Source organism: Diorhabda carinulata, chromosome 9 (assembly GCF_026250575.1).
Source record: "Diorhabda carinulata isolate Delta chromosome 9, icDioCari1.1, whole genome shotgun sequence".
Taxonomy (NCBI): Eukaryota; Metazoa; Arthropoda; class Insecta; order Coleoptera; family Chrysomelidae; genus Diorhabda; species Diorhabda carinulata.
The window spans coordinates 13,534,703-13,606,791 of NC_079468.1; positions in this window are offsets into that span (position 1 = coordinate 13,534,703).

Here is a 72,089-nt window from a genome sequence, read left to right on the forward strand (position 1 = left end):
GCAAATTATCGATATTTTGCACTAGTGCCAAATTTTCGTCTAGGATTAATAAACATCATTTGGTTTTAATTTTATATTTTAAGAAAAGGAACAATTATTGAAAATGCAATTAGAATATACAACTTTACTGGAGGCCGACGATGGTGTTTCTATGCTGCTTCCACCACTTCTTATTGTTATTTCGCTACTGTCATTTCGCATTTTTTGTACAATTTCCTCGTGGTGTTCACTATTTACTTGGAGGTAACTCTTTATCGAGGCCTGATTTGAGTGTCCGGTAACCTTCATAATTTGATTTTCTGAAACCCCAACCTTGGCAAGCTGAGTAACTGCCGCAGCACGGTTCGAGTGATTTGTCACTTTTATTCTTTTCGTGTCAATTCCTATAGCTTCCGCTGCATCTCTTGTCCACTTTGAAATTTCATTTCGTCCTACTGGACAATTTTTAAAAAAACCTTTTGATGTTTCTTTCATCCATGATGGGTTTACAGTTAAGAAAAGACGATCGACCGTAATATGTTTTCCTCTTTTTTCTTTCAACATTTTAAAAAGCCTGCAAAATTATAATGATAGATTGTTTGATATCATGCTTTACATTAAATACCTTATTGGGCATTTATCAGGCTCGGTGGTGTTTTGGACTAACCATCTTTTTTCTGTTAACCTATGACTCCCTCCTTGCGCTGTCTTAGAAAAAATAGGATTATAAGCTATGCGTCCTGTAGGGTTGCCGAAGTTGTCAAATTCTTCTTCAAAGTAACTCAAAATTACATGCTTCTCCTCCTCTCCACGCCAGTTCATATGAAGCAATATGAAAGAACTTGCGTTGAAGTTCGTCCGGAGTCGACTCGTCCCAAATGGCACAAATTTTATCAATATCTTGTCTTGATAAGCTAGATGCACTTGTTTTTCTTTTTTCAGGACACTTTTGCAACTGCTTCCTTTTTGCGTCTCTCGCAGTTCTGGCGCATTCAAACGTTACATCTTTAAAAGGATCGAAAATAATGTTAAACTCTTCATAACATTTTTGTTGCAAAATTTTCGCTACTGTATTCCAAAGTGTTTTGACAACACCTTCTTTATATTCTTCCCCATCACTACGTCTCATGTTGAAAGCGAAATCTCTTAGAATTACGGCCAGCTGTGCGACAGAAGTTTCCTTGTTCAAAGTGTATTTTCGTTCATCACAAAATTGTTGAAACTGTCGCCACGCAGAATCTCTCGACTTTTTCGTATTCAGTGGAGTTAGTTTATCCACTGCGGCGTCTATTACTTGCGTGGAATTCTGCCCAAAACGTAAACTCATTTTGAAATATTTTTTCACGAACAAAACTGTTGTCAATAAGTTACCGTAGATACCAATTCAATGCCAATATGATGATCGTCAACTACGGTATAATTTAAAGAATAACAAATTTTAAACACAGAATTAAGTTTATTTTAAATTAAATTTTTCTCAGGAAATAGTCTGCCAAAATGCCCTCTCGTGCATGTCAAATTGTCTCATAATTTCCTCGAGTGCGCGAATGCGCACTCGAGAAAATTAAATTATCGACAATTTGACATGCACTCGGGACATTAATATTGATTATTTCACAATTCTCCACAAATATTGTCTCTCATAAATCCAGAATATTTTCTTTTACAGAAGCTCCGCCAAAGTAATATTTGTCTACATCTATCGGTTGAAGATACATCCCTTCAACTTTTAAAATTAGATCTTATACTATTAATTAATACGAGGATGTATTGATATCTAGACCAGTTTCATGCATAAACAAAATATTGCGTTACCATGGCAACGAACAATAACTTATTAGAAGTGTCAGTGTAAAGTTTGATGTCAAAAAAGTAAACCAGAGTTACGCAATAAATTAAAAGAAAAAAGATGTTCACAGAAATTGTGAAAATCGAAAAATTGGAGTATCGAGCCATCATCAGGTACCTGTATTTAAAAATGTTAAGAGGTAAGCAGATTTACGAAGATATGCTTAATAACCTTGGTGATCAATGTCCTTCGTATGCGACTTGTTAACCCGAATTGTTACTATGGATGAGACTTGGGTACAATTCTACGCTCTAGAAACAAAGCAATAATCGATGGAATGACGACACTCTGGTTCTCCAAGACCTAAGAAGTTTAGTGACCAAAAATCTGCTGTAAAAGTTCTTGCTTCAGTTTTTTGGGATTGCATCGGAGTAATCATGATTGATTTCTTGCAGGTATTTTCTTTCTGCAGGACAACGCCCCTGCACAAAAATCTTATGTTGCCATGCAAATAATTCGTAATTTAGGGTTTGAATGACTAGAACACCCCCCTTCTTCACCAGATTTGGCTCCGTCCGACTATCATCGCTTTCCTCAACTGAAAAAACGTTTAAAAGGTCGTGAATTTTCTTGCAGCGGGGAGGTAATAGAAGCTGTAGAGGTCTAGTTTGCACAGCAGGAAAAATTTTTTTTTTTAAATTAAGAGGAGAATATGTTGAGTTAAAAATATTTTGACATTGAAATTTTGTTTGGTTCTATAGTAGACTAAGAATTTTTCAATTCAAATTTTCATTGTATATTGGTAAAAATTTCTTTAATTCCTTATTTCTTAGACTTTTTGATATATTCATGTTTATAAATCTTCTTGATTTTATGTCTCTTCTGTTCCAAAATTGGTTTTTTTTCAAATAATTTTGAAAGATAGATAAAACTGACGTTTGGACTTTTCTTTATCAAAATATGATAAATAACACTGACAATTTGCTTATTGATATTGATCAATATTAGTATATATAATATCAATTATTGAAGGGAAATATCAGAAGAAACTGGAGAAAAGTTTTTATTTTTCTGGCATCCATAATTGGCTGTGTAATTTTCAAAACCAAGTGAGGAGCTTCGGGTCTTGACCGTGGAGGTGGAATTTTATTTCACTTTGTGTCCTTGTTTTTACCCATCAAATATATATATGCAGTTGGTTGTTCGATAAAACATTCTCGATTCACGCACAACCTCGGCTTTTTTGTTCTGTGTTAGTATTACCTTCACTTCCTCCTTCATCTTTCTTACTATATTCATAAGACTTCGCATAGATCTTTTTCTTCACTCTAATTTCCTCCAATCATTTTTGCCACTGGTCTGGATCCCTACTTACTATTCTATAACAAAAGTTAATATCAGAATTGATATCATTTTTTCGAGAAATTAATAATTTTATACCTGTATATTCTCTACAGAGTGTTTCTAGAGTTGATGCAAAAATTAGAGAGTGAGTAGATGACGTAGAAGCTATGCTGTTACATAATAAAAATTATCTCATAGCAGAAGAGTTACGAAATCAGAACTTATATTTAAGTATATTTTCTAAATAGTACATCAAACCATTATGAATTTTTGATGGATGATTACATATGTCCATGTTGGGTGTTTGACAGAATAAATAGGTACTTCTACACTACTATCTGAAGATCAGGGGTAGCTCATGCCCAATAGTTAAGAAGCCGTTACTTCTACAAGGACAACCTGTACAATCTCAAGATATCAAATATAAATTTTTCAACTACTTACAGAAAGTATTGATACACAATCAAACTAATGAATGAATATAATAATCATTCTTATACATACTATCAAAGACCATATTACTAAAACGAGAAAAAACTAATTTGATAAGTATTAATTAATTTATCAAATTCAGTGGTGATTATGTATTATCACCGGTAATTTTATATACTCATCGAATTCATTACTTTTACTGTAATATATATAATTCACTGGTGATTGTATTAATGTGCATTGAAGAAGTCTTTCAAAGGACTATGATTAGTGTACGGTTGATACTAATCATTTGACATCAATAGATAAAGAATTTAATGGAATACTTGCTTCATTACACCAAAATTAGGTTTTTTGCTCTTGTTTCATAAGAAACACTCTTACAAGTTTATTATTATACTAAATATGAAACTTTACCGTGAAGGTAAAAGATATATCCTATGCCAATTTTTTTTTAATAGAATTTCAAGTATTTCATAATACAATTCGACCTAAGTTCCATCAAGCCCCTTTTTCGACAATTCATCTCAGGAATAGCATTAGAAGTATATTTAAATACATAAAGTTTAAGGTTCCAGAAAGAATTTACCCATAGAGTTACCGTATGACGTACCCTCGTATATATAGGACGCTTGCGCAATAGTTCCAGAAGTGAACATTTCTGTGAACTAAAAAATTTGTTCCCCCTTTCTTTGTGTCCAAATACGTTTATATCTTCTTAGCTTACTAGGAGTGTTATTTCTATAGCTTAAAGTGAGGGTATCTGAGGATACAGACTAATATATGTCTTTACTATAAGCAACCCCATAAAGAAATGTTTGTCTAAAAATTAATTTGAATCAGTCGACACAAAAGTTTAAGTATTATCTCTAATAATTTAGCCACAACCTTCATATTAAATCATACGATATCAAACTGCGTGGAATTTATGTTATGAAAAGTAAGAATGAGCCGCAGAGATTATTTTTTAGACTGTTAATATTTCTATGCACAGATTAAACTCTGAATGAAGTTTTCAATCTTCAATTATCAGTTTTCATTTAGACTAAATTATCGTAATAGAAATTTATTCATTGGTATATTTGCCCTTCAAACTTTCACACGAAAATAACAAAAGCAAAAAATAATAAGCACAATTCGCTGCACCAATCTGACTATGGCTTCGCGTGATCCCCGCAATGACAAAAAGCTTTCGAATTCTTGAAATTAAATTACTGAAATTGACGATTCGTTTTGGTATAAGCTAGACCAAGGGAATCCATTTTGCAAATTATTCACGAAAAATTTTATTTCCATCAAGCTGATTGAGAAATTTAAAAAGTTTTCAGTCGGTGTGATTCAGAAGTTTGGATTGTATCTCATTTTGTGGTAATAAATTATAAAAACTAGTGTGCTTATTGATTTTTAAGGAGTGCTATATATGAAATGGACTCCAAACTCTTTTAATAGAAAATTTAGATGAGATACTGCCATTTTTAACGACTTTCTACATATTGTGTTCAAAAAGACTCAATTTAAAATTTGATTTAATTTTATTCCATTTTACCTATTTAATAAGTTAATTAATAGAAATGTACTGGAATAGATGTAGTTATACAAATAACATAATCAATAATATGAATTAGGTTAGGTTAGGTTTATTGAATTATTTATTGAGTGGATTATCATTACGCCGAATGTGAAAATTTTAGTGGTTATTGATCTGCGGTCAAGCACTATATCTAATTTGTATTGAATTATTCAATGGTTAAGTTATTAATAGGGTTGCTATTTATGTTTTGAGAAAGAGAAATAACATTTGGAATTCTGGAATATATTGAGATTCTTTTCCTCTGTTTACTTGACTTCATTTGTCTTGATCTGTACCATAATTGGTACTTAAGGTTTGAGATATGACAACACTGATCAATATGTGAAACATGACACAGCCATCACAAACTTTGACATTTTTAATGGTGGACGAATTCACAACGTGTTGTCATACGTGTACTATTTGAGTGCGATTATTTTCTATGACTATCAACGTTGATTAAACCAACAGCAGTCTGCCAATAAACTCGCTTCGACTTTTGGTTATGAAGCATCAACTCGAGCCATAGTGTTTCTCGAGTTTTACAAATTTAATCGTGGTCGCACTCTACTACAAGATGAATTTCGTGAATGGTGGCTGTTGCACCAGAAAACTTCGATGTTGTGAGTAAACTGATATTGCAAGATGTATCATACCGTGAGATTGAAGCATGCTTCTAAATCAGTTCCGCTCACATACATTCCATATTGCATAAACATTTGGCTGTCAAGAAGATGTGTATGCATTGGTTCCCACAAAATTTCACAATTGTTGAAAGAGGCTTGTGTCCATTGGTGCAGAGAAATGCCAAAGAAATTAAATCGCGGTTCTTCAAAAAACATCGTAATAGGCAACAAATCATGTATCTATGCATATGCATCGAAATAATTGGTAATCCATCGTACAGTCCTTGGTTGGAACCCAATAATTCTCTCTTTTACACTCAGATCAAAGCATCAAAAATGTTTAGACAATTGGTTAAAACGTATACAATATTCTTAAAAACAATAGCCTCATCCATAATGAATATTTGTTTTTATTTGTCTATCTCAAAATAAGAAAGAAAATTTGGACAACATTATTTCACAAGATTTCCACAGACAGTTTCTCGAAGATGCTGAGCAATTTTAACAATAATTGTTAAACAGATGCCTGGTAGTGAAAACTAATAAATCATAACGAGTTGCTCAATTCGTTAATCTGCTCCGAAGCACCTACATTCTGGGCCAAAAGTGGTTGAGATCACCACGTTTCTCGCTGTCATAATTTTCAACGGAGGATTTAAACGTATCTTGAAGACTTCGGAAACATTGGAAGTGAAGATCGACCCACAACAGCGTGATTGCTCTTGAATCGACCGTTTAGAAAGACGCACGAGTGATGTTGTAAAACAGGCCCGAATGGCGGAAAAGTGACTTCTAAGAAGAAGAGGAAGCCTATTGTATAACAGGTATAGCAGATTGGCGGTAAGAGTTTTTAATATAAATCACATCCGCGAACTTTTAAACCCGTTTCTCTTGAAGCACGATTTTTTGAAGCGCCGAACACGATATTGCAGAGACTACTGGACGGATCTTGTTCAAATTTAGACAGAATCTTTAATATGTTATAAACTAGAGACTGAACTAAGATTGTCATCATTGCTTCTATAGTTTTTCTCTATGGGCGAAAAAAATATAATTTAGTTTTCAAAACAGTATAGAAAAGTCAATTTTGTAATTTAGAATTCACTCTAGCTCGATCACTTGTTTCAAATATGAGAATTCAAATGCCGTTTTTGATTTCAGATGAACAGAACAGCCGCAATCTTGGTCACCGTCAACGTCTTTTACTTGATGTCTTATATTTTGACTTTGTAAATTTGTATAGCTTATTTAAATGTTAATTAATACTGTGCAAAAACAATGAGATTCATTATTTCAATGGTTTGTCCATGAAAAAAAATATAAAAAAAGCCTTAACAATCAGCCGAGAAACTAGAGGACCCCTTAAGTAGCAATCCTTGTATTATATCCTAGTATATTTGTTGTTGGGTATCTCTATTTTGAATTGAATTCAATTTCTATTAATTTATCTACGTTATGTGTCTAGACTCAAATCAAATTAATTCATCAACATAAGAAAAGAATTTTTCTTACTTCAAATATATATTCAACCTCTCAAAAATATATCGTATTCACAGGAAAAGGGACTATAGACATGATCAGATTTTTTCTGGTCGATATATGTTTGATGATATTTATTCCCAATTTTATAATAAAGGTGGTTGACAAAAAAAATTTATACGACACCTGGGTATAAAATAATCCTATAACTCCTCATTAACCTCAAAAGCTCACCTAATTCCCTCACACATATAATACCAACGAGGCAAATCTCCTGGGATATCATTTTGAACAAATTTTATCCTAGAATTCCTGAGACAAATTTATATGAATTATACACCAAGGAAAAAGTCTGTTTTTGAAGTCGCGTTGCCACTGATTTAACTATTATTCTGTATATTTTGAAATAAGAAATTTTGAAAATTATATCAACTCATTAATTTATCATTTCAACAAAAATCTCAGGATTATATTGGAAAATGTCTAAACTAGGTTCGGCTAATGATCAACAAGTGGAAAGTTAATCATCAGAATGATGAGAAGTTATATTTAGTTGCACTAGAGATTAGTATTCATGATCGATGAGGTTTCGTTAATAAATATTGTTGTAGACTTTTTCATTGAATAACACCATAATTGACATCGTTCAATCTGCAAAATTCTTAGTGCTTATTGTGGACAATTCCTTGAAATGTGAGTTACATATTACCGCCTTATCTAAGAAATTAAGTTCCCTCTTTTTTTGGGCTGAGATTAGTTTCCAAAGAACTGAACTTATCCACCTCCTTAACAATTTATAATGCCCTCATTAAGTCTGATATATATGCCTATATGCCCTTCACTTCTGGGGTACGTGTGGTGCGATTCAAGAAGAGAGCTGTTAAATATTTATTTGGACTAAACAGCAGGGCTCACTGCAGGGACTTTCTTGGAAGATTAAAAACTCAGACTCTTCATTCCTTATTAATATTTGAATCCGCTTGCCTAATTCGTAAGCACGCTTCTCCAATTTCAGAAATGTCGTTGTACGGCTATTCAATCAGGAATGCGGATCATGACCTTTACCCACCTTATTCACGTTCAGAATTAGTAGAGGGCTCAATATTTTACCATGCAAAAAAATGCACAATCACTTACCAATCGATATTATCTTTTCCCGCACTTCGTAATAATTTGAAGGCGTATTTACTGGAAAGTGCCTTCTATTCTAATAATAATATTTGATTCCGAGGATCTACATACTGGTTCCATTTTGCTATGGACTTATATACTAATTTTTACCTTTTACTATAATTTTGTTACTTATTACGGTGTTGTTCTGTATATTGAAATTTTATTGTATTTGTATCTTTATTTAGTTATTTTTGTTTTTTTTTTTATTTTTAAAAGCTTTTGTCTACGAATTGTAACAATTTTGTGACAATAAAGCATTTCTCTCTCCCTCTTTCTCTAGTATTCATACTCGATGAGGTCTTATTAATAGATATTGTTCGTGTATGAGAGAAACATCGTTTTATAATACAACAGAAATTTCATTATTCAACATACTCTTTCAATATATTTAGTCTAGTTATGAGTTAATGTTGATAGAAACCTGTATTTAAAAGGGTTAAGAGGTAAGCAGATTTACAAATATATGCTCAATACCCCTGGTGATCAATGTCCTTCGTATGCGACCGTAAAAAATTCGACTGCAAGCTTCAAAAGAGGTAAATTTTCCATTGAATATGATGACCGATCGGGAAGGACAGTCCCCGAAAATATCGATAAGGTTCATGACATGATTTTATCAGACTGTCGAATTGGGCTAAAACGGATATCTGAAGCACTGAATATTTCATACGAACGCGTTCATCATATAGTTCATGTCAATTTGGACATAAGAAAGATTGCTGCAAAATGGATCCCCAAATGTTTGAATATTGACCGAAAGCGTGCAAGGGTAAAAACATCGTGTTCGATCTGTGCTCGATTTGAAAACGATATAGACTTCTTAAACCGAATTATTACAATTGATGAGACTTAGGTAAATTTCTATGATCCAAAAACAAAGCTACAATCGATGGAATAGCGACACTCTCGTTCTCCAAGACCTAAGAAGTTTTGTGTACAAAATCTGCTGGAAAAGTTCTTGCTTCAGTTTTTTTGGGATTGCCATGGAGTAATCATGATTGATTGTTTGGATAAGGGTAAAACAATAACTGGAGATTACTATTCGATATTACTGATCACTCTACGGGAAAAAATTGAAGAGAAAAGACGCTGAAAGCAAGCCAAAGGTGTTTTGTTTCTAGTTTAAAGGGTCGTAGATTTTCTTCCAACGAGGAGGTGATAAAAGCTGTGGAGGTCTGGTTTGCAGAGCAAGAAGAAACATTATTTTGAAAGGTCTAGTGACGTTGCACTTTCGCTGTAATAGATGTATCCAATTAAGGGAAGAATAGAGAAGAAGCAATGATTACAGTATAAGAGCAAGGAGAAGCAGTTAACATACAGCATACAGTTCATTTATACATCATAGCGATAGTAGAGAAATCAAAATTCATGTTGATCATCTGGAAAACACACGGGAGATAGCTCAACATTGATCCTCAATGAATAATAAGAACCCTAAGAGTTTAACAATTGTATGTTGTATGGGTGATCCAATTTTACGGATAATTTTTTTTTTCTGGAATGTGCCTAATTATCAACAACAGTTGTGTAGAGACGAACATGTGGTAGGAACGCGCACAGTTGCTACCACTTACTATAATTATTGAAAAAGTCTATTTGTGACTATTAGATAAATAATACAAACACAGTGGACTCTCACATCATGTTATAAATAGTTTACCAACTGGCAAACTGAATATTGTCTGCACTATATATATTGGGGGATTTAACAGGCTTTTTTCAAAGTGGGACTGGGGCAGAGCAAAGGGATCAGTCCTAGAATGGTGATAACAACGATTTCAATTAATTTCTCTCACGCAATGAATTTTTTAAGAAGGCTCTTGGGAAAACATATAAAGATTATAACCATGATAAAGAAAATTATTTATAGACTGACGTAGGTTTTTTGCCTAAGCCTCAACCTGAAGATGTCAGAAAATAAGAATATACGTTGGGAAATAAATGTGCAAAAGCGTTTGGAGACTGTCATTGAAGTTTCAGGCATTTTGCACGCTTAGATTTTGTGTGTGAATAGTTGTTGAGATTTCTCTAAAAATATGAAAAATCTGGTTGTTATTAAATATTTATTTTTGAAACACCTCTAGGCGAAGAAAGCGGAGCTAGACACTGTGGTGTTACTGGCTGACCGTCCGATTAAGGCTAACCTTGTAAAAGAGGCTATTGCCATGTCAAAGAAACCTATTTGCTTTAAACTGACTGAACAATTATGCAAGTGTGCATATTATAAATTTTCCAGGCCTTCTTGACGCGATTTGCAAAATTATTCAGTTTTTGTATGGATTCATAGCTGTAGAAGAATTGAATTCGCAACTAAACCACTGAAAAGACAAAACTGTCAAAACAGGGGATTGTAAAGAAGCGAGCCTCCTCCAAAATAGGTTGCATAGGCCGAAAAATTAATGGCTACCATTTTTGTGATAGCAATGGGATTGTGCTCATTCACTATCTCAACATTAATAAGAGGGTTCTATGTTTGATGAGGTGAAGTGTGAAATTGAGAAATATTTCCACATTTAAAAAAAAAAGTATTTTTGCGTAACGACAATGCACCTTCTCACAATTGGATGATCGTCATGGTTGGAATTCAAGAATTTCCCTTCGATTTTATTGACCAACCATAGTATTCACCAGATATAACCCTTGAGATTTTTTTTGTTTTTCAATCCTCAAAGATTTCTCCAAGAGAGATATTAACAGAAGAGAACGCTATTGCATACTTAAACTCCTGTTTTGAGGATGAAGTTGGCAACTATTATTTGCATTGGGAAAATAGTGTTAACAAATAAAAATGATTGCGAAAAAGAATAAATTATTTCTTCTCATGATCAGAAACCTTCCTATGTATAAATAGTGTTATGAAGATTATTCTATTTTCTATTTATTCATTTATCAGTGAGTGCCTAGAGATACTGACTACTATTGTCAATTTTGTTGGAAGGTCTCAGTTTTTTTGAAAGATACTCAATATTCCATTTTGTTTCTTCATAAGATTAGCTTCAGTTTGTATAGAATCAAATGAAAGCTGGATTTATTACGATCAAAACTATTATTTGATTTCACAAGTGATAGAAAAAGTTTGTTGATTTGTCCTAATTGTGAATTAAACCCGTGGTTCTCACGCTTCTTGTAATAGGTGTCCAATCAATATCACAGAAATATCTCAAGTTCTAAATTGGTAAATTAGTTCTCTAATCTGTATGTACATTTTATTGTACTATTCAGTTATCGTTATTCTAAAATTTTTGGAACATTCTCAATCTGGGCCATGTCAGGAGCCTCATTACAAGAGAAAATGCTATCATTGAGATAATAGAGAGACCTAGGAATGGCATAAAATGAGATAACCCTATTCTTCTTCTGGTTGAATTGGGGGAGCTCTATCAAAACAATAAGGACTTGATGATCCATGCAACCGAAATATAGAAATCACAATAATTTATATAGGAGAACAGGTTTTAATCAACATAATGATTTTATGAGAAAAAATTATAAAATAAACTCTAACAATAATCAAGCCAGATCAAGTAGATACTTTAAATAGTAGCATGTATATTAGCGAGGATTGAGGTATAGTCATAATAATAACTAGAGCGTGAAAATGTGTGAGGAAACGAATGAGCAGACGTGCGAAAAACAACAATTGCAGTTTTGAACCTTCCTAACGGAACAAATATGCAATCTACAATAATCGACATCTGTTCAATTTTAAACAAAGATTGGTCCCTTCCAAATTTCGTGAAAATTCACCCAACTGTCTCGAATGCCCTTAACAATTTGATATTATCTAGATACAGAAGTAGATATATGTCATTAATAAAATTCTCAAGACAAAATACTGAATATAAGAGGCAAGGATTAGCCGAAATGAGAATCTAGGAGACTGTCGAAATACGCTTTCTAAGATCAGTTTGATGAAAATCATTTGTTCCGCATGAATTTTCTAAAATGTAAGAACAACAAGAAGTTGAAGAGAGCTGAGTCATACCAATAGGATGGATGTTGTAACAGTTCGTCTGTAATTTAAAGCTTTTCAAGTCGGTTTTTAGAACTGTGTGAAATATTATTTATATATATTTCTATTGTGAATCAATCTGTTTTCACGAAATTTCACATTAAAAACCATACAATAATAATCTGCACTTTTGTTTCACCACTGTGATGACATTTCATAAACAAAACTCATTTTTCATCCCAAAAATAGATGTTCACCTCTATTGGCCGATTTCCTGTCCAGATCAGCTGGAGGGATGAATAGAGGAGGTTCCTCTTCAGCTTTGAGCTGAGGGGCCGTATATTGTTTGGTCATGAGGTAATAGGGTTTCTTTGGCAGCGAAGTTGTTTGATTCTATTGTACTAATCACATACAATATAATTTCAAGACCATCTTAAGCCGTCATTTAGACGGCTTGGGATGATGTGCCAATGGTGTCCACCCACAGAGGGTGTCCAAAAATCCTAAAAAACTGAAGTGAAAAAACCAGTAAATAAAACAGCACAACCAGGAAGGAGCTGCTAAATTAACGGACAACCTTTCCAGCATTTCACAAACATATGTCGAGTTAAACATCGGAGACAGCTATAAAGAAGGCGAAGGATCACTCGGATTAGATCTTTTCTTGCCGAAAAAAGGTTGGAGAGGGTTAATTCTAGGCTGTGAAAACACACACACACATATTTAGGCGTCTAGCCCATGAAAACATGAGTGTATAGCCAATAGGCTAACTCTTTACCAAAAGATAAGACAAAATCCCCCCTAGAACTCAGAGGAGAGGAAGGAGACTACGCGCGAAACTGTGACGCGAAAGAGTATGAGGACCTGTCAAAATGAAAGGGATGATGAAAATTTATTGCCAATTATTTTAAGTTACTTATTTCTATCAAGACAAAAATATGAGTGAAGCATGACAAAGTTCAAATTATATTCTACTGTGTACTTTGTTGCCATTAAAAATACAAACTCTCCACTATTCTTTCAATAATTCATTCCGAAGCTGACTGATTCTCAAATTGATATAAATAACCTCACCTGCTTTACTTCAATGGAAAGCTATAATTGATTTATTTCTCATTTGTGTTAGTATCAATAGGAACTGAATAATTCATTTCAGCTCGTTATTTCTTGTAACCCATGGTAGTTAAACAAAACACTTAAAGAGACAATGCCGCATTGAAGCAAGCCTTAATGTTTTATTTCATCGTTTTCTTTGAAACTTTCCTGGAATTTTGTTGAGAATAAAAACTCTATTTTAATGACATAAAAGAATCTCTACTTTCCAATTTATTAACGATAAAATAAAATGTAAATCTATAGACAAATAGCTGCCTGCTTCTGAATACACTGAATATTGTTCTTGACATAAAAAAATCGTTAAAATCTTTATCGCTTCCATTCATTTAACTTAATGGAATTCGAATCGTTCAATTCATATTGAATTGAAATTCTTTTTCTTAAGCAATGTCCTCATAACTCTACCTAATTCACTCTAATGAGAAACGGATTACACTCGGCGAGTTATCGCTTTTGTTTTTTATTGATAGTCTTCACGCAAGTAATTTCTGAGGTTGAATCACTATTATATGACAACAAGTTACCGGAAGTAGCTGAAATGCAATACATATACTATATATATTTATTACTTTTTTCCCTCTCTCTAATTTCTTGGGTTCAAAGGTTGTTTGGATAAAATAATGAAACTTCGATGAAATATCACATTTACATGTATAACTTAACGTTTCGCTCCTTCCTTCGGAGCATTTTCAAAAGAATAATTAATATATGATGATTAAAATATTTGTATAATAGATAAAAACATATTAGTATAAACATAAACATAAATAGTATATATCTTAAAAACATTATCAAAAACATAGAATTAAAATCTGTGTATTCACCTCGAAATTTCAATAAAACTATATTATACCAGATAGATTGAAATAAACCAATTGATCAAATTATGTTAAATTTGGCTGAGGTGTTTTATATCTTGTGTATAATTCACAGAAGATTTATCTGGTTTTATCATTTCTTTGATTAATAATTTTTGGTAATTAGTGTCTTGAGTTTTTTTAAAATCAAATCCATGATGTCCATTGTTTTCATGTTTATGTAGAGCAGTCGATGCATTTTTGGTGTATTTATTTTGTTCTCTAAATATTGTGTAGTCATTCATATATAATTTTTATGATAATCCAAACATAGTGGGGGATATATAATATTTGATTTCTTAGTGTCTTTAATTTTGTTTTTTAGTGTAGTGAATAGTGGTGATAATATGTTGTGTGATCTATGATTTATATTGATGTTATGTTTCGATAAAACGTTTCGATCTATAGATCACCTTCATCAGGAATCAAAATAAGGATAAAATCAACTTTGTTCCAATAAAAAAAATTAATTTGTCCTTGGTTTCCACATCTTGAATATATTGAATTTATTAGATTTTACAATAAAGAGCTATAAATTTTACTTAAATTATTTAGATCTCTTTTATCATTTATAGCTTTTTCGTTCTTATGAATGCGAACCATTTCTAAAAATTCTATTTTTCCTGTATTAGATTCCGTCTCAAGAACTTTTGAATCTTTATAATTGAATTTATGTTTTTGTGATATCTCATGGTTCATTAATGCAGTTCTATTTTTTTTATCGTATTGATGACCTCTTAGTCTATTTTCTAAATACTGAGATGTTTGCCCTCTGTAGACAGCGTCACAATTAGTACAAGGCACTTGATATATCATATTACTTCTTTCGTTTTTTTTTTTTGGTGTTTTAGATTTTAATTTAGTAATTTATTTGGATAATGTATCATGTCCTCTACGACTTATACTAATATCATATTTATTGAAATAATTCGATAATTGTTGGGAAAGTCCTTGTTTGTATATTTCATTTTCATATTTGAAATATGTTGTTGTAAGTGTGAGTTCTATATCTTTTATAAATTCATTTTGAGGTATTTCTGTATATTCTTTAATTTTGTCCAATTTTTACTAGCAGGCAATTGTATAATAATATTATATATTCAACTGTATTTTTGTTGTAATAATGCTGTTACCCTGTGTTATATACAAAATAATTCGATTTTACCATTTCATGACATCTTTGGGTCAGAGTTGGGGTAACTTTGGCCCAGTAGTTGACTCATATTTTCGATAGGTATAATACTTGAGTAGTATTTTATGAGCAGTTTCTTACACAAAACCACTTAAAATATTTTTATTACAATTGTAAGCACTGAGAAGTCGAATAAAACCTCTTGGAACAAAAAATTACGTTAATTACAAAACAGAAGTGTTAGAGGAGTGCTTAGAGGCTATTAGGTCAGGTGAAATACCCCGAAGAGCTGCAGAAAAAAGGTATAATATACCTAGATCTACGATGATGAACAAACTTAAAGGGACTTATACAAAAAATGTAGAACGTACAGGAAGCTTTAGTGATGAAAAGGAGCCTGTTTTCGAACAACATTAATTAAAATTAAATAGAATTAAAATGTCAGACTATGGGTTCCCTGTAGTTAAAATGGATTTTCGTTATGCAGTCAAAAGCTATTTGGACAAAAAAGGTGGCCACATTTGTCAGGTCAATAACAATCTCCCTGGCTATGAATGGACAAAAGCCTTCTTAAAAAGACATGAAAATCTGACTCGTAGGATAAGTTCCAATATCAAAAAGGTCAGAGCCGAAGTAGATGCTGCTCTCATCGAAAATTATATTGATAACCTCAATGAAGAGGGTAAAGATGTTCACCCAAATGATATATTCAAATACGATGAGACGGACCTTACTGACGACCCCGGGAACAATAAGGTTATCTGGAAGAGGGAGCAAAATACGTGGCGAACATTTGCAATTTCAGTAAAAGTGCAACATCAATAATGATGCTTGGGAGTGCTGCAGGTGACCTCTTGTCCCCATATTTTATCTATAGAGCTAAGCAATTGTGGTCCACATGGACTGAGAATGGTCCTGAAGGAACTCGATATAACCGCTCTAAAAGTGGGTGGTTTGATGCATTATGCTTCGAAGATTGGTTCCAATCAACATTGTTACTAGGTGTTAAAAATCTAGATGGTCCTAAAGTTATCATTGGAGATAACTTATCTTCTCACATCAGTTTGCATGTACTTAAGCCCTGTGAAGATAATAATATAAGGTTCGTTTGCCTTCCTCCGAATTCAACACATTTAACGCAACCATTAGACGTTGCCTTCTTTGGACCAATGAAAATATCGTAGCGTGTTATCCTCCGCAAGTGGAAACAGGATCCAAACAGTGGCGCTGGCATTAGTTGAGCAGTCCAGAGAATCAACTTCAGCTTGATACTATTATAAAAATTATTCCAGCATTTACAAAGTCTGTATGCTAATTTATGTATGAAATATAAATCATGGTTAGTATTACAGGCTTATTTTATCAAACGTGGGTAATGAGGGTTATATTGCGAGTAATAAACATTCTCCTGCCTCATTAATTCAGAGGTTATCCTAGTAATTTCTTGGAAACTCATGAAAAATACAAGATACGGCTACCAGAAGCTATATTTTCTATTTCTCATATTTCTGATATTCTGAATATATGATGCAGGGTTTCTTAGCATTTCTAGCTGGCAGATCTCTCTGTCAGTCAACGCCAAGTTACAAATAAGACTCAACTCGAAGCCCATTGGAATTGAAAACTCATTGATAACATTTTTTTGAAACACAAATTACTGCCACGCTGCAATGACTTGTACTACACTAAGGTATTCATTTCATTAAATGCGGCAGAAATATCTGCCAAATAAGTGACTATGAAGTGCAAGTATTTATAATAAATGATTTCTAATAATTTGGTATTATCGTCCAAACCTAGATCATATAATCGAGTGAGTGCATTCGTACATGCGAGCCACTTTACTTATGTAAGAATAAGCAGAAAAAGCTGAAGGTTTTCCACATCTTCACACAGTATTTATCTAAAACTTTCTTGAGGATGGAAAACATTTTTTTGTAGGTGAAGCATGTCTGTGGGGAACACAATGACTGCAATCATTCGAGTTCCATTTTATTTTTGTTAACAGTCCCAACATTAGACCTGTCGTAGCTTTGGAACAATCTCTGTACATAGAAATCGTCCAACAAACAAATTATTTCAACACTTGGTGTATGGACAACTAATGAATTGAGCAATAATAGGTCCTCTTTGAAAGATGAGAAATGAATTTTGTTGACAGTATTGTTTGATAGTGATACTGAAGATATAAGTTTCATTACCTTTTCGTTTAAAATACAAGAAACAATATGGCTAGTACATGATTTCATACAGGTTTCCAGTATGGTCTTTGACTGTGTTTGCCACCCTATAACTGAAATTTCTTCAATTTATTTGCATGAGTTTGGTGCTCTTTCTCTTGAAAAAATCAATCTCTTTAGTATGGAGATTCGAGTGAATACTGTCAGAATGACGAAGCAATTTGATTGGAACCATTGAACGGTTCACCCGCAAATCACACACTAACCTCTGTCTCGATGAAGCTCATGTTTGAATAACTTTCGGTGTACATGCTGGAAGTAATAAACTTGGCAAAAATCAAATGATACACTCATGAAGAAAGTAAGTAAAACAGTAAGCACTATGATTGCTAAGCTAATCTCGCAGCATTTTCGCGTAAAAAGTTACTACGCATCGAGTGCCGTAAGCTGTTTCACACCAGTTTTACAAAAAGTCGAGAAGGGAGTCTACATCTACGGACACTAAAATAACTGCGGCTCAACACTTGGGAACCGCAACTGCTGAAGAAAGGTGGTCACGGATAGAGCCGTAGGATCGATAAGGGGTGCTGTGCAGAAGACACAATTGAAAAAAAAAATATTGAGTTGTTGAAAATAAATAATCGGAATAAACTAACTTTTCGAACAATCTCTAATATAAGTAAAATGTTGTGATCCAAATAAATTGATATCAATTGGTTATGAATCTTGTTGAATCATATATAACAAACCACACAAAAACTGTACTTCTTCTCAGTGTGTGCGAATGTATTTAGTTGTCCTTTAAATAGGAAAACACCTACTTTCCTGGCTAATGCCTCGACGAATATTGAATTACAATCCCTCTGAAGAGCGTGATGTAAATCGACATTTTTGCCGATATTAACATCGCCAATTTCTCGCAATTGCGAGATAGTGTCTCACCAAAAAAAGGTGGCGAAGGTCAACAACGAACTATACGAACACCAGCTTTAGAGCAAAATGCAATAGATACAATTGATGATGATGCAAAATGTCACTACAATATATTGTATGTGAACCATTTCTAAAAATTCTCTTTTTCGTGTATTAGATTCCGTTTCAATTATTGTGCATACATAATACATTATCCAATTATTTCACTGAATTGAAATCTAAAACACCAAAAAACAAAAGAAGTAATATTATATATCAAGTGCCTTGTACTAATGGTTACGCTGTCTATATGGGACAAACATCTCAGTATTTAGAAATTAGACTAAGAGGTCATAAATACGATAAAAAAAAGAGAACTGCATTAACGAACCATGAAATATCAGAAAAACATAAATTCAATTATAAAGTTCCAAAAATTCTTGAAACAGAATCTAAAACACGAAAAAGAGAATTTTTAGAAATGGTTCACATTCATAAGAACGAAAAAGCTATAAATGATAAAAACGATCTAGATAATTGAAGTAAAATTTATTGCCCTATTTTGTGAATTCTAATAAATTTAATATATCTGAGATGTGGAAACCAATAAAAAATTAATCTTTCTTATTGGCACAAAGTTCTAAGTTGATTTTATCCTTATTTTGATGTGTCAATATCATATTTTGATGAAGACTTAAAGAAAAATCGAAACGTCAAAATTCTTCATCTTTCCTTTAAAATCTTTCAAAAAAAAAACTAATTTTGAAACCTAAAATCAATAACATTTAGATCCATTAATATATCAAAAGGTCTAAGAAATAAGAAAATGGTAAATGGTAAATAAGTCTTTGCCAGTTATATTATGAGTAGTTCTTTATTGGGAACGTGGCAAGGAAACACCAAATTGGACTAACTTTAATAATATATTCTACGAGCTTTCGAATACTTATGTATTCATCGCCTGGGAAATAAATAATTAAGATTTACGGTGATTTTGATTGAGTTTTTACGGCTAATGATAATTGTGTGTGACTCATTCGAAACCTTATTTCATATCTACTCACAAATACTTTAAATACTTTATCTGCAAATAAACGATCATAGTACAGAGCAAAAAATATGAAGAAATAATAATGGTTAGGTTTTTTCATATCTCAACTGAATACGATAACTGTGACCTATTGTTAGAAATTTCATCTACAGAGAGTTATAAAGGAGAATTAAAACAAATGAATTCCGTTTTTGTTTCCTTTGGTCGCTAAATATTCATTGCATAAAACATTTATCATAAAACACCCTCGAGAATTTTCTATTTGTATTTTATTCACCATTTTGTAACTTCACTTGTTTTGTTCTCAGTTGGTATGAAACTTTCGTAAAGTCCTCTAACTAATGTTTATTTGTCATAATAGTAGTCGCAGAACTTGTAGAAATGCTGTAAGAATTAAGTTTGGAATTAATAACCAACACGAGGATTATGTAAGTGCTTAGAACTCAGATTTCTTTGTCGTAGTTTTGATTATCATACAATAAATTATTATCAGAGTGCATCACAAACTTTTGTTGAATCTGGTGAATATTGGGCATACATTTTTTAAGACGCTTATATTAGCTTCACCTGTATGCGGGTTTGTTTGTAACTCTCCTTTGTAGTATATTCTCATTTAATAAAAATTCTTCTTGTTGTAAATTGAACCTTTCGACAACTTCACGTTTCAGTTCGATACAAGTTTCGACGAGATGTAGGTATATAAGCAGCGAAGTCATTATACGTGAGTGGTATCAATTAAATTAATATAGTTATAGTAAAAAATGCAAAAAATACGCTCTTGTAGCATATCAAACTAAAAAGTGGAAAATAAATAGTTTAGAAAAACCGGAAAACACGCATCTGAGGCACATTAAACTAAAAGGTTCGAAATATTTTTTTGAATAAGATAGAAACAATAATGGATGAAAAATACTAGTTTTATTGTGAGAAAAGTGTGGGGCTTAGTTCCATATTTTCCGTACGACACTTTTTTCACAATAATACTCGTATTTTCCATTCATTATTGTTTCTATCTTATTTTTGAAAAGACGTTTTGACTTTTTAGTTTGATGTGATTTATAACCGTGTTTTTTTAGTTTTTTAAACTAAATTTTCATGAATTACTTCCATCTTATATCTTATTTTCAATTAAGGAAATGAAGAAATGATTGATTCTGGGGATATTCCTACTAAACACTATTTACTACGTCTACAATAACACTTAACGTTAAACTATATGTCGCGCATTTTGAACTACAATCTTCCGAGACTACATGAACTGTATCTAACATGGTATTGCCTGCCATCTCACTGTAATACAGTTTTTTTCGTTTCAGACATTTCAGTTTCATGCTCTTCCATTTTACTATTGATAATATTTGTAAAATAAGCACTAAATATTAATACATTTTATTTGCACGTTAGCAAGCTACTGAAATTTTAATGAAGAATTTCATATTATAATAATCATGGAATCCAATTTTGTTTGAAATCGGTAATTACAACGGTTGAAAAAGTGAAACAAAGATATTTTTTTGTGGAGCCACAGCATCGAATTCCCGACTATTTAGGTGAATTCTAGCATTTTGCTTTTATTTAGGACTTACGTACTACACATGAATTGACTGTAATGTACCACGATCCTGTATCCAATAATTGCTGCTGGAATATCAGAATTCACACAGGTAGAAAAAAAAGAAAATGATCTTTTAAGTTTGAAAAATCTTTTACCTCCATCACTCAATACTCAATACACCACTGAATACTCAATCTCCATCTTAAAAATATATTACAACCTGATAAAAAAGATACAAGATCGGAAGTAAGTTCCAAATTTAATTCGAAGAATTCTGCTCGACTTTCTGTTCATTACTTGAACATGATACTGTCATATCGCGTATGATCAAATAGTTAGAGACAATCTGCCGGAACAAACAATTGTAAGACGACTATTTAGCAACTCGGCCGTAAACACATTTTTGTTATGAACCATTAAGCAACAAAATTCATGTATAAAATCATTTAAAATGTAATTAATTATATACGATGATTACTACTTAAGTTCTGATATATGGCAACACTGATGCGAATATGTCAAATCAGACATTTCCATCATAGAGTTTGACATTCTTAGTGGTGAACGTATTCGCTATTTGACATGTTTACAAATACTAGGGACATTCATATTTGTTAAAAAACGGAATTAGATCGTGTAAATTCTCGTGCGATGATTTTCTATGGATATCGAAGTATATTAAACCAACAGCATTGTACCGATAAACTTGCATCGCCTTTAGGTTATTGAGCACCATCTCGAGCCTCCATGTCCAAATAGATGGTTGTCTATTTTTTCAGAATAACTGGACATTGTCCATTTCACCAATTTTTCTTGTGTATCCGTAGCAGTTTTGCCACTTTGCTGTTGAGATATCGGACCATTCGCCGAACTTCTCAGACACACCTCATATATCAATTTAGATATTGAAAATTATTTCAATATCACTCTCATGCAACATTTGAAAGCTTACTATGTGTTGTTACGCTATTAAAAGAGAAAAAATCTGCAATATGATCAAGAGCCACGTTTATTTCTACTTCTTGAACTTGTGGTATTCACATCATACGTTACCTCACATTATCTCATGGAAACAGAAAAAATCAACAAACATACATGAGAAGATAAATTGAAATTAGCAAAACATGAGTTTTATTTTCCAGACTATCATTGATTTGACTGCGCAACTTAAAATTTCATAAGTGAAGAACGTATGCTTTAACTTTGTATTACTTCACTTCATTCGATTTTGAAATCAAAATCTAGATTTATTGTATTATGAATTAGTATTGTAGTTTGTAGTTTGTAGGCCCTATCCTTATGAAAGGATAGGGTCTACCACATAACTTCAAATCAACACCCATAAGCGACCAGTGTGAGATAAAGGTATCACCAGTGACTATTAACGAATTGTTTAGTGTGCATAGTTACAAAAGTGAAATTGGAAACGACGTACACCTTTTCAAAAATAATTTTTTTGTTCATTACATTTCAATGTTGTAAGAGAAGAAGGAAGAGATCAATAAGTATGCATCAAGTTCTGTTTTCATTCTGAAATTCTGAATTTAAAGAAAAAATATGTCTAAGCTTAAGCAAAGTAAGGACAATACCAACTGCTTCATTCAATTATTCGGATGTTGATCTTAATGAATATTTCTCAAAATATCACTTAAGATCACGAAATAATAAAATATTGAATATATTGCGTGTCGCAGCCAGAAGGAAATGCTGCACTATAACAATATCTAACAAATCGCCAAATCATACATCACCAAGCTGTTTCATTCTTAGGACTTTTAACTCTTTCCAAAGCTAGGAATGTCTCACAGAGGATACTTGCTTAATGACAAAAATATGGTAGAAAAAAATACACTGAAGAAATGGAATCCTAACTGGATCGGAAAATGGAAATAGTTTGATCAATAATACAAACTGGAACCAATTTCTAAATATAGATGCAGGCTGTATAATTTCAGGATAAATCAAGATAAACTTATTCTTTTTAGCAATGCCATCTGTGCTTCATTGTCAGAAAATTGTTACCAAATAATAACTGAATTAAGATAAAACAAATAAAATAAAATTTCAATATATAGAAGAAAACCACAGTCAGTAACACAATTAAAGGTAATAGTATTAGGTAATAATTAGTATATAAATCCAAATATTATTATTAGATTAGAAGTTGTTTAAGAGTAGAAGGCACTTTCCAGTAAATATGCCCTCAAATTATTGCGAAATGCGGGAAAACCTGATATCGGTTTGATTTCAATTGGCAAGTGATTGTGCATTTTTTTACATTGTTATCAACTGATTCTGAACATGGCGTAGGTAGGTAAAGGTCGTGCTCCGCGTTCCTAAGCGGATAGCTGTGCAACGACTTTTCTGAAATTGGAGAAGCGTGCTTACGAATTAGGCAAACCGATTCAAAGATGAATAAGGAAAGAGTCAGATTTTTGATCTTTTAAAGAAGTCCCTGCAGTGAACCCTGTTGTTTAGTTCTAGTAGATATCTAACAGCTCTCCTTTCTAGTTTGAAGATTTGCTCAAATTGAGTGGCACCACACGTACCCCAGAAAGAAAGGGCATACAGGAAATGCGACTAAATAAAGGCAAATAGACTGTTAAGGAGGTGGATGAGTTCAGTTCTTTTGGAAACTGATCTCAGCGCAAAACAGGAGGAACTTAATTTTTCAGATAAGACTGTAAGTGCCATTTCAAGGAATTGTCCACAACAAGCACTAAGAATTTCATAGATTCAACGACGTCGATGATGATGAATATCTTTATATAGATGAAACTTTAGTTTTAGAGATGTTGAGACAAGGAAGATTAGAATCGCACATGATTTAAGAGTAAGAAAGTGCCGTGATATCAGGTTTGCTCCAAAAGAAATTAGTGTCGTCTGCAAATAGACATGTTTTACCACTGATGTCTAGATATAAGATGTCGTTTATAAATAGAAGAAACAAAATAGGGCCTAGTACTGAGCATTAGAACACTATAACACTCCACATTTTATTGGCTTGCAAGAAGACGTCGTTGTATCAACCCTTACAAGCTGACTTCTGCTTGTAAGATATGTTATGAACCATGCGAGAGGTGTTCCCCTGAAACCGTAGTAGTGCAATTTGTTGATTGGAATATTATGATTAACACCATCGAAAGCCTAAGAAAAATCACAATAAGTTGTTGCAGTGTAGTGATGGCTGTTTAGGCTAGAGTAGACATTATTTTGGAGGGAGAATATAGTATCACTTGTGCATTTGTTACTTAAAAACCCAAATTGATAGGTTGTAAGTATTTTTTATTTAAACAGAAATGATGAAAGCCTCTTTTTGACCAATCTTTCTATGATCTTAGATAACGTGGGAAGGAGTGAAATTGAGCAATAATTCGATGCTTGATTTTTATCTCTCCATTTATGCAGAAGTATAATTATAGCCGTCTTAAAGCATTGGGTAAAAGTGCCATTTTTAAATGAAACTCAAAAACATTCTCAAACTTACTTACATTTGAGAATTTATTTTTGATGTCCTCAATTGTACTGCGAAGCACTGCTAAACTACGGGCATAAAGACTGAGTAAGTTAGCATTAGCATCAGGGAGATTTGGAAGCGGATCATGAGAAGGACTTATAGAATTTGATTTAGTCAAGTGATTATTGAGGTTATCAAATGACGAAGAGATTATGCTTGAAGAAGAAGAAGTCTCATTTCTTAGATCATTCACAATGGACCATGTTTCTTTAGAAATATTTTGAAAATTGGCGAGTTTCCTATTATAATTAATATCTTTGGGAGCTTTTATTGTCTTATGATAAATTTTTCTGTACAGTTTCACGTAAATTTCGGAGAAGACACTATCTGAGAATTCCCTTAGGTGAGATGAATATCGCATGTTCTTTGAAGATATTCGTAAACGTTTAGTGAGCCAGGGTTTTAAAATGCCTGAGGGGATAAGAATTGGATTCTAGACTAGTTAGTGTTCTTATGAATCTTGAAAATTTTTTACCGAAAAGATACGGCATAATTTTCCAGAAGCATTTTAAGTAATGGATTTAACCGAAAATTTTGTTAACACTGCTTGCATGATCGAAGAGATTTAAATTAAAGTGAGTACAGTTGGTGGATCATACTATGATAGCTGACTTAGTCCATAGTACTAGAATTGGTCTCAGTTATTCTGGTTGGTGCCGTTATATGCTTGACCATACCAAAAGAATAAAAAATTGGCTGAAGACATTCTTGACCAGCACACACAGTGGAATAATCAATATTGAGATCACCACAAAGAATTAGTTTGCTTTTTAGAGGTGAGGACTCCAGTCAGATCAGTAGCTTGTACTTCAGTAAAGGTAGAAAACTGTAACTACGTTTGCAGATGAGAACTTCAATTTTGACTGTAGAAAATAATGACAAAAAAAAAGTTACAATTTTGTAAGTATACATTAACAATAGTATTAAACATACGAAACGATGGAAAAAAACATTGACATTTCTATTATCCAAAATAATTCTCAAATACCATTCAAAGACACCGTAAAATACCAGGTGTGTTACTTCAGTAACAAAATAAATTAAAATAATAAATAAATAAAAAGAATATCTAGACATGATTTAATATAAAAATATTTTGGTTACTTCAGTATAATTCAGCTATGGTCATATGAAGTGAAGTGCTTTGATAGATGTACATATTCGAGCCAAATCGGATAGATGACGTGCAACTTTTAGATTCAGTCGGAAATAATAATTTAATTTTTATACATAAATTCAACTGTGATAAGAATTTTATAGGTAACCACCTGACGTCGGCGGTCCCATTATTGAACAGTGAGGGTTTGAATGAGGAACTCAAGAGACCAAGCCTCTTATATTAGTTCAATGCAGACAGTGTACTCGAGGAACTAGATCAATTGAACCATAAAAATAAAATAAAAAAGTTTTATGTAAGTTATGAGTAGTATATCACCTTAGAGTTAAAGAATTGAATGTTCTTCTGATCAGATTCAGTCTGGAACAAAATAAAATATCTAGTAAATTTTTTTAAATATCATACGACTAAGTTGTTCCTAATTGTTCAAACGTTTAAGACATTTAAAGCTGATTCTTCATGCCTGTAACTATATAATTTACAATGGATTCATGAATTTCCCTATTCTCTTGAAACCTTAATATATATACTTCCGTTGTATATGCAAAATTTCAGTCTGTTCCCTTTTAATTGAATTACTCGCAGTAATTTCATTCATCTGCATTGGCTACAACTGCAGAGCCTCAGAGAAAGCGTGTCTTCATGTTTTTTCCCTTTAATAGGACATGTGAAATTTCCAATTACAGGTGGAACATTCCGGTTAATTGAAAATTACGTCAGGATTAATTTGGACGTGGATAATTTGAAATGAAGTCAGTATGTATTGAATTACAGGTAAGTCGGAATAGTAGTCAGACAATACCAAACTACATACCGTTCACGATTACATTGGAAACTTGTGATGAGTTTGTGTGGTCATGTTAGCCGCAAATGAGGTTGAATAGTGTGGTCTTTTCAAATAAGTATGCACTTTGGTTATGTTTATGTGAGTGTGAGTACATTCTGGTGTTGTTTTACATTTAGAAACGACAATTGATTGTTATTCGATATCATAATCACCTTTTCTTCCTTCAGAATTTTTGAATATATCATGAAATATTCCATTGTAAATATATTCGAGATAAAATTGGCAATATTTAGATACATCCCAGTTCGGTAGCGATACATAATATTTACTCTAGTTATGAACATCCATATATTGTAATGTTTTTCTTATTTTCTATTTTATTTTTCCAAGGGTGAGGTCAATTTATACTTAATCATTTTTTTAAACACTATCAATAGCCTTATATAAAAATCATTATCCACTACCTATATAATTAACTATTCACTAGTTTTCTACTAGTTGCTAAACAAACCTCGTATATACCAGAAACGAAATATCTCAAAAATTCTAGGAAAAAACAAACAAATATATAAAAAGAGCGTCCCTGGAATTAGTTCTAAAAAAATAGTATAAACAATCTCCACAGTGATAAAAACATGTAATGAAGGCAATATCAGAGACGCTGCCGCGTTTTCACCAAATTTGAGACTAATAACCGAACAGGACCGACTTCACGAACCATGTCGTGGAAGAGTTCGTAACAATATGTTCCTATGGTTCTGATTAATCTCAGTAGTACTCTAATTAGATCTTTTCCTAGTTGCTCGCAATAGATGAGTAGTAGAAAAATTTGGACCTCTTTCATCATACGAGGCTTTTGAGTATTCATGGCACAAGTTCTCAAACGAACCATATTTATAAAGCATTTTGCAAAGAAAATATATTATATTACTTTGAAAAATGTGTGTACTCTAATATAGAAATGTGTACCAATTTTATATGAATTCAAGTTCCAAATTTCCACTTGGAGATTTGTGAGATGAAGTGCCATCTGGTTCTGGTGTTAAAGCTAGTTCCATTTTTCCAGTCACACCACCATCTTTCAACTAAGTGAAGATAATATAATACAAACTGTAACATTTCTGGGTTAAAGTTTTGTCAATGGAATTGTGAAAAATAACTCAAAACTTGAAATTTCTCGCTCATCAATTTTTAGGGTTCCATCATATTATGTTATGATTGACGCCGTCAGATAACATGTGTTCCTATTACAATGTACGTATATAATGCTCTGTTGAAGCTGTTAATCCTAAGTTTCATATTTGATACGTATTTATGAATCTCCATTTTTCACTCGACTTTCAACATCCTAATTGAAATATTCCAATGAACTTGTAGTTAACTTTTCATATTTACAGTGTTTCATCGTAAGAGTGTGGGAAAAAAACACCTCTTAACTAAAAATTTTATCCTCTGCAACCTCGCATGAATCTCTAATTTTTCCACTGTTTTTTCTTAGAAGGTAATTTATTTTTTCTTAAAAGATCGGATGAAATAACTTTGTTGAGATCCTATTCCATCAGAATAATAAATTAAATAATCACTTACATAGAACGATACAATATTGTTTTATATTCAAATTGAATCGTGGTTATTTGTCTCAATCTGGAAGATATGCAGACGAAGTGGCGTGGATTTTCAATTCCATATTTTCCCACAAAAAAATGCGAAAACGAGAAGTCCAGTGATGTCATTCTCTAAAATATTATCATTTCAATTTTATTTCACAAGATGTTTTTGTCTATGAATAAATGACTCTCTCTATCATTCCAATCACAACATTCTGTCCATTATCTTCAAAATTTGAGGGAATGCTTCATGTTTCCAATGATATGAGTGAATATCCAATGTCTAGTTGTTCATTTGTAAATGACCCAATAGCTCTACATGAACAGCTCAATTTTAGAGGAGTGCATTCCTTATTCTAATATATGAATCTTTTCACTTATTGTAAAGCCATTATCATCTTTGTTTTGAAACAGGGTGCATACTCAACGAAAATTTTTAAGCATCTGGTACACTAAATTCCTGATAAAATCATTCTATTGTTGTTACATAACCTGATACCCATTTTATATTTGATATAAGTTTAACTAAAGCTAATTTAAAGATTCAAGTGAAAATTTATCACGTGTTTTCTGCCATAGAAAGATTGTCACCGTTTTTCCACATGTCATCAACATCCCAGTTTCACGGCTGATATGGGTTAAGAATAATAATAAATAACAATTATTACATGTCACTTTTACTTCAGTACATCTAATCGAATCATTTGCAAGCAAATATATAATTATTCTACCTTTCAAAGGTGAGTTTCTATTAACAATGCTGCTCCAAGTCTTGCAATACTGAATTATACTTTATTACAAATGGAACATGTATAATTGGATTGAGTTATCAAATTTATCTCTCTAAACGCTAATTAGATGTAATTATTCGTAATAATACACAAACTTTCGATATAATACAAATACTCAAATAGATATAATAATTAGTCTTATTCTGATAAACATATAATTCTATTCCGTTTTCATCAATGTTCTACAAATAATCTGGTAATATTAATCGTTTGTCAGAAATGCAATAAGAAATATAACAAATAGTTACCAAAATGATCGAAAAAAAACTGCAACAATATACTGAGAATGATATATTCCACACCCATCCAGAACTCAAATGATTTTTGGAAGAGACAATTGGTAAATATAAAATATTAGTCTTGAAAATTAAGTGTGTTGCGTCAGATATTACATCTATCGAGGTCTGGCATTCCAGTGATGAAACAGTAGAAACTATTTATTATAAAATTATTCGATGACAACATGATGCTCTTCCGCTTTTAAGAGGGCATTATGGTGAAGCGGCAACTTAGTTTTTGCAATGTCTAGCCGCAATCAGTTGAGATTTTTTGCAGTCTATTGAGTATTTCTGAACATAATGCTGGATTTTGCATATTTTTTACTTTCTACTCCATTATGCGAGCTTTTATTAGACTAATAGATTATTTGTGATAGCTACTATTGACTCTAGTGCTTAGTTTTGGGCTTTAAAGTCGCATCCAAAAGTAAACTGTAATAAACATATATTTATTACTGACCAAATCATATCACACCTCTGTAACTATGAAATTTGATAGAACCTGAACAAAGAACTGAAAATTACCTTGTTAATTCATCAAATAATAACAGTGAATAAAAGAAAACAAGACGCAAATAGTAGAAAAAGTGAATATACAAATAGAATATTTGCGAATGCCAAGTCGCAAAAAAATAGACACAACAGAAATTTTGATTATCAAGTCGCGTGTTTTATCACATGAGTGAATTCGCAAAGGTAATTCCAAGAGACAAGAGATTAAGACTGATATAACACGTTATTCGTATAGTTTGAATAAATCAGTTGGTTTCTGTGATTTTTCAATTTTGATTGTAATCGTACCTCAACTACTATATTTAGAGGTTGTTGTTGTGAAAGGTAAGCATTTGTCGATTTCTTCAAATGTACATATATACAAAGGTATTTTTATAATACAAGAATATTACAAGAACCCGTTTTTGTTATTGAAAAGCCGCGGGCCCTTGATCAGGATTAGAATATGCACAAACTCCAGAAATTTCTCGAATGAACCACAACATTTTCGACTTTAATAACCCCTTAATGATCCCTTGACGCCTGCGCCGACCCTTACTATTAGTTACTATTGCCAACAGTTACCTTTCAAATTTGAAAGTAGCGGTATCAGATTGTCACCGTTTTCTCCCAGATATCACACGGGATTTCTATAATGTATTAAGAGATATCACAACGAATCTCCAAGCTCCATTGCATCTGCCATCAATTGCATCTGGTAATAGCGATAAGCATAATTAGCTTGGTATTATAGTGGTGACGACCGACAATTATAAATTTTCCACTTGTACCAAAGAATCTTCGGTGATAGACATTCAATATGTTGCTTTCTATAGCGATTTCATATAGCCAAATCTTGCTTGCGATTGATATTTAGTTCATGTGCCATTATTCCAAGGGCGAATAACGATTTTAGTGGATTGGGGAGCGTACACGCTGCGCATTTGAGTCAGTGGGCAGTTTGAACAGTCTCCATTCTCGCCTACGTCTTTCACACTTTCCCTGCCCTCTTGAATTTTTTATAACAACGAAATACGTGGCACATAAAATTATGACCAAACACTTTCAATACTTCACTGTAAGTTTCACCCGAATCGCTTAATTTCAAGCACCCTTAACACAAATGTAAAAGTTTTGTTGTTATCACAGGCACAGCATGAAATCAGTTTCATCACTTAATTGCCAAAAATCGTATAATATTTTCTCCTTCCATAATTTTTATTTTCAATAAAGAGCAAGTGCAAATAAATTCCCATATACTCTTGGAATTATTTTCTAACTTTCTGCGGTTCTTGTAATCATTCAGTATATCTGGTATTTTGATTAATTGAATAGAATCTATTTTAAGATTCCATGGAATACTGCAGCAATCAGTTTTGTCAACATAAAGAAAAATGGAATGGGCTCTGGCAGTCAATGGCTCCGGAATAAAATATTAATAACACAATTTCATGTTATGAGCAGATAATCTTATTTGATAATCTTGTTACCTCTCGACCGATCCTATTCTCTGTTTTTTCTATTTCCATTTTCGTAACTCATTCCCACATTTTTGCAATAGGATAGTTGAAATTGGAACATCAGCGTCAGTTACAGGATATTCCTATTAATAAGATAAGATAGATTTTTTCGGAAAACAGTTATTATACTTAAAATTTTCTTGAAACTAATTCAATTTTTTGTTTATCCTGTGTAACATGAAAAACTGACGAAACTGGAATTCAAATTACATCTATCATTGTTAATTGGAATATAACATGGCAATAAATTATAACTGATTCACTGGATCTTCGTTTCACTTCATAGAAACAAAATTTATCACTTGTGTGTGTATGTCGAGTTCTCAAAATGAGAATTCTTAAGCAATAATTCATCAAATTCGAAAGATTATCTTTGATAGAATATTCAAACAAGACTGAAATTTCACAATAAAACTGCTACCAGATATTAACTTAGAACACATTAACCAACCTACTTAATTATACAAAACATCAATATTCTTGATGTTGTGTTTGTCGATGTTTTTAGAGGTTGAGTGAAAAAATATCGAAAAGAACTTGGTCTGCTGCTTCGTATATCAACCTCGAAAACATTCGCAATACTATTGAATAACCTTCCTTTTTTGGCTTCTTCCTATACGAGCCCTTCTCCAATTTCTCTTTCTCTTTTTCATATTTCCCCTTTTTGTCCAATGATCTCAGTCGAGAATTTAACTCACATTATATTCTTGGCCCTCTTCTAAATTCACAGTTTTCCTGATACGATGAAGCAGGTCCGAGTGCGAGCATATGAAAAATATTTTTGTTCACTCCGCACAGTTTAGAGAAATCTTCCAATTTGGATCTTTAAAGATATGTCCTGCATCATTTAAATCAAGGAGTAGCCCACATCCTCCGTGGGGACAACTGATTCATATACTCGAAAGCAATCTTTTCTGTCGGTACGAGTATTTTTTTTTTCTGTTAGCACTCGAATATCAGGCAACGTCATATACTTCTTCGGACACTGAGAGTACTCGCTGGTCGCTCTTAGAACACCTAACCACGCCAATGGCTTAGACCCAGGGTGCTGAAACGGTCGATCGCGATCGACCAGTCGATCGCGAGTGCTTTTTGAGTAGATCTCGAGAAGAAAAAAATTTTTAATAAGTAGGTAGGTAACTAAATTACAAAAATGTATTACGTAATAAAATAACACTGCTTGCGGCAAAAGGCGGCTTTTTCAAAGGAACGCGCGGCACTTGTCAAAGAAAAGCCGCGTTGTTTCTAGACTATACTGTACTGTCTAGTTTCGGGCGGCGCGTTTGACGGGAACATTCGAGACTTTCTTTCACGCCGATATAAATGTTGCGCCTGCATGAATTGGAGTCATTCTGAATTGTAACTTGATAGCGATACTACGTCGATACTAAGTTTATTATTAAATAGTGGAAAATGAGTGCAGTGAAGAAATCTAAAACGTATCATTTTAATAAGGATTGGGAGGAAGAATTTTTCATTTGTATGGTGAAGGATAAGTGCATTTGTGTTATTTGTCGTGTGTCAGTTGCAATACCTAAGCGTGGTAACTTAGAGAGGCATCATAAAACGGTTCATAAAAACTATCAAAAGGATTTTCCGTCACAGAGTGAATTAAGAAAACGAAAAGTGAGTGATTTTATATCTTGTTTGAAAAAAGAACAAACCATGTTCACAAGACCAGCCAAACAATCAAAAGCTGCTACGATCGCGCCATTTAAAATATCTCATATATTGGCGAAACACAAGAAACCATTCGAAGATGGATCGGTGGTGAAGGAAGCATTTATTGAAGCGGGTGAGACTTTATTTGGAGATTTTAAAAATAAAACAGAAATCATGTCTGCTATTAGAGAACTTCAGTTATCTCGTCCGACTGTCACAAGGCGTATTGAAGTCATGAGTCAGGACATCGCAGATAAACTAAAACTAAACGGCATTGTTTGGGTCAACTTACTTGTGCGAGTCTGCATTTTCTGAAATGAAGATAATTGAGTCAAAATATCGCAATCGACTAACTGACGATCATATGTCATCATGCTTGCGATTAGCACTCAGTGGTTACGTACCATCTTATGAAAAGTATTCTGAGGACATGCAGTGCCACGCTTCAACATCCAAACCCACTCTTTAGTTAGGTTTAACACCATATGTAACTCTTTTGTTTTGTAACAACCAATAAACTCGCAATTTTGAATAACTATGAGTTTTTTCATTAATATTGTAGAGAAGAACCTAACTAAACCTAACCCAAACCTTGACTAAAATAATGTACCTATATTGTGCAGAAAGCTAATATCTATATATGCTACGGTACACCCTACCTAGGTAGGTAGGGTGTATCGTGTATGTACGACAACCCTGCATCACACATACTTGCAGCCTCTCAGAGTCGATCGTAAGTAGTCTAAAAATATTGATGTAGATCGCCAGCAGTTCAAGTTTGAGCACGCCTGGCTTAGACCAACGGAAGTATAACGTAACTCATCGCGGGTCATCGTAACAGCGCGCACAACATGTTGGTATATCTCAGATTAATGATGATATTGCAACTTTGTGAATAAATTAAATTGATTATTCACTGCTCGACTTTTTTCAATGCTGTTCGCGAATTAACACAAAACAACTGCTTAGTATTGTGAATTTTCTTTTGAATAGGTGACAGGTAATTTTTCGACAGCTCTTCAGCACTGTTAAAACTGATAGTTTATGCTGAAGTTTGATTTATCATACAAAAATACTAAGGGTTCTTCAATTCATTGATGGAATTCGAAATGTTTTTAGGATTCCAAACTAGATTCATTTTCGCTGGAATTGAATCGAGAATAAATCATTTACAAAAAAAATATTATTGGCCAATAGACGCCGAGAAGATCATCGGAAATTATAGAATGGATTTTTTCACATTTTCTATTTAAAATTTGATCTCAACTATACTGCCCAAATTTGTGGAATTGATAAAAAAAGGTCAATTTTCGTTTTGAGCACCTAGAAATATAAATAGAGTAAAAAAAGTATAAGACAATAACAAACACAATATTAAAAATACAAATAGAAAGCTAATTGTATATCAATGTAGTGGAAACAACATAATAAGTGATATTCTCACGAACTCGTCCCCAGCATAGGCCGTGAAGCCGGCCCAGTCCGGTTATGGTGGAAAATCTATAATTTGGCGTGAGCGGAATTCTTTTGAGGTGTGTTTTTATATATGTTTCTATCATAGCGGCAATCTACTCACATTGTTTAGAACTAATTTCTAGCAATCTCCTTGCATCTATTTGTCATAATGAACGGAACGACACAGATAAGTAACCGGGGAATTTATATAAGTAAGTTAAATATTAGTGATAAGTCGATAATTAAGTCTAGTGTTAAAGTAAATTAAATACCTAAGTAGGACAGTGTTCATAAATTCACCCCAATAGTATAAGTAAATAATGGAAACTATACAATATGTATGTTTCAGTGACAAACAATATGCCACAGAGAAGATGAAGTTCATGCAAAAATAAGTAAAGATGAAAAATAGCGTAGAAAACAGGGAATGAACTGAGACTATTGAACAAGATTTGTTTATAAATATAGAGGAAAGTCAAAAGAGTAGTTTGTATTACATCGTCTAAGAATGAGGAACACTAGACACTAATTAGTTCCTGCGTTTAGCGTCATATAGTGGCCGTTAAACTTGGTTATCTTGTATTTCATTACAAGAAAAAAAATCTTTGCAACTCAACGTACTATTTGCAAATAGTACAGCATAAAGTAAAAAGATTGCTACTTATACTTATAGCATTTTCCAATTTTCTTCATATATACACGTATTAAAACGATCCCTACTGGAAGTTAACTACGATACTATGAAAGAATGGAAACTTACTTCCATTAAAAATATGAATTATTCCCACATCAATGATCTATCATTTCAAATTATCCATTATTATCAATTCGCTTCAATGGGTTTTTGTTTCCATTAAAAAAATTATGTATTTTAGAAGTTACCAGTTTCTTCAGTGTATTGTTCGCATTTTCGCATGAATATCAAAAAGCAATGGGCAACAACTTTCCAGCGTAATTGAGAATGAATAATTCAATTAACTGTGGCAAAGAGTAGCATCACGTTTCGTTCATGAGAGAAATGAATACATCAAATACAAAATGCGCAGGATATGTCTAATTTTTGGTAGTTAATACAATGTAGGGTCTCTGGATAATTCTAATATAGGATTAACGAAGCACCCCTTCGTGGTTTACTAAACCCGTTAGGTATTTAGTCTTTTGTTGAAAACAAACCTCTACTTCGAATAACAGCGGCTGAATGTATGTGTATGAGAAAGAAGATTTAGGCTGTCCGGTGTCATGGAAGAAAAACTTTTCATGTTTGGTTATACACACAAGACAAATCCACCTTAATATATTGTTAAACATGTTATAGCGTATAAAAGTGAACAGTAGAGTTAAGGTAGAATAAAGGAAATTATTGTTTACAAGATATTTTACAGTATCAATAAATGATTGAGAGATTGTTCTTATTTCACCAAAGTAACCTTTTATTGTAGTTGGATGGAAAAAAATAAGTGCAAATACCATTCAAGATGCCAAATAAATATTACTCATAAATTGATATCAGGTCTCTTCTCCATGGAAATATGTTTAAAATGGGAAAATTGACGTATCGACCTACTTCGGTTCTTATAATATCTTTTTCAAAATATCAATATCAATACTGACATTTGCTTAATTATATTATTCATACATATATACTACATTATGGATATAACAATAGAAATCTATTTTAACAAAAAATTTTTTTCTTGGTTTTGACATCTCAAGAATATATAGCAGCCATTTAATTATATAGATTCAAAAATTCTTGAAATGGAATCAAATACACGGAAAAGAGAATTTCTAGAAATAGTTCATATACGTAGGAACAGTTCCATTTTCTGAATATGTATGGAAATATAAATAATTTGATTGATGGAAGCTATAAATTTTTGAGATGTGAGAACTGAAGATAAATTGTTTATCTTGTTCAAACAGACTTCTATTTTGATTTTTATATTCATGATAAATGATCTATTCATTAATATAATTATGCAATTAACTATTGGTTCACCTTGGATATATGAATGGAATCTTATCAATTTTTTCATGTACTAATAAAGTACACTTTTTTCCTATTTTTCACTAGCTTTAAACATTTAAGTGCTTTACAGATTTTACCTAATGACAGTCTGTAATATCTCGAGCTTATTTGTTTCTTTTCCCGGTATGATTGAAATTATATAGTACTGTAGTTTTAATTAATACTTTGTTATGCTTATGTTATACAATATTGCACATTGTATAAGCCCGTTTCCATCACAGCATTTACACTACTCATAGTCTGATTGTCTTGTTCCACAAATTATGGAATAAATTTTTTTAACTAATATGTCAATAGTACAATTAGTTTTTAATTCAATTCGTTCTTTTGTTTTTTGCAATTATAACAAAGCGCGGGAATATGAAGTATATGTATTTACTACTTCTCGCACATCGTGAATCACTACATGATGATCAGTGTCAACACATGTTTCTCTGTATGATCTTACATCTTGTATCATCTTCGATCTTCTTTTTGATATTAAGACTTGATCTATTTGGTGGCCCGTGGTGGTTCTCGGTATCATCGACGTAATTTTATGTTCTTTTTTATTTATGCTTAAAACTAGTGCTATTAATATACATATTGAGTCTTCGGCCAAATTATATATTCGCCCTCCATTATCGTTAATTGTTTCGTGTAAGGTTTTCCTGCCACACTATTTAAGTAGACTTCTCCTGTGATTTTTGCCTTCATATCTCCAATAATTACTTATGTATCATGTCCTGTGACGCCCTCGCATATCTTAACCCTTTATATTCTTCCGCTTAAAACTTCATATTCTAGTTCATTCCTAACCATCTTTTCAATTATCATAAAACTGGTACCGTTCTTTCCTTGTTTATGTTCTCCGTCATAATATAGAATATATTCCTTCTTATTTTTTGTCTTTCTCCCTTTCATAGTTTTCTTGAAGTGACCATATATATTTATTTTGTATTCCATTTTTTTTGCAATTTCCTTCAATTTGCCTATTGCCATAATTGTCCTGACGTTCCATGATGCCTTTTTCTATATCCTTCCATTTTTTTGTTCTACCCTTAATCATTCTATTGATTTGTCGACTACCAAAATATCTATAATTTTTTTTCTTTAATTACCACTACTGATAATTCCGTCTCAATAGAGTGAACAAATATTGGACATGAATGAATGAATTAATCACTGTTAGATCTTCAGTAAATTAATCTCATGAAAATGTCGGGTGTGAAAGTCGGTTTCGTACCGAAACACAATAAAAAAGTGCTTATTCCATCTAATTCCAACTGGTGTACCCTCTTCGATATTCTTACAGACAGATTTTTCTTAGAAAAAAATTTAACCACGAACACTAGTTTTTTTCTTCTTACCTTCAAGGTATCACACAAACTAGGGAAACACATAGTTGCTAAGACTTCCATTAAAAAAGAATGGACGATACTTTTATTATTTGAAGATCAAAGTTTCAATGCCCAGAAATCTCAAACGAATGCCTAAATAATTTTATATGAAGTGTATATGTAATTATAATTATACTGTATTTTTCTAATTTTTTTTTTCTGTTTGCCCAATGTTTAATTTCATCTATCATTCGACACGATGAGAAATCTTTTTCGTGATAACTCATATTCTTCATATTTTCTTAAGCAAATCCTATAGGATACTACAGTTACTTTGAAACTGACACTAATACTAGTTCCAGCAATAATCTTTCTCATTATAACTTTTCTCTTCCATACATGAAATCAGTTACTCCCTAATCATCTAGAATATTTAATCAACAAAAGATTACGATCGCAAGCAAACAACTTAAAACAATTTCATTCTCAGTAAAATCAAAGATGGAAGACCATCTAATGAATTGATTCTCATATTTATGGAATTTCCTGATTAAATTGAATCGAAAAATTCATTGGTCAATCTAAAAAGTCAATCGCATCATATAACAGATGTTCTCAGACAAAACACGTATATTTAGAGAATCATTTCATGGATCACGAATCTGTTCACAATAGAGACTATACCTTTTCAAATTAAGGATACATATTAATTATAAACGAGTTGAAACTTCCATGAAATTTGAATGGATGGTACGAAATTTTTTAAATTCAAAACTTCATTGCGAATGCTTGAAAAAGTTTACATGAAATAGTGTCATTAGTCATACTAGATGCTTTTCACTTCTTTCTATTTTCCCTTGGTCCAATTATATTAATTCTTTGACATCATAAGAGGACTTGAATAATTGTAATGAATGGGAGACAAAATTGAAGAAGCTGAATTGCCCATTAAAACATTATGTTAACCTTGAATGGGTGGTTCCATTTTTACTGGATTTCAAATAATAAAGTGCTAACTGATTTATTCAACGATCATAGAAGAAATGAATTACGTGGTACAACACCTACCTGCAAATACATGTACCAGGAACAGGAAGTAAATAATATATATTAATATTTAAACTAAGGCGGGATGTTTGCATAACATTATTTCTATACCGAACTATATTCAGAATTTCACAATTTAAAATTAACGTTTTGTAAGTAACTTCTCATACATGTATAGTAATGATAAAAGATTTTGTTTCAATTAGCTAATACGTTCATTGAATCAACATGTGAAACTGTGAAATGGGGGGAGAAATCATCTAAATGTTGACACTATCATATCACGACTTTGACCAAACATACATGAGCTAATTGGATGTTCTCGGTATTAACTATGTTTGATACAAGCAGAGTAGGCATAAGAACGGATACATATAATAAGCTTCATAACTGTGCAAATTATTCAATGTTAGAAATCATTTCAATAATTGAAACGGATATCGAGCTCATGGAAATTGAGATTTGGGATGTTAATGACAATCAATTTTAGTAAAATTTCTTCTCATTTTTCCAGTTCTCTAATTATTAGTTACCCACTTTCTATTTTAATTGATTCGATTGACTGTGCTTCTCTTGGTTATTCTCATTTATGTACAGATCAATGGAGAGAGAATATTCAGAAGATCTTAAAAAAAATTTTTGAACTTTTAGAAGTGAGAAGTGAACATTTTTCTTTGATGAAGACTTTCATAATCTCATATTATTTCAAAGACTGAAGGAATATAATCCAAAAAACAAAAATTTTCATTTACGAACATAAAGGTGGTATAGATATGTATGGAGAATCAATCTTAAATATTATCTAGTATTGTTATAAGATTAGATACGCAGCTCAATTAGTGGCTACTGTTTCTCCACATGTAAGTTAGACAATGTTCTTCAAAAGTGGATCTGCTTACTTAAGTTAATCCTACTTGAAACCTTTCTAAGCTATCTAGTAGGGGAAGGTTTCGTATAATGAACCACTACCTAAATTGGATCACAGTACATTTCGACGAAATTAAAAATGTGTCATATCATCTGGCAACACTGTAACTTACTCCCGCTCAAGGTACTTGATCGTTAACAAACTTAACTATGTAGCTATTAGCGCTTGGCGTGTAAAGAGCGAAATATAATTTACGCAAGTTTAATCCTATATTTTCAAGATTTTCATGAGATTTTATCTGATACTCATAAAACCCCGAGAAAAATTTTTTGTGAAAGTTATCGAGTAGGTTTTTCTCTTTATATTTTCCCTATTAGCATGGCATATTTGTTTTTTCTTGTTTTCTTTCCGGGCGGCTATGTAAAATACGTGGTAGTTGCTTAAAATGAACCACAAACTGATTGTCATAATTGGACCTCTCCAATTTGGGCAAATTTTTCTATACTGTATACAGAAATATATTTTTTCCCTGAATAAGTTAGTGATAAGAGCTAACAGTATTTTAATTTTGTGAAAATCTCTTTCCTTTGAGCTAAAAAATGAAATATAGAACTGGTCCAATATAGGAATCTAATACATTTTTATGCGTTAGGATGTCTTCTACCGAAAAGAGGCCCAGGCAGTATTGACAGTGATCAGAAGATGACATGAAAAAAGCTCTAAAAGTCCATAAATCTAAGAAGTATTGATTAAATAAAACGTGTTGTATCTATAATATTCCAATGGTGAAATTTAAGCGACATCTCGACTCGGAAAATCAAGTAGCTAGTGTTATTTGTGATTTACGACATTCACTTACCATATTTTGAATTAATTTCATCCTCTCTACCACATATCCAACCTAATCTTATTGGCCAAGAAAACAGTCTGATTCCGGCGTGACATCATGCGCAAGGTGTGCCAAATTTGAGTAGACAAGTCAGAATACCAGTGTTTGGGTATCGTGTGTCCCAGCAAGCATTTGAAAAATCTGGAAGCACAATAATGGGATCATTATGCTATAACTTCCAGGTCATACTATTTCAACTTTTAGATATGGCAGTTTTTAAACCATTGGACTATACCAAGGTGAAGATAGAGATGAGCTAGAAGCCTAGCAGACATCATTGGATGAAAAAAAGTGGAGCGTTCAATTCAACGAGATCTTCAAAAAATTACTGAGAAGAGAAAAAAGCGAAACGAGTGGTATTGTGAAGAATGCATCATTGAAGACATTATACACTGTTTAATATGCCGGATTGTGACAATGTGTTTCAGTGTTTGATCCCTACGTTTATATATTTTTTTTCTTGTATTGTTCTCATATTTGTCTCCGTCTTTTTTATTTTCTTCTTCTTCTATCTCTCCTGTAGGCAATTATGCCTTTTTTTGTGCTTTTAAGTTATATTGTCGCTGCATCTTTTCCGGGGTCGAACGACACTCCTCCCGGCCGGCGATTTGTCTCTTGCGACCTTTACTACCCTATAATCTGTCATTCTACTTATATGCTGGTTCCATTCTTTTCTTCTATTCAATAACCACTCGTTAATCTTCTCCACATTACATGTTTTTCTGATGTAGTCGCTAATTACTCGATCTCTCAGCATTCTTTGTGTTTTGGACGTGTCGCGTTTCTGCTGTGTATGTCATTATTAGTCATATAACAACTTTGTAAATTCTAGTCTTAGTCCGTTCTAATATGTTTGTTTCTCCATATTGTATTATCGAGGATTCCTGCTACTCTATTGGCTTTCTGCATTTGTTTTTTTACTTCTGATTCTACATCTCTATAGCTTGAGAGTGTGATGTCTAAGTAGTTAGTTTCCATAATCTGTTCAATGCTAGTGCCGTCAATTTCTATCTTACGTCTAATCTGTTTTTCGCTAAAGATCAGTGTTATTGTTTTTTTAGATAAAATCACCATGTTTAGCTTCTTTGCTACTATATTAAACTTGTGGACCAATCTTTGTAGAGCATCTTCATTATCTGCTATGAGGATAGCATCATCTGCATAGCAGAGAATTTTGATTTCTCAACTTCCCATTTTATAACCTTTTCTCCTCTTTATTGTCTTTATTATTTTATCCATTATGAGATTAAAAAGTGGGGAAGGCAAGGAATCTCCCTGTTTTATACCTGTGCCTATATTTATTTCCTCAGTAAGTTGTCCGTCTATTCTAGCCTGTATTTTGTTGTCCTTATATATGTCTTGGATTGTTTTGATGATGTCTAACGGTATTTGTCTATTGTATAAAAGGTGAACTACGTCCTTCAATCTAACTCTATCACAGGCTTTTGTCAAGTCAATTAGGCAAATGAACGTCGTTCGATTATATTCTAGAGCTTTCTCTGTGATTTGTCTAGTTACAAATACTGCGTCTGTCCATGATCTTCCACTTCTTAAACCTTGTTGTTCATCCTCAAAAGATATCCTTTGATTTATTAGTTGGATTAAAATTTTGGTTGTCATTTTTAGAGTGGTGAATACAAAACTTTCTATTCAAACCATTTAATTGTGTTAAATCATTCATCCAAGATCTTAGTTGCTGGTTTGAATCATGTGGCAACCGGCTTTCTGAATTGAATCACTTGCAGAGGTTTCTATATAGTGTGCTATATCATAGATGATAGATGATTTAGAATTGAGAAATTGACAATATACTGAAGTATACCAAGAAATAGTTTTGAGATAGATTTTATGTAATAATCAAATCTCTAATAGGATATCAGAAAATTGGTCCCATATAGGCAACCAACCAACCAACCCCTATATGGTCTTCTCCTCTGCATTTTCGGGTACTTTTGTCTTTATCCTTCTAATTCAAATCTGATCTTGTCAATATTATTCCTCTGTTCTCCATGAAATTGTGCAGTAGCTTCGTGAAGACTCTGAAAAATCTGAATACAGTAAATTGGTTCATGTCAATGACATCGGTCTGGAGTGAGATTGATTCTTAATATTTCCTTAGAGGACTGCAGTGATCACCACTCGTTTTCTCGGTGTGTTCCAGAGCGTTGTTGGTGATACTATATTTTCTTCTTTGTTTACTTGGTACATATGCTGTTAACTTTATTCTAATAATCAAAGTAGACGTTGAATATAAAGAAAACATGGCGAATTCTAGTTTTAGCACTATTTTATTGATTATTTAAGGGTCACAATCTCCATTTTCAAAGGACAATATGAATTACATATGGATTATGTTGAAATTTTTTTAGTCCCAATATAAATTTGGTGAAGGGTACAAGGTGAATATTATACAACTTTTAATTTATGAATAATTCTATGTACCATAAACTAGACTAGTTTTTCTGATGATACTGTTAACATTTCAATTGAAAACAAAAAGGTATCTGATATATATTTCTACTTCGGACGTAGCTTTCAAGAAACAGCATAGCAGCAACAAAATTTTGATTTCTAATCATGAAAATAGTTTTGTTTCCCGACCATTAGATCGATCACAAAGCTCTTATTCTTTGTTCTAGTTCTGTGGTTTTTCGCATCAGTATATATATATATACAAATTAGCCATTTTATGTTTAAATTTCTGGAACCGTTGAAGATCATGATGGATCAGTTATCAAAATGCAGCATGTAGCGAAGACAGTGTCAGCGTAGTGTTAATGTAATAGTATTGGATAGTATATTGTTTATTTCACATACCTTGTTGCTACGTTCGTATGTGTTATTCTGGATGTTGAAATTATCAATTTTGTTGCAATCGAGGAATTTTATTTCCAAGTATGAAGCTCTCTGAATTTCTCTGTATAGAAACATTTTTGCTTTGTTATTAATTTACGTCATAGGTCTATAATAATTTATTTATGTTTATTTTGATTTAGAATACGGGAATGATCATTTCTGTTATGGATTCAACGATAGTTGAAAATTGCGGATATCATTATCACAAATTCAAGATATAATTTTTTCTAATTAAATCACACAAATAATATAAAGAAATTCAGTTCGATGTAAGGAGAAAACCAGAAATAAAGAAAGTTTACTAACAAAAAAGTGTGCTACAAAGCACACACTGAGATTTAACAAGCTCCGGACAGACGGACACAGATGGAAGCAAATTTTTACTTTACTTTATTGTTCCACTTTCTTAAGATAGTCGATGGAAACAATCTCATACCACTGATTTTTCATTTGTATTTTTTTTTCTAGTGCCCAAATACATTCATTGATAAGTGTGGACATTTTCAGGTTCTTTTCAGACAACTCTCGTAGCTATTCGCACATTGACGTGTCTGGACATTTTTCGCTCAAACGTCCCTTCCCCCTTTGAAGAAAATTTGAAGTTTCCAATCCAAATAGTTACAATGTGTAAAGAAAGGCTTTTTGATATCTCATTTCCACTTTAACAAGTAATTATATGATGGAAAATGTAGGTAGTTTCCTTCCCAGTCTAAGTCTACAATGGAAAGAAATTGGTTGTGACAGAATTTGATGATTACGTTTCGCAAGTAATTCGGAAGGCGGAAAAATCCAAAATAGAAACAGCTACTCCAATATCGGGTGCGACAAAGGAATTCCAATCACTTAGTTGTTATACGAGATACAAACCAAAATTCATCAAGATAATAATGATTCTCTAAAATACTGTTCAAATTTCATATGTTCGAGCTCTGTTTTCTCTATTGTTGTTTCTATAATATAGAATTTTGTATGTTATATTAATTAATTCAGAAAATTGAGCATTTCGTAGGAACCTCAGCTCTCTGTAGCTTTCTGAAAAATTGAGTAAATAGAAACAGGAATTAATTATTTAATCAAGCTTATTAAATAAAGCAACATTGCTTTTTTTATCTCATAATATACTCATTTGTATCACCTTATCGAGCATTTTCTTCACTCAAATATGTTAATTTGTGAGTGTATTTACAGTAGAGCATTAATTATATCAAAAAATTCATAAAATGTTTTAATAATAACTGTGAAATTATCAATATGCATGGATTTTTTTAGAAATATAAGGCTACAAAATTATATAAGCTGTTATTTCTATGTTTTAAATTTGAGAATGTAATTGTATACAGCGTCTAATGACTCATTGCCAATTATAAAAAAACTTTTTGGCTTCAGGTCGAACAGAGATACCCTCTATTTTCACAAGTCAAAGATATCATACTGACAAGGTCAAAATCACATAAGAAGAATTCAAATATGAATCTACTACAAATTATAACATATACGGACAATGCTAAAAAATAAAACAAAAGGTATGAATAGGGTGGCCGCCAAGGAAGAACAAAAATAAAGTGCCAATGAGAGAGGGTATTAGAGAGAAATCGAACATATCAGAAGGAAAATCTAGACACATTATCTTTTCATTAAAGGTTATTAGCTTTCAAGTATGTTCCTCATGAAATCTGAACACATATCCAACCGTACTGATATTTACTGGAATGAAGTCCGTGCTTTTTCTTTTGTACATGGAAACCCAATTCCTTAATGAACCAAATGTTCTAATGATCATACTAATAATTTTTAATTTGTTTAGTTATCTTAATTAAAATTTTGCGGAGCGGTGAAACAATACATTCTACGTATTGTTCACGATGAAAGGTCTATTAAAACTTGAAGAGGGTAAGTAAATATACTATTCAAATTGGATGAAGTATTTTACACCGATCACATTTTCACTTTCTTTGTTCAAACCGTGTACGAGTGAATAAACGAAGAGGGTTTAATTTAAGGCTGAAAATAATGACAGATACGCTATAATTGGAAATTCAGTTTGACACATACGAATAGCGGTTATAAACAAGGTGATAATTTCTTATCGATTTTCTGAAAGCATATAAGCTGTGGGGATATTTCAAAATTATTGATCAGGAATTAAAAAGTTATCCTACAATTCGTTTCCAATCTTCTTCTATGAATAGATTACTGTAGAGGAAGTCTTTATTATCCCCATCCACTTTCTTGATCAAATAGCGTTTTATTTAATAGATATTTTCGAAAAAAGGCCCAAACTATGTATGGGAATCATCAAGGATCTGTCAGTTCACAGTTTCAATGTTTCGTTCTTCTGAGTATTATTTTGTTTTTTAATATAAGATATCTCTTCATTGACAGTTATTTTGATAGACCTTGGATAATCTCTCTTGCTACTCTTAACCTTCATTTTTTCATCATTTATTTATTCTAGAAGCTAAAAATTGCAAGTGAAATGTTTGTATTTACTTTGCACTTATCCTATAAGTATTCATCATAGAGCCTAGAAGGAGGAAATACATAACCATACACTTCAATCACTACATACCAGATGCAGGCTACAAAATTTGGAACATCGATATCACCGTTAGGATCTAAGTAGCAGGCATGGTTATGCCTGAGTAGATAGTCGGTATTACCTAACACACTACAATCAGATGTTTTATGTTGACTGGTCTCAGATGTTTGTTGGCAATTTCTGCATTTGTCAGATTGAGTGTTCCTCAATGATACTTGATTAAATTTTTCTTCTAGTTATTCGTGTTGATAACTAATCCGGGATAGCCATCATGAAGCCTTCGGTCTCTGAAAAGAGATTATGTTAACCGAACTGAATAAAGTTACATTTGTTTATTAACCCATTTTATTTTGTGTGGCTTTTCAACTAATTATTATTATTTATTATTGATTGTATGTTTATTATCATATATCATATATTTATATATCAATTTCAGAAGTTATTTTCATTATTGTAATGAGAGTTGCGAGTTTCAAGTATTTTTGATTTGAAAATCATATTACTGATTACTACCAGTCAAGCGTCCTTAATCTCCTTAGAGCCCAAAAAAGAATAAAACTTTCCTTTTTTTTCAAAAATTTGAGATTATCATCATATAATTGCTTATTGTACCTACTATGTAAATCTGTCAAAATTTAAGCTGAATGTGAAATTTTATAACCAAAATGGTGAAGACTATCGAAACAGGAACGCGAAGAAAAAGAATAGGAAAAAATGAATGTACTGATGGTTCAGTATGTGAATTGCAGGAGGCGAGAAATATTTATTGATCTTCCAGATCCTACTCTTGCGCAAGGATATTGTTTTATAGCTAATGAGGAAACCTTTAGACAGCGAAGAAGAAGATATGGAAGAGTTGATCTCTTTGGAAACATATGTAAACATGCCAAACGTGAATAGTACTGCGTACTATGATTGAAGATTTAATTATAAACGTGCTAAGTCACTTCAAAGTGTTTTTACAGAAAAGAGTGAAAACTTCACAAAAACAAGAAAGTAGTTGGTCTATGTAATAAAATTACAAATACAAACGAACAAACTTAGGAAGACAACTGATTGTCTACTGTGCAGTAAGCTATTTTAAAACCGCTTGTTTTTTATCCGTATATATATTTTATCTATCAATAGAATTAGCGAGAGCTTTGAAAAATGAAAAGAGATTGAATTTCCAAGTGAATAAAGGAAAACAAAACATATATTTTTTTTTACTTGGAGGCAATCGTATGCATAGAACAATGGGGAACCTATGCGAATTAAATTCAATAAAGTAGTTATTGCACATAATAAGAACATAATACGAGGATGGGCTTAGAAGTATCTGGCCCAATATATTTACTTTTTGACATGTTTGATTTTCAAGTGGTGAAATTAATGTTTTCAGCATTTGGAAAATAAAAAAATCTAGAAGAACTTACTATATAAAATTTTTTGTTCTATATAGGTACTAAATCTGGCTATGAAATATTCCAAATAAAAAATACATTATTCTGCTAAAGTGTATAAGATACAAGGATGGTGCCAGAAGTACCTGAAGAAAACAGGAAAATTTGGATGAGAAGTTTATTTATTTTTCAACGTTATCTTCTTTCAGCTCCACACACTTTTCCCAGCGATGTTTAATAAGTTGATGATGATGATTGTCTTGATGAAACAATACTTTCTTCTTAGCCAATTGCGGCTGTTTTTGCGTGATTTCTTAGCTCAAAAGCTGCAATAAGATCGCATAATACTCGCCGGATTATTTCCTTATTCCGAACACTCGATGGAAACATCCTCACGACGCTGTTTTTCTTCCATTGTGAGCAAACGCGGCACCCATATTATGCACCTGAAGTGTTTTGTAATATAAGCTACTGATCTTTTTCTCTGGTGTCATAAGGACAGCTTGTAAATCAACGTAAACACTATATTTTCTTTTGCCTCTCGTTTTCTTTGTCACTTCTAGCTTCTTCTTTCTTTTGTTGGTGTACTTTAACTTTAAGTGAATCACATTTCTCGTAGTGACATTTTTTTTAGAAAATATGAAATTTTTTTAGTTGAAAGTTTCATGAAACGTTGCAATAGATAGGAGCTGCTAGGTACGATTTATACACCAGTTGTCTTTGTAAAACAGTTAAGAGACTGTTTTGACTTCCTTTATAGTAACAAATATTTGTTATGAGTACTGGAACGACAATAGTGTGATGTAAAGCATCGGAAAATCTCGATCTTGACGTTCTTTGGTAGAAGGTTCAGATGCAGAAGTTTCGATTTCAAGACAATTGGGGTCATTATTAATTTCAATCAATGGTAAATTCTTGATTTTTCAGCTAAGAATACTCCGTTTTGTAGGTGACAGAAAAAACATCACTATAATGTTGACGAGGATTGAGATAGCGAAACACATAGGCACGTAATATTTTGTGTTTCGTTTGGTATATCATTGTCTCCTACTAATTCTACAGTGATAATTATGTAGGTACAAAATGAATAATTCTAGAAAAAATCTTTTGTTTTTCTTTAATGTATTTTCTGTTTTGTCCAGAAGAATATATAAGAAACTCTCACAATTTTTTCAGTAATTCACTTCATTTTTTATATGTTGAGATAATGTGTTCATTTTACTTGTCTATACCATAAAAAACCAAATATGAAAAATCGCTATACCAATATACATATTTCATTCTCATATAAAATAGCTTTTCCATTTCCGCATCCCTTTATTCAGTTAATTATTCAGGGTCTGCGATAAAATTTGCCACTGCCATCATCGACGTCGTTCTTTGAAAAATAGCTACTATTCTCTGCATTTTTCATCATTCCAAAAGGGAGTTCCCTTTTCGCACAATAAAAAGTCCATTTACCTTCTACGGCATACACTAAGTGGTTGTCTAACATCCCAAATCGTTTTCTACCGTTATGTAATTGTTTGTTGTATTCGTATATCCAACTTTTTATAAATTTATATTTTAAAAGGATTTTCTTATCTCTCTATCTCAAATACAATAGTTCCAGTGATGATATAATTCTTTAATACAATCTGTAGAAAAATAATCTGTAAAAGTTTCCATTGCTGTTATAACTTTTCCTCCGATGGAAATCGTTTTTCATACTTGAATTTTTTGCGCTGTTAGATAGAAAAAAGTCTAGTGAATGAGAAGTTTTTTTTGCATTAGTTCATATTACATATACATAATTCACTGATGTTAGAACTGTGCTTTACTCAAAGAATATTTGTTGTTGACTTGACTGAGCATTTTGTCCTTTCCGATCTTGGTTAAGCGTTCTTCTTGTAATTCATGTTTTTTTCTCTTGTGTATGTATTTTTTCGGTATATGCCTATTTCTACGTTGTCCAACGATTCGTTTTCTCTATGTTTAGCTACTGCTAAACTTATTTTTTCTTATCGTTGCCGCTTGTGAACATCGCTTTCAATAGAAATCTTATTCTGTAATAATTTTCTTGGTAACATTCGATTGAAATAGATCTGAGAATTCAAAACGAATAAGTATAAATCAAATTCTACTCTATACAATGAAAATTTCAGAGTTAAAAACTTTATACCACACTTCAACGTTACTTTAGCTACACAATAAATTTTCTATCACATAGTCTAGCAGAAAATGGGCAGAGAACAACATTATTCAGAAAAACCTAAAGGTTCATCAGTTAGTCTGTATTATTGACTGACATTGAGACTAACTAAACGCGATTTTGGTGGGATAATTTGATGAAATTTCTAAGTAGTAGTTAAAAATCACACTTTTGTGGTCAACCGAAAAGGAATAGAAAAAAGCTGGACGATTAAGAAAAAAATATTATTTTCGCATTAGGTACTGACATCCAAATACTACAATCAAACCAGTTTAACATGAATAAATGAAATTAATTGAAATTTTAAATAAATGTAGACGTATAAGAGAATTAATTAAAATACTTAGTAAATCATTTTTATTTCTTAAACTCCGTTGAAAACTCAGATTTGGAACTTCTTGGATTTTTTTTTCATCACTGACTACTAATCTTTTGTCATGAAATTTTATTTCAAACATCCATAACCGGTAAAATTTTGAGGAGGAGAATTTGCATCTGTTTTTGGAAACTGCAAAATTTTTCCTTCAACTGATCGTTCGCTCAGCATGATTTGAGATAATTTTATCAATCTTTCTGTTCATTGATTTCAGAGCATTTTTTCTCAGGAGTCGTGATGCGACAAATTTTGTATTATAGGCGAGAACATTTTTCTCCTCTGGGTAACTGGTGAGCAGATTCAATTTATCATCAAGTTTTCGCTAAATTTTTCTATTTTGTTCTTTTAACAATATTGTTTATAAGCTTCTGGGTCTTCTTTCACTTTTTGCCGACCAACCGTTTCTGCTTCTCTCTTCTTTTCTATAGCAATATCAAGAAAAGCTCATTTAATAGATCCTCGAGTACCGTTGTTCTCATCGTTCATATACAGAAGCTGTTTTGTGTTTAAGCGATCTATAGAAAGTTTTATATCGCCTATAATGTTATCCTTACAACCTCCAGGAGATTAGATGGGAATAGATGAATCAACGTAGTTACTGAAGTTTGTTAATATATCATTTCAGCTTTATTATATCTGTAGTATAGTCGATATTTTCCATTTACTTCCCAAATCAGTTGATCTATTCATAATACGACAAACGGCATTAAAATGAGCAGAATGTGATATCATTGGCATTAATTATAGAACGACCATATCTCAAAAAGAAGTTAGTTATAGTATCGTAGAAAATTACTAAGATTAACATAATAATGACTTGGCATTAGGTCGTTAACGTTGTCTAAAGGTGGAGAACAAAGCTTATACGTAGCCATATTCTTTCACTGTAAAGTAAATATGAATTATGTTACAAATAACAATTTTGGTTAACATGAAATTTTCACCATAACATTATTTTTACTTTTTAGAATTAATCTATTTTCTGGAAATTTGTCATAGATGCTAATAAAAGTCATTAAGAGCATTGAAATTTTGATCTCCTTTTTAAAAGAATCATATGTATAGTTGAATTTGCTTTTAATCATTAGAGGGTCGTCTTCTTGGATTATTTTAAAAAGATTTCATAATAAAGTGGATTTTGTTGATAAATTTTGGTGCAAGAATGATTCTCAACGTTTTATGATCAATAATATTTATCCTACAGACATCGTGATGCACCTGATCGAGAGAAAATGACAAAGTTCTGGAAGATTATATTATTATGTATATAGCATATACCTTTTACAGCTTTTAAACGGGCAACTCCTTCAAATGTGGTGTAAGAAGTGGTTAAATAGAATTCTAAACTGATATAATTACAGAGTAGTGGCTTATGGGAATATCAAAATAGCTGAAGGAGAGTTCTCTTATGGTGCTACAGTAGCTTTATATAATTGTTATTTTGTGAATGTTTTGACCACCTCAATAGAACGGTCGAGTTGATTAATGTACAAACTTGTTTCTAACTATTCTGACCATCAATCAGCTTCCGAAAATTGTTACGTAAACAGCAAGATTTTTCAATGATAAAACTAGTTGTGCTACTTGGATACCAGCACCAGTTCCTACAATTAGTTTATGAAAAAGATTGTATTTATGCTATGCGTTCGTCGTTTCAATGGTGTGGAGGTGATTCATAATTGAGATTATTTTGTACCTCAAAAAAATGGTACTAACACTGTCTTCACCGATTTCTGGACTCTCTTAGACCGGTTTTCCACCGATTCTCATCTCCTCTATTTTATTTAAAAAGCTGACTGTAGAGTCAAGTGACATATCTAATATATAAAATTCTCGTGTCACGGTTTTGTAATTAAACTCCTTCGAAATGTCTTTACCTCTCGTCAAATTTTGTGTGCATATCGGTTAGATCTGCGAATTGGTCAACATCTATTTTTCATTCCCCTAAATTTTAAGGGCGGTCCACCCAATACTTTTTTATTTTTCACTTGAAATTTTTCGTTTCCATTTTTTATGACACAGCAGTTAAAAATACGTACATCTCTAAATTTTAAGCTTTCTATGATCAACTCTCATTTTTTATTTGTAAATTATCAACTTTAATTTTTTGGCATTTTTATTTTGTAATAACTTACGATAAAAATTCTTATTACTATCAATTTTTCACCCTTGTACCATTAATCTTTTTATTTTTCCATCGCGATTTTCATTTCATGCACAGATCCGTATTAGGATTGCAAGATGGCAATTAAATATAATAATTATAAATTCTTATATGTAATTTCGAATATGTTGTTTTTTCTCAATTTTACTGGGATGAGAACGAAACCGGTCTACACTCTACTAATTATATACCAATCGTAGCAATAACTGTTATACGTATCATTTGTTTTAATGTGTGCAATTCTACACTCATCGTAAATTTATTATCAATAGTTATTTATTTACAAATTATCCGCAACTAAAAAGAAGACAGTTTTCACTCTCATGTAAATAAATACGTCTTGTGAACTGCTACTAACAACATCCCTTTTCGTACCTGTACATGTTATACTTAACATTTTTTGCAAATAATTTTAAATCAAAATAGAAACGTGTACGTAATTGATAAATATTGTGGATGGTAAGTCAAATAATAAGCAATATATAAGAATACAATATTGAGTCATTGTTTTTCACAAATAAGTATTCTAACTTAATTTTATGTGTTCAGTCAGCAATTCCAGCAAGACGTAAAGGGACCAATTTTAGTCGTCGAACAATCAAATCAATGCAGATGTGCGTGTGAGCATGGCGTAATTTCGTCAATCACAATTACAAGAAGCACGAGATGAACGAAATCAACAGGGACAGTTAGAACGAAGAAAAACTCGCAGATTCCTAGTAAACACATATAGAGGTATTGACCAACAACGCCAACAAGTTCTTCGATCATTTGCTTCAAATTACTAGCATTCCAGTATGAACCTGATGTTGAATATTAGGTTTATTTCAAAGTGGTTATTGGATAATTAGTTTTGATGTCTAGACAACTATAAAGAATTTTAATTTGAAATATAATCGTTACTTCAATAAAGAGTACTAACCCAAATAAAACGTACTTCCATTTTCTATACAACGCTTTCGATTATGAATACATACCTGTACACTTATAGTGAATTACTTATTTTCATTAAGCTAGATAAAAAATAACATTTTCCGGGTCAGCTAGTCCACTTTTAAAATGATGTACAAAATTTATAATGCTCCAAATGGTAGGATGTTGGATACATCTAATACACATTGTGGATGGTTATTGAGCTTTATATGACCACAGTTAAATGTAGGATCTCATCTTTATACTGTTACAATTGAGAATATAGATTCCTTACAGATTTCCGTTCGTGATTTTATTTTCACGTCACACTTTCCCATACTGAGTATTTTGTTAATGTAAGGCATCTAAGTTTATTCATTTTACACAAATGCGTCGACTGGGAATTTTCCAATGAGTTGAATGATCTATGTGGAACAAGCGTGCTTAAAGACTTGAAGACATAGTATCCTTTTGAGACTACTTAAATGACGAACGTAATAGTGTCTAGTCTAATTAACTGAGAGAACTCATTAAATAGCTGGTTACAAATATATTGGAAGGTTGGAGTCTTGAATTTTCGAGAAATTTTATTGAAAGATGACTTACAAATATTTACTAAATTTCCACATTTTTCACTGTTTTCTCTTTTTACTAAAGTTTATATTCTTATCAACGGAATAATATTATACCTTCATAATAAACTAGGCTATGTTACCACCTTTCTCAAGGAAACACCGCATATAAACTCTTATTTAGTTTTACCGTTGTAAGTTGTTTTAGAATTTTCTCATTTTTTGCCAGCAACATTTGAAATAAGCATAGTTATTTGAATGTTAGCTATGAAACTTACAGAGCAGAGTTAAAAGCCACGAATACTCGATTTTATAATCTTAAATCTGAAAAATGCAGATATCGTGAAGAGTTGGAAGGAAATGATAACGAAGAAAATATAATGAAATTGAAAGAACATGTAGAGCAGGACAAACAAATGAGGACTATGTACCAACGACGGAAAAGTTCTGTGAAAAGAGGCTTGTATTTTTAGCGCAGATATGCAAAAGATAATGCTGCTTTCACGTGCACCCAACGTCAAAGGAACAATTTTCACATCAAGGCTGATAACTTATCACGACACTTTTGCATCGTAGGACGTCATCACTTGAGTGTATGACACGAAGCAGATGTGGCGAGTGCAATTTTTTAAACTTAATCGTGATTCTCCAAAAATAATAATTCAAATGGATAACAGCACTGGGCAAAATAAGAACTTTTTTTGAACTCTACGATATTATTATAATATGAACTCTGAGTTGTGATCAACCAACACGTACATGTCAGCGGATGGTCTGCATAGACGTATAGAACAATATGCACGAAAAGTTAAGAACCTATATGACTTTGACGACTTCCTCCAGACTTGCTCAGCTTCTTCTAAAAGAGCAGATGTAACAGTTTTGGGACACTTATATTTTTTCAGCCTTGTAAACGTCATTTGACCACAAAAAATATAAGACAATTGAAGCTTGCCGTTATTTATAGTTTCTGATGAATTTTGAAAAGAGTCGTTGGATTTTTTTCACAAAACACCACCTGATATGGTGAGTATGTTAACGTGGTCAATACTCTAAAGAGAAAAGCAAAGTTAGAAAATATGCCTCAATGATCGAAGTGTTGCAGGAACTGAAATAAATAAAATTTTACAAACGTTGTTTACAAAAATGCCCATGAACCGAAGAAAGTTTTGGAGGAATTTGCCACAGAACGACAATTCTGACAATTTATTAGGACAAGAATTTCATAAGCATTTGAATATTCATGCAAAGCTTATATTTTTAATAAGTAAAATGTTATTCCATTTCATAATCATTTGCTAAACATGGAAACTGTATTTTATTCAGTTTTGTGTTTAGTTTTATGCTTTTGAGGTTTTTTTGTGGAAGTTGGAGCAAAAAATTAGTTTTTGAAAAGCATTATCGAAAGAAAACGTGTGAAAACTTATAAGAACTCATTTTATTATTCAATACATGAAAAAATGTAGTATTTATTTTGTTTTCCCATGTTAACATCAAAATCAAACCGAAATAGTCCTCGGCCTTCGACCCATTTTTTTTGATGATGACTAACAAGCTGGAAATTTGTAAATCGCTTGTTTAGGTAAAGACCCACAACTTTTTCCTTTGCGAAAAACCTTAATTTTGCGCCATTCGCCCCGTAGAGGGCGGTAAACATGTAATTTGAGCGAGTTACCAATAATTAATTAGCAACTAGTTGATATTTATTTCAACTGGAAAATTATTCATTATTATTACCTCAAAGAACTTTGTCCGACAAAAATAATGTGCCATTTCCCCTGTTCGACAGGCTAATTATGTCCATTTACCACGCTTATATTAATGGATAATCATCAAGCTGATTTTTTTTAGAATTCGAAGGATAATAAATTAAAAAAGCATGTACTCGTGTTGTCCGACGTATCGCGCGCGCCATAATGGGAATCCGACACTTGGAACTTGCTTTTTTAACAACCAATGCATCACTGATTACCAACAGGCTGATTTTTTTACTTCATAATGACATATGAAACCTTCAGTTCATTGGCCAACAAAAATCATGGGGGCAAACTCTTTAGATAATCAAAAAACACAATTACTTTTTTGTCCATTATAATGGACAAACTATATCTTCATTTTTGGCTTTTTCTCTTGATCTACTTACTTTAAAACAGCTGAATGTGAACATATTTTTAATAATAACTAAAACTAAAAATGATAGAATTAAGCATTTTCAGCTTTCTTAGCTCAGTTTTTGGTTTGACGAATTCAGGGTTGACTTGTAAAATTTTGTAAATTTTTATACAATTGTATAGAATTGCCTAAAATTGTTTTTCGAGCTGTCAGTACTAAAATACTCGTTCATTCAGCGTAATTAAACATTTTTCATGTTTACCCAACCAGCACAAAATATTTCTGAAATCTTTGTGAAAGATTTCAAAAGGAATAGGTGAAAGATCCCAGAAATATTTCATGATCTTTTTCGGAAATTCTTAAGAGATCCATCAATGATTTTTTATTGTCTAAGCTTGAAATCTTTCAGAAAGATTTTAGAAATATTTCGCGTTTTCTGGGTTGTAATATGTTCTTTGTGTCAGTCTACGTTTATGGGGCAATATTTCTGTCGGTGAAAGTGATATTCAGTCAGAAAATATGTTTTTCTTATAAACCCTTTGTCCGACGGTTGGTAATGAGTGATGCATTAGATGTTAAAAATGCAGGTTCCAAGTGTCGGACTCCCTTTATAGGTTGGACAACATGAGTACATGCTTTTTAATTTATCAACCTTCGAATTCTCAAAAAATCAGCTTGCTGGTTATCCATTAATATAAGCGTGGTAACCTGAAATAATTAGCCTGTCGAACAGGGGAAATGGCGCATTATTTTTGTCGGACAAATTTTTTTGAGGTGATAATAATGAATAATCTTCCGTTTAAAATAAATACCAACCTAACCTAACCTAACCAACCAATTGGTAATTAATTATTGGTACCTCGCCCAAATTACATGTTTACCGCCCTCTACGGGTCGAATGGTGCAAAATCGAAGTTTGTCGCAAAGGAAAAAGTTGTTCTTGACCTAAACAAACGATTTACAAATTTCCAGCTTGTTAGTCTTCATCAAAGAAATGTCTCGAGGGCCCGAGGACTAGAAGGGGATACTAAGGAAAAACCGTTTAAAAGGTTTATATACGTAAATTGACCCTTTAGAGTGAAATTAACACTAGCGTCAATTTCCCTAAGCTGGAATATATGTTTGGTCCAAAAATCATACTGCTTCCTTAACTTAAAAATTAAGTTTAAAACCGTTTATTTCAAAACTAGGTTTTTATACATATACGGTTTTCCCTTTGTTCGCAAGAAATGTGATGCATACTCGTAAAATCCTACCCTGTATATATTCACCTTATCCACAAGGCAGAATTCCCTCGAAGTTTCGTAAGCTGTAATATATAAAACCATAAAACAATGCTTTTATCATGTACTAAATTTGTAATCTCTCCTCGAAGCAGAAACTTCTACTTAAAAATGCAGCTTTAACTATCAATTTATGATTTTGCTCTTCAGCTCTCACAAAATCATGTTGGATTGGTAGCTTAATATTAAATCTACAAAACAGTGTATGAGAAGTTCATAGCAGCAACGGTTAGCCAACGCAAGAGACTATTCAGATTTAGCTACCAAATATTATTCAACATATATTTTTCATTGCATTCCGGAAGAAGGAAAGATCTGATAACAACCACCAAAAAACCGGCCGTATCACACAATTTTATAAAAATCTTACAGGCAATTCCCACATAAAACTCACTCTGCATGTGTATTAAATCGACCTCGATCCATCTAGGCTGGAGTAACTATAACATCGTATAAGAAACATGAACAATTGCTCTATAATTCTTATCAAATTGTCAGTATTCAATTATTATCAAATAAGATAAATATCTTCAATGCGACTCCATCTTTCACAATCTCTTTGCTTTCTTTGAGATGAAATACAAGTTAATCAAATGTACTCAGTATTCACAATTTGCCTTTAGGCTCCTTCTTAATTCAGTGATATATAATATACGCCTGAATTAGTTAAGAATAATTTTGTAGTCGGCTCTGCTAATTTAGTTAGCAGTAATAAAATATGTTTTTATGAAAATCCCGGCGGAAGGACTTGTTACGGAAAGCAGTGTCGTATACAGAATCTTATCAACTATAATTTAAACTGTATAAAAAGTTTTTTATCATATTATACACAATTTTGTACACTTGAAAACTCTTTTCGAAGTTAACATCAAAATCATTTATATATTATGAGAACTATTTATATTATAATAACTTCTTAGCATCAATGCAAAAAAATTGGAACAAGACAGTGAAAACTGAATGAGAAAGATCATCAGGTGAAAGAAGGAGAAACGTTTATTTCAATAACAAACCACCCGCAGTTTAGGATAGATCAATGATGACACGAGAAGCATTATCACATACTTAACCCAAAAAACTATCAAAATATAGAATCAACTTCTCAGAAGTGTCATTCGTATACTCGTTCACTATTTAACTTATCTTTATATATTATAGCAGCTATTCTGAAGAAGTTAGTGCTCTAAACCTAAATACAACTAATTGTTAATACGTTTCTCTGTAAAAATGGTTCACAAGATCATATTTTACAATAAAGAATCGAGGTACGAAATTTCCAGTCTTTCCTTAAACTCATTTTGTTGAAGTGCAAAGTGAAATGGACTTATTATTTTTCATGAGAGTACGTAATGTCCGATTTCCGTGTTCTAGCGTGTTTCATCTGTTTTTATGCTAAAAACGGCGCGGCGTATACAGCCTCTCTTCGAAAAGTTATCTTTTCAACAAATGTAACAAATTGGCCGTGGAGTAATACTTTACCTCTCTTACAACGATCCTTCAATTTTTTGTAAATGGAACTTTTTAATCTAATTCTAAACTTTCCAAATTATGAAAAGTCTGCACAGGTGTAGTGAATTTTTGTCACATCACACAACGTTGTTTCAATTTCCCCATAAATATTAATAGAAACTCCTCGGTTGAATTTGTTCCAAATCTGTAAGTACGTCCGTGGAATACGAGAAATTTGAGTTGGAAGTTGAGTCTCACCCTGGGGGCTTCCATGTCGACAAGCAATTTCCTCGAAATTAACGAAAAAACATCGTACTGAAAACGATTTATTTGAATATTGTTTGATGGAAATTTCATTAAAGCGCGTCGAAACGATTGCAAGTTAAGGAATTTAATATATTCTCACTGTTAATGAAAGGTTGGATTTGGTTGGGAAATTGCCGGTGTTATGAGACGTGATATTTATTGAAAAAACATAAAAATGAGAAGACTAATTGCTGGAGGTTTTTCTGGATACCAATTGGAATCAAATAATTGAATTATAAAGTGGAGAGTTCTAGAGATTGTTTAACTCATTAAAAATAATCACAGTTTCGGACCGAAGAAAACAAACGAAATGAGTATTTTCGGCAATGTCACAACAGACATACGGATAGTTTCATAAAGTGATAATTATATCATGCAGACGTACTCATTCGACAGTAAGATTAGAATATAATTTGGTTACCGACTTTTTCTAAACTGTAATCCGCCTTCGACGTGGAAACTCATCCGGCAATCATTTAGAATGCTCCTCCGGAATTTGTGAAACAGTTCATCCATGTATATCCAAATCTTCCAGATTTCACTAGAAAATATCAAGCAGTAGGTGCTAATAGAATGAAAATTGATGAACAGAAAAAGATAATATAAGTTAGTTTGGGTACATCAGAAGGAAGTGAGAAAAGAAATATTTAGCTTCGGAAGTTGAAAAAAAACCTAAATAGTGAGTGGATGCAAATATGAAAATTCATATAGCGGATTAAAAACTATGATGGGAGAAGGAAACAAACAAAAAAGCATATTTCATTGAGAAATGTACAAATAAATTACAGAGAAGAAGGAATTCAGTGAAATGGAACGCGCTAACAGTGAAACTATCAGGAAGCAGGAAAAAAATCAGAACTCTAGAAGGAGCCCAAAAAATAACTGAGATAAAAGAGGAGGAGAAGAATTGGGAAATCCTTCCAAGAGGCCAAGAAATCAATAGGGTTGGGGTGTTTATTAACCCCTAAGGTTAGAAATATTCTTACGCACCGAAATTAACTCAGAGGGAAGACAAGGTTGATAGAAATCAAATTATGTTAATTAATATATTATTTATATATAATAGTTAATTAATATTGAAATATATTAACAATTGAGAAGTAGCTATTGTATATTTAATTTAAGTGAACACAAAACAATTTGTATATTTAAACAAAGCTCCAGATATTCACTATTAATTTTAGTATTAATAAAACTGAGACCGTTGAAGGAAATATATATATATATATATATATATATATATATATATATATATATATACATAGATAGTTATGGAGATAAGTACTATTGCAATTTTTATTCTAATATGTTTATATTAGCTGTTGAGTAGATGAAACATTTAAATATAGTTTAAGTGTTATGTAGTGTGTGATTAAACACACCCTTTATTTCTGATTGGGGTAAGAACTTATTCACAATAATTATTTGAAGAGTCCTGCAGCGTTATTCTTCCCACGTAAGTATGTACCACAAAGGGCACAGTCTCTTACATCAGTTATGTCAAGAAAAGACTATTGACTATCATAATAACGATGTGTGGAAGAATTGACAATAAATGGAATTGTGGATCCAATGAAAAATTTTGACAAACATAAAATGAGAGAGAATGATTTATCAGCCGAAATAATTCGATACCACGAGGATAATATATAAAATTAAATGTATTGAATAATAACGAATATCCGTTTTCTGATAGTTATAAAATGTATGACTATGTCAATTGAGTGCAAAAATTAAAAAGGGATAAACCTTCAGATGTGATATATAAGTTAATTGCAAAAAATAACAGAAATAAATTGAACCAGTACCCTGACGAATTCAAATCGATTTCTGATGAATAATTGCTATTGTGTTCTTTGTGAATTTATTCAACTTTGTCTTCATCATAAAGATATAAAACTCTTCAAATACCAAGTGACTCAACAAAAAAAGTGAACAAAAGTTAATTTCACATAATTTTTAGTAGTAGTATCATAATCTTGAGCTGAGAAATCAAATTAATTTTTGTTTACTCCATATAAATAATAGTTGAATATGCAATTGGGGAATATAGTATAGAGAAAAATTTTTATTTCATTTTCACTTAACCGCTTTCTGTATATGAATACTGATCACACACAGGTCATACAGGTTATTCATGGAAAACTATTTCGGAATGTTGAACTTTAAATGAACTCGACTCGACCTGAATTTACAGAATATTGATTATTAAAATAATATTTCGATTCGATATAAATCTTTGCTAATTTGAACTTAATAAACGGAATATGATCAGTGTATCACTTGATACTCAACTAAGTGGGCTTGAAATTTAGCAGCACATGGTTAAAGACTTGATGGTGACGTGAAATTCAAAGAAACTTACTCTAGTTATGAAATATCACAGCAAAGACACAAAGAAAAGCTGACTTCAAAAAAAAATTCACTGTTTCCATTATAATACAAGAAATGATAGCTAAAAAAGAAAACAGAAACACAAAAAAAGGACAGGATGGAAAAGGCGGAGACATATTTGAGAAAGTTTGGTTAGAAATATGGAAAGAAGAAGCACAGCACAGGATCAAATAGAGAAGAGTTGAGAATTTGAAAAAAACTTGCAGTCTTCCTTAATTCAAATAGGCTTCCAGGTTTTATCATAGAACTTCCCAATTTTTTGCTGTAATTATAATAGTACGTCATTTCGCAATTTAATCGATAACGTTGTAGCATTGTAATTTAGATTAGTTGTTGAACTCACATTAACTAAAGCAAACTATTCCGTATTATTTTGATAACTCACTGCCACACAAGGAGATTTCATAGTTAACAGGTTGGTTTTGAAAACTGTAATTTCTGATTTGACCTTGTAAAGGAAACAAACCAAATCTTTCCTCTATAGAAGAACAGCTGCTGTAACCAATGCCGGAACAGCATGGGGTATAAAATTTATCTGTTACCCTATCAGAAAAAAATGTGTTGTTGACTTTGGCGGAAAGAAAATCGTTAAGGTGTCAATACGCTCCTAATGAAAATGCTGTGGGTCGCCAGGGCTTAAGAACGGCTGAACCTAACGATAACACACAATCAAAATGGATGATAAATGAGCTTAACTTATCAAAGATGAAGAAGTGGAATATATAAATGCATAATCCACAAAATTATGTCTATCTGGGCCAAATCGAATTTTTAGAAACTTCCTTCAGGTACACAATCCGTACCTACCTGTATGATTCACAATAGAACGAATCGAATTTACTGCTAAGAAACCTTCATCTAAGTCACTTCTCATCTTGGAAGTAAGAATGTTCGTACCAGCACAGATAATAATTATTTTTCTAATAATCAGAACTCTTATTTGAATACAAAATCTACTCAACATTCGAAAAATAGTCCTATCATGACTAATTATATCTTGTACAACAACTAGGTATCTAGAAAAATCATTTTTCTGGGAAATCCTGGTGAAAAAGATCGATATTTTCGACAATTGTTGATTTTTGCCTGCTTTTGAATAATGGGTAGTCATTGTGTTTGTTTATAAAATAAACAGTAATTTTTAGGTTAATATGAGTTCTTTTCCAATATTCCATCCAGCTCCTAGTTGTTAATGAAGTCAAAGTCAATTATTTTCAAATATTCAATGTTACGGAAACAAAAAAAAAACTCTTACAACTTCTGTTTATAAAAATATCGAAATAAATGAAAGATTAACTTACATGAACATACATTCTCAACGAAAAAAAAACAAACCTCTCCTATCTTTGAAAAAATAGAAACAAATAGTCACTTACAGATCCAGACTCTTCATGTTCTTGGTCACGTGAGTTTTTGGACTTCTTATTTTTGGTATTTTCTTTGTAAGGAATATTCTCATAAATTGGTTTGTATTTATTTTTTTTCTCACCAGTCGGAAATTGCTGTTGTCACTCGTTATCTTAAAGTAAATGGACTTCTTAGAAAAGCTTAGCCAACATTTTTTTGCCAGCTTACGACATCACCATTTACATCTTCTTGTCTCCTTTTCTTCTCACACGGGCAATTGTTTAATTTTTTAACAGTCTGCTAGTCAGTTTACTTTTCCGACTTTCTTATGCTCGACCATAAATCAAGAACTATAAATCTATGGTACTTTAGAACAAGAATCTACTTACCATATCGAACTTTGATGTTTTTGAACTTATTTAGTTATAGCATTAGAAAAAACTGAATCATAGCGTTGTACTCGTAGTATGTAACATTATTTCCAAAAGAAGTCAAGTTTGCTAGTTGTTGTACAAGGTCCACGATATATAAACATTACCCATACTTCCTGATTGTAAGTAATTATCAATCCTTCATCCGAATTATTTACTCAATAGATTAAGATAAAATATATAAATAAACAGGTATTACCACCCAAAAATATTCAATCTTTAGTTCTTCTTCTAAATTACACTTCAAGATTTTTCGGTTACCTCCCGCGAAAATCACTCCAAGGATATGGACCCCGGGTGGGCTTCCCTTTGAGAACCAGTTTGAACCGTTCAAAATTTCTCCTGTCATTGAAAATTCTAGTCACGTGAAAATAGGTCACTTCAGCAATAACCAAAAATATGGTTTGTTTTGTTTGATTGTAGGATTGGAGAATATTGATCGTGTTTTCTAGTTACAGGGCGATATAAAATTAATTTCAAGTTACTGATCCATCCTCTTTTCTGGATTGATTCTTCGTAGGTCCGTGTTTATTACAAGAAATTTGACGAAAAAATATATTACGGTATACAGGGAGAGCCAACTCATTAGCCATTCGATATTCAATGGAATTGGAGCAATGAGAGAATAAAGTGACTTATTGAAAGATCAACATCCTGAAACTCATCCACTTCATAATCGATTCGGATCTCAATTCGAAAAAACTTGGAATTGGTTACCTATGCGTTCACACAACTTCAGAATATATATTAAAAGTATACACATAAGTTGTTAAGTTGAAGAAATTGTTCCTAATAAAATCAACATTTATATGAGTATATTCTGTGAAAGAACGTTCCTTTACTCTGAAATTGAATGAACTTCAGCATTTTATTTGGCCTATGTTGTCAAAAGAATTTCTCTGCTAAAGTTGTTGAGCGCTTTTCAAGATACGGCTGAACGTACAATAAGAAACATTAGTTAGAGAATTTATTTCCGCCTAAATATGTTCAAATAAATGGTTTTGAGAAATAACAATACTGCCTGCAGAGTTCATTCAACTAAAAGAAATAAGCTCTTTCTACTCGATCCTGCGATGGAATAATCCTACGTGATCTGCTAAATTCATTATTAATTAATTGTTTAACGTATCATGGTACTTTGAGCAGTTTTATTTGTTCGACTTTACTTTGAAAATTGTGAGAAATAATCCTCGTGTGCTTTAAATCATTCACAGTGATTTTCATTACATAATAATTCCAACATGGAAATTGAGAGTGGAAAAGAATCTTATGGTGTCAAATATTCAAATTCAACGTTTTCTCAACATGTTTCTAATTTTGTGAAATGCATTTTTCTAATTGTCCACTGCACAACAATAACTGGATTGATATTTTTTGCCATAAATATCATAAATAAAAGTAACCAATATTACATTGAATTTGATTGAAGGTTTAGTAATATCTTTATGTAGCTTTTTAAGCTGGTATTTGTTAATATCATAATTAAGTTGGAATTTCTGGAACCATTGGCGATATATGTAATATCATAATGATACTTTTTCCTTTAACTGCTGCAAAACAAGTCTCTGAATGGAAGATGTAAGATATTCTTCTTCTGAATCAAAAAAAATATAGGAATCACTTTTTCTATATAAGTAAATTGGAAAATACTTACTCATTTACTTAATACTTACGTACATTTACATTTACAGGTATAAGATGTGGGGTTGAGTACTTTTTTCCATTGAGTCTTCCTTCAAAAACTCTTTCTATTTATGTTGGTCTTTTCTCTGTGGTTGTACTACATGTAGGTTCTTGCCTCTGCTCTCAATCGCTTTGTTGATGTCGCCTATCTAGGTATTCCTTGGTCTTCCTCTGTTTTTTGCCTAAATTATTCTGATTTCTCATATTATTCCTGTAATCATTTCCTCACTGATCCTTTCCTAATATTCGAACAATTTTAATTGGATCACAGCTCATACATGTTTAATGAGCGGCGGTAAGTTAAGCAATGGCGTAAACCATGGGTTAACGGAAATTCTTAAAAAAGTTTTTTCAGCTCTCTCCGCATGAATTCGCGAATTATTCTATTTAATAGAAGGATTCACAATTCACTCAAAATATAGAACAAACTCCTTTACATTGACAATGTAACTGAATTCGTTCAAGTTGTCGTCAATGAAGGACAAAATTCAACCCATATAAACACTCCTAGTATATTCCATTCCACAAATGTTTTTGTTCATTTTTTGATCTTTACAATTTGGAATTGTTTCATGTATTTCCAATGGATACGTTGAGAATATAGAAATTTAAGAGATATTTGAGACGACAAAATATTTTTCTTCTCAAACTCTGTTAGTTGTTTATTTAAAGATGAGAATCATGTATCCACGTTGAAAAATATGAATTTTCACTCCGAATTTGTTCAAAAAGTCATCTAAATAATTAATTCATTCCAGTTTTTGTTTCCTTACTGTACTTCTATCACATTAACGAAGGAATGGCAAAAATTCGAATGGAATCAATTTGACAAAAGATTGAAAAGACGAGCTTTTAAGTCATAACAAAAGAAAGAAAAGTTTACTACGTTCGTTGAATGGCTTCAAGCTATAAACTAGATTTGAATCTTTTTCACTCGATTTTATTTCCCTAAAAGAAATAATCCATCCTGTACGCTATAAAGTAACTATGTTATAAATTATTCCGATGGGCATCAGCTTTTTTCTAACTAAACTTTTCATTTAATGTTATTACCAACGAACGTGTCGATTAATTTTCATTTACATTTCAGAGTGAAATTCGAATTTAAACATTAACGTGATGATATTAGTTTAGATTTACAGCATGTCATTGCTCAATTTTTTGCTCATCAATGGAAATTTCTCACATAAAAGAGATTTCTGGATCTATTTTCATTTGCGTACATATTTTTTTGTCAAAACTACAGGTAATCAGTGCAAAATAAATTACCCTTTTGATGTTTATGATCGAAATTTATCCCGCAATGTTTGATATGATGTTTAGTCAGATTGGAGAAGGGTTTTATCAACCCATTATTGTAATCCGATGAAATAATTGGGTGAATATTGATGAAATATGTGATAAGTATTTTGGAAATGGATGTAATAGAGATATCAATTACCAGGTTTTCAACTATAGATTGTATGATTGTATTGTATTATTGATTCATCAGATTTTAAAACTTCTTTAGTTTGTTCAGACATTTTTCATCAATTTTCTTAATTGAAAAAACACCACCATCATTTTCTAATGTCTCAATATGCTTTATTTGCATTATTAATATTTGTGCTAGTGTTTCACCTTCTTTATATGCTTTTATTAATATGTCTTTTTTAATTCTATCTCATTGTTTTTATTCAGTTTAGTTTTCTTTCATAACTCCGTAATTATAAATAAGGATAGAATTGAGAAACATCTCTACAAATAACTTTTTATTTCAACATTGACATTTTCCGTTTTGTTTGGGGTGAATGAAGTAAACAAAGTGTGTCCCGCATTTGAATGCTCATGATAGTTATGTATATTTGTAACCCTACGAGCATCATCAGTAAAAAGAATTTTCGTTTGGTATCGCCATAAAATAAAACGAGAGAAAATCACTCACTAAGTTGATTACGTCTAATTGTTCAGGGTATAGATGATATGCTACTGTGTCTAAATAATGTTCTAGTACTTATATGCCGTTGACCGTCAGTGGTATCCAAAATAAGTTCTTCATGTCGCACACACATTTGAACAGGGCGTTCTTGATTGATAATATAAAAGTTTTCTGTTTCCCCGGCCCGTTTTTCAGATTCAGTAAATATTTTTTTGTGAGAAACCACGCAATAAAAAAACCTCTTCAGATAGAGTTCAAAGCTTTTTCCTCAGTTCCCTTAAAAAAACTCAACACAAATAATATAATCACTTGTTCGCAAGATAAAAATTTTCTACTCTAGGTACTTTAAAAAAAGTGTAATAATTCATTACTGGGAGAACTGAGATGCAAATTTTTCAATTTTATGTATGAATGAATAAAAAACTCCTGACTTTTTTATAACTTTTTGAATAAAGGTATTGAAAACATGTCTATGGTTATTCTACCTTCCACTGAAAATGACAAAGTTCTATAAAAAATTCAGAATCGCCTTTTACAAGGTGAGAAAAATTTTTTTCTAATAAATTTACAGATGGAAAACTCCTAAGGCCACCCTTAATAAACCTTCGATTGCCTTTCCCTTACCTTCACTAAATGATCTCAATAGTGTCTCACATTCTATCAATTTTGTTTTTTAAGTTCAAGCGAAGAATTTAATTTTTTTTCAAAAATTTTGCGCCCAGCTTTGATGCTCTATAACTTATGCAACTTTGTATGGAGGTAAATTCCCCCCAATTATCATATTTTGGACTCCCCTATAAACCTTTGCACCGTGCTGTTAACTATTCGAAAAACTCTGTATAAATAATTATTTTAACTCTAAGGAGAGGAATTATGTAAAATATTCATGAGCCGCTGTGATGAAAATCCGAATTATGTTAATACCGTACTATTTTTGGACGAGTCAACGTTTTGTTTAAGTGGTGCAGTAAATCGATACAATTCTCCTTACTGGGCTTGGGAAAACCCCTACAGGATTCGATCAAAACACTCCCAGCGCCTCGAGAAAATTATTTTTGGGTAGGAGTCGCTATGGGAAAATTTATTGGTATTTATTTATTTTACAGGAATTTAAGGACTGAGCGAGATTTGGAACATCTTTGTCTGGCAGTATTTCCAATTGTGGCATTTCTAGATCCAAATAATGGAGAAAACTATTTAGTTATCTACAAATGATTAAACTATATCGTAGACTGCCAATTTTTCTTCAACATTTTTGGTATTAATACTATTGAATCGAGTGCATGGCACAAGAAATTTTATTCTCTTATAACTGATAAACTGATGAGACCACTGCAATTAAGATCCGTCCCAACCTATCAGTCTTCCAAGGATTACCGATCACTTTTTAGTACCTTAGCCTGATAGAGGAATCCGATAAATTCTTTCAATTTAGCTACCTCTGTAGACTTTGTGTCTTTGTGCTCCTAGAAAGCGATTAGGAAGATAGCTGGAAGCTCTTCTCTCTGTTCTGAAACACAAATACTTGGTAGACCAAAACATATCCTACTCATTCTATAGATTAAATGCGCCCGACGAAAGGTTAAATACGACTTTGATTCCATAGATACTGTTTCGAATATGATTCTACGTATATTTTAAAAACTTTATATACCCATGTGCATTGGAATCGACCCCCTGTAGACACTTTAACTATATTTTTTTTACTTTGAAACAAAATTCAATGTTTTATTTTGTGTATAAATCAATGATGAGAACTTATTTCAACTTTCTATCTTCAATATAGTGAAATTGATGCATAAAGTTTTTGTATTATTAACATAAATTAGGTTATTGACAATTTGAAACTTAACTCAACTCTTACTTAATTATGGTTATGACCTCCTCTTGCCGTAATAAAATTTCTCATGTTAATTTTCACTCCAGAAAATCATATAATTCAATCACCACTGTATATAATTCTAATGTATCTATTATTTCCAATTGAACCGCAATCCAGTGCTACCAAACGAAGAGGAGCCATTTGCTGTCTTGCAAAAAAAAAATAATTGCCACACAGTGCATGGTAGTTGTTTTTAATTCAATGAAAATCGAAATTTACGTTGGAAAGCAACGGGAAGGCCCATTTAGAGTGGTTAATGACTCATAAAGTGTAGTACGCTGTTTAGGCCAGCCAATCCATAACTCAGGATATAACATTGTTTGCGATAATTTCACCACTGATCCAATCAAGTTGGCTATTGTTTCTTGTGGGATGTTAAGCCACTCTTCTTCTGCCGCAACAGTAAGTTCTGAGATCGAGTTTGGGGTGAGAAGTCTAGCTCGATTTATTTTTTTTTTCCTAGCTCATGTCATGAATGTTTTATCAGATTTAGGTCAGGACTGTAAGCTGGCCACTCCGTCACCCTAAAACCGAATTCTGCAATGTAATCTTGCTCGATTCTGGCGGTGTGCGACCTTGACATGCATAAAAGTAAATTCATTCCCAATGTAGTCGACGTAAGGTACCCCATGAATTTCAGAATCTTCTCAATAGATATCCTGCGCTCCTACGCAACCCAGATCATGCAGGAACCACCTCCATAAGCAATCCGCTCTTCAAAGCAGCAATCTGCAAATTGCTCTCTTGGCATATTCCAGTCTCATCTGAGAACATAACAGATCCCCATTTAGATGATTCTGTGCAAAACACAGGCGTGCTTTCCGATGAGCAGGAGTAAATGTTTGTCCAATCTCAGGTGTTTTTAGGGTCTGGTTGTTTTTATGCAGTCTTCATCTTACTGTCCACTAATTAATAGTCACACCTCGCACCTGACGGAGCTGTAACACCTTGACACATTTTTGTAGTTACTTCAGCGGAACAGCTATAATAACAGCAATTTTATTTATTCCATGATTAAATGTAGAATTAAATAGAGTGGCAAATATAAGAGATAATTTGGTTAGTTATTAAATTACTTGGTAACTTATTTCCTCATGATCGCAAAGCATATGTTTAGATTCAGAAGCTTCAAAGTTAAAACAAGGAATGCAGAAGAATATGTGGTAATATTTCATAATTCGCTATATTCTAGAGATTCGAAATGAATAGTAATTACCAATACTTAATAGATAGAAATAACAGAATAAAATAACAGAGAATTAGTGAGAGTTTGGAGATATGAAAGTGTATCAACTGAAGATTATTCGTAATGGGCAGCATTATTGAGTTTGGAGAGTTTGAAAACGTTTATTAGATTTGTTCCCACTTGTTACAAAGTTGAAGAAGGACCAATTTAGCGGAAACCATGCTTATTTTTGACGAGGAAAATGAAAACAAATTATAATCGCTGGTCTAGACTGTTCAACGGGTGACAAAAAATTTTTGTTTCTTTTCACATTCACGCTTTATAATCCATCAAAATATTTTTTGCCTATTATTCCATGATATTATTCAAAAGTTCGAAACTAATTTTCGACTATGAGGTTTCCAGCGTAAAACGTTCAACGCTATTCCGTTATAAATATATTTTATATCGAATGTTGGAAAATGGTATTCAATTATAAACATCAAAAAGGTTTATGTGCGCATTTTGTTTCTATCATAAAATATTTTTGTTTTTATCATAGGATTGTGTAGCAGCGTTTGTTTGATGAGAATAAATGAGATTCTATCGACGCACAAAGTATATAAAAATTCAGTTAAAAATATATAATTGCGAATAGTGAAATGGAGAGGACTCAGTGTCTCAATTGATATACGTAATTATGAATAATACTACACAAATCCAATTCTAATTATGGACCAATATTATTTAACATGAAAAAAGTTTAAATCTTATTTGTATTTATATTGTATAAAAACCGTTGGCAATATTCATACTGAATACATTATTTATACCACCTCTACACCAATACTCAAAATAACACTGTCTGACGCTCGTTTCTATAACCAAGTTATCGTCGTCTCTGAAGACGATAACTTGGTTATCGAAACGCGTGTCAGACAGTGTAATTGTGAGTATTGGTGTAGTGGTGGTGTGAACAGTGTGTTCAGTATTCACTTATAACGACATAACCTATAAAATTTGATGTTATCCATAAATTAACCAATCAATATTGAACATCATTCACTACAACTTATCCTAATCTAACCTATCAAAATTCAATAATCTAACCAATTACAAATTAATAAAAATTCCTATAGTAACCAGAATCATTATTTTGATCAATTAATATTTCTATCAACCTCATTTTAAATATTGAATTTTGATTCCTATGAATTTAAAATTTCCACAAGAATTTATACAACTTAAAGCCACCACAAGTCTCGATTAATTAAGTTATACATTTATAAATATTTCTTATAATGTACTTGACCATAATTTCATTCCCATACGATGAATACATACAATATTAAAGTTAGTCTACTTTGGTGTTTCATTGCCACGTTCCCAATAAGATAACGCTTATATATTTGTATATATATATATATATATATATATATATATATATATATATATATATATATATATATATATTTATAAATTTCTTTAACTTCTTAGAACTTTTGATATATTAATGCTTCTAAATGATCTAAATGTTCTAGATTCTAGGTCTCTTCTGTTTTAAAATCAGTATTTGTGATAAATTTTAGAAGAAAGATAAATTTTGACATTTCGAGTATAGATCAAAATAAAAAAGCAAATTGTCAGTGTCAATATCATATTGTGATAAAGACTTAAACAAAAGTCGAAACGTCAAAATTTATCTTTTGAAAACTATCAAAAAAAAATAATTTCAAAACAGAAAAGACCTAAAATCAAAACATTTATTTGCATTTAGATCGTAAACTCTAATAAGAATAGTTACCGCCAAGAGCTCTTTGAATTGTTTCTTATGGTGTGTAAATCCACGTTATATTAATTTTTATTATTTTAAATCAAAGTTCCTTGCATGTTTTTTCTTTATTCGCTATTTTTCTCCATTTTATCCTATCCTGGTATCTATCTACCTTCCACGGACTTTCATTTTACTCAGATCATTTATTACTTTACTTTCCCATTGGCTTCTTGGTTTTCCTCTGTTCCATTTACTAAGGGTTTCCATTAAGTTATTTTCCTGCTTTACTATCATTTTGTATTCGTTCAATGTGCTTTAGCCATCATATTCGCGACGAATTTTAAGATTTTTCTCTCTAATGTCATCGTTCATTGTCCGTCACCTAATTTCATTGGCCCATATTCTTCGTATCATTTTCCTTTCAAAGTTTTTCTATATCTTTTATCAGATTTATCGTTTCTCCTTTATAAGTTGGCTACTGTTGGCTTTATTGCTGTTCTGTATATTTTCATTTCATTATGTCTCATGATTTTTTGCATATCTTTACAGTCCAAAATTAATGGATTCTTTCTAACTGCTTATACTTATTCTTTCCTTTTTCAGCTCTAGTCGCTTTTCACTAACTTCCTGTTCGATCTTCAGGAATGTTTCCTTTAGGCTCTTTATACTTCCCGTTATTATCGTCAGATCATCTGCGTATACCAATATTTGGATGTCTTTAGTAATGATTGTACCTGTCAGTCCGCAATCTTCTATCACTTCATCCAGTAATATACAAATAGAATGTTGATACTCATATTTTAATATCGGTATTTTTCCATAATTTGC